This window comes from Hemitrygon akajei, chromosome 2 (genome assembly GCF_048418815.1).
Source record: "Hemitrygon akajei chromosome 2, sHemAka1.3, whole genome shotgun sequence".
Taxonomy (NCBI): Eukaryota; Metazoa; Chordata; class Chondrichthyes; order Myliobatiformes; family Dasyatidae; genus Hemitrygon; species Hemitrygon akajei.
In genome coordinates this window covers 39,017,253-39,089,341 of record NC_133125.1, presented here as the reverse complement: position 1 = coordinate 39,089,341, position 72,089 = coordinate 39,017,253, and positions in this window count along the sequence as shown.

The window sequence follows — 72,089 nt, the reverse complement described above, 5'->3', positions numbered from 1 at the left end:
AAGTTAAAGTATCAAACAATGGAATTTTATTATAGCTTAATGTAACCCAGGTTAATTAAACCCAAAGATGCAATGATAGAATGCTCCACCTGTGAAGGAATGAAAAGGAGGTTTACTGAATTTTTAAAAAAGAGAGAATTTGAAAAAATGCTATGCGAGAACAAGGCATGGCTTATTTTTGCAAAGACTCTGATAAGTGACAGAATGGGATTTATTTTGTTTAAAAGTTGTGATGTTGGAGAATTTGTCATGAAAGGAGTTAAGATATATATATTATTTTAAGGTTTTGAATTAATTTGTGGACATTCTGACCTGAACTGAAACTGAAGTTAATCATAATACTTAAAAATAGGAATTCAATTAGTTTCCTAACTTACAAGGGATAAATAAAAAGAGAAGGTTAGTCTGTAAGCATTTAAATGGGGAATAATACTAGATGTAATTAGTTAGAGAAATTGGAGTGATAAAGATTATTCTAATGAATCTCACTGAAAAGGAATTTGTTTTTTTGTCTGTTATCTGAGATTTGGTACCTAAAACAGAATTTTGTAAATTCGTGTAAATATTTCAAATATATTGCTAATTTTTATAATCAAACTTACTTCTAGAAGTGTGTGTTTTCCATTTACTGCCTCCGTCTGATACCTAGAGCTTCTGATGGCCTACTAGCACCTAGTGTAGCACAACGTAATTTGATTTTTCTCATAAAGAGTACGGCGCCCAGTCGCATGTGATAAGACAAACATTGCATAGGTGTTACATTAATCTCACTTGAGACTTGGTAAAACCTTTGTACATTTTGTTCTTCTCTATGCAGATAATAGATGAACAGCTAATGAGGTAAAACTTCATTTATTTTCAGTAGATTGTGCTAGATTGATGTGATAATAGAATCTGAAGTATAAGGTGTGGCTTAAACACAGCATAGCCATGTTAAGGTTTGTTTCACTGTCGTGTTCCAAATAAATAAACAACACACCCTACAGACAAACTCTTGCAATACAGTTAGCATATTATAGGGGAAAATAGACATGGTGTCTGTGATTTTTCTACTCGCTGGAAATCACTTGTATATTTCTCAGCTTAGCTGTACTGGATTTGCTGCTTATGAAGTCCTTTTACATCGCAGAACCCAAACACAGATGGGTGGGCACTTTTCAGAATGCACCATTCAGTCCGTTCGGCTTCCAGTTGTTCTTAATCCTCCATGCCATTCCCACACCCACCTCTGTTTCAGCCTCCTATACTATTCCAACAAAATCTAATGTAAGTTCATCTCCTGATCCGGCAGGGCTCGGCACTAAATTTTAGAGCTTTCAGTAACTAAACGTTTTCCTCCATAGGTGAGTGTTTGATTTCCAATTTATCAGAAATATTCCCCTTGTTCCTTTCCTGCTGTTTTTGTTTTGCAACTCATGAAACAGATTCTAGAATAATGAGTAGCTACCTATTGTTATGCCTGCAGCCCCCTCCTTTGTGAGAATCGCAAGATCATTATTGGGTTGGGTCAGGGGACCCAGGAAATGAGAGAGAGACGTGCAGAATGCCTCGTTCCCCGGCGATGTAAAGCTACGGGACATGGCCATTGTCTCTTGGAGACACATTTGTGGATTGAGATACTATGCTACGTGAATGCCCTCAGGCAAAGTGGGCTGGGTGAGAAAGAGATTGCATCACCCCAACCTGATTGACATCTACAACCCTGCGAGTCAGGATAAAAGAGAGTCTGTAGGAACAGCCCCTCAGACGCACCAGAAGAAACGCTAACGATCCCGTAATAGCGGGAAGCCATTTGAAGGAGGCCACGTGCGTTCAGTTCCGTTGCTTGGAACTGGTGGCTGGAACCACGGAAAACGGCTTTTAGCTAGCAACGGGGAAATCAACTCTCCCGACTCAAAGGACTGGCATCATAAAAGACCTGGGCAAGTTTAAAACCGTCTCTCTTAAACCCAAAGAGCTGCAGCTTGAATGACAGTGACTTTTATATTTCCATTGGACAATACATTATCCCCTAGACAACGATAGAGCTATTTCTTATTGATTATTATTATACCCGCGCTTTTAGAGTTAGTCTTGACGAAGTATATTATCTGTATGTTTGCATTGATATTATTTTGTGTCTTTTTATCAATAAATACTGTTAAAAAATAGTACCATCAGACTTCAACGGACCTCTCTATCTTTGCTGGTAAGTGACCCAGTTACAGGGTACGTAACAATTGGGGTTCTCGTCTCGAGATTTGATACCAAATTGGAGGGCCAGTGAATCGGACTTGTAAGTCCAAACTTGGATCTGGTACGCCGGTAGCCAGACGGGAAACCAGCAAAGATGGATGTGGGGGAATTTATAGAAAACCCGACTCTGGAGGCACTGGAGGCGGCCACCAAATCAGACTTGATAAATTTGGCGAAGGGGTTAAACCTCACAGAGGTGAGGTTGTCAATGAAAAAGCGGGAGGTGCGAAGGGCAATAACTCAGTATTACATTGGGAAGAATGTGTTTACAGCTGAGGTATTGGAAAATATCCCTGAAATGGTACCAGCTAGTGAGACGGCTCAGTTAGAGTTGGAGAAATTAAGGTTGGAACATGAAATTAGGGTAAAACAGCTGGAAGCAGCTGAGAAAGAGAAAGAAAGAGCCAAGAGAGAGAGAGAGAAGGAATTAGAGCGGGCTGAGAAGGAGAAAGAAAGGGAGCATGTGCTCCAGCTAAAAGAGTTAGAGGTGAAACGGGAGCAGGACAGAGCTGAGAAGCAAAGAGAGCATGAACTTCAGTTAAAACAGCTGGAAGCAGCTGAGAAGGAGAGGGAGGCAGAGAAACAGAGGAAACATGACTTGGAGATGGAGAAGTTAAGGCAAGAGCAACGAGTTCAGGGGTCAGATCGAGAGGAGCGGTTTAATGTTAGTCTGGAGTTGAGGTTAGTACCTCCGTTCGAGGAGACGGATGTTGATAGTTATTTCTTGCTTTTTGAAAAGGTGGCAGTGAATCAGAAGTGGCCCAGAGGACAGTGGGTGGCATTGTTGCAAAGTGTGTTAAAAGGGAAGGCACAGAGGGCATATACGGCATTGTCCATGGAGGAGGAGGAAGAGGAGGAGAGTTATGACAAAGTAAAGGCGGCCATTCTCTGGAGTTATGAGCTAGTACCTGAGGCGTATAGACAGAAGTTTAGAAATTTAAAGAAAGGGTGGAATCAAACGTATACCAAGTTTGCCTATGAGAAGGGTGTGCTCTTGGACCGTTGGTGCACTGCAGAAATAGTGGACGAGGATTATTGGCGTCTCAGGGAGTTAATTCTGATTGAGGAATTTAAAGGTTGTGTTTCGGAGGATATTGGGATGTATTTGAATGAGAAGCCGAATAAGTCCATCTCCGAATTTGCTAGGTTCGCAGATGAATATGCCCTAACCCACAAGACAAAGTTTTCCTCGAATAAAAGTTCCCAGAGAGACCGTGGGAATGATCGAGAAAGCCCGCCGGCTGAGGCAGAGGTCCCGCCGGGAGCTAGTGGTAAGGTTGAGGGGGAAAGGCCAGACGGCCAGAGATTTCCGGGCTTGACCTGTTTTAATTGTGGAAAGGGGGGGCATATTGCATCTCGGTGCTTTGCTCCGAGGAAAGAGACAGGAAAAGGGAAAGCAGCAGTCCCTATCGGATGTGCTGTGGTAATCAGTAAATCAACAAGAGAGCCCGGGTAGACAGAATACGAGAAGGGTCTGAGACTTGTCTGTCACACGGAACCGTGTCTGTGAGGAGGGAGACACACCAGTTCCCGTACGGATCTGGAGAGACACGGGGGCTGAGCTGTCGTTGATCAGCAGTAAGGTACTAGAGTTTGGTCGCAAGATGAGAATGGTAGCTGTGAAAGGAATAAGTAAAGGGACAGAAATGGTGCCCTTACATAAGGTCATTATGGATTGTGAGCTGGTGTCTGGACCCGTTGAAATGGGGGTGCGATCAGAATTCCCGAGAACTGACGCGGACGTCCTTCTGGGTAACGATTTAGCCGGTGGTAAGGTTTGGTCAGCAATGACGCTGACAAAACAGCCTGTGAGTGTTGAGGCTCTGCCCCTAGATTCCAAGATCTATCCCGCATGCGCGGTCACTCGCAGCATGTTGAGAAAGGCAGCTGAGAACGAGAGCAGTTTAAATCTGGCCAGTATTGATTTGGCTGAGACGTTTTTACCGACCCTGTACCACGAGGGTTTAGAGGGTGGTAAAACGAAGAGTAGTAAAGTGAAAGAGGGTAAGGGAGAGGAGATGGATCTATCCTTAGCTAGGAGAAAGGTTTTAGAGGCAGAAAATAAAGATGAGGAACCGTTAGAGCGGTTAAGAGGTCCAGAGTTGGACAGCAATGATCTGTCTGGTTTGGCAGAACTGTTTGAAGAAGTTGAAAATTCTAAAGGTGTTCCCGATAATGAAATGAGGGCAGTCCTAGATGAAAAGGGTGCCCTTGCCTTGAAGAAGTCTGCTGGGTTGGCAGATGAGGTTGTTTCAGCCCGCGGGGTTGAGTTTACTCCGGAAGGAAGTTGCCCAGAGAGTAACTGGGAGGATCAGGGGAGCTTAGTATTTGAAAAGGGTACGGGTATTGAAAGCCTGGAAGAGGCCAATGTCCCATTTGAGTGTGTCCAAGATGGGGATGTATGTGGTACTGAACCTAGTAACGGAGCTCAGAAAAAGTCTGAGGTATTTGATTCAGTTGAATGAGACGGCCGTTCTTGTGGGTCAGATAGACTTGGTTCAGTGAAGAAAGGGTTAACCTTGGTAATAGTGGGAAGTGAGAGTTCCCAGGTGTTTGTGCTCAAAGGTGTGTTGAAAGTTAATGTGGAGCTCAAAAATGGGGAGATAAATATTATTATTGAAGGAAACGGGAAATCTGTAGTTCCCAAATCGAATGAAGAAATTTTAAACCCTGCAGATCGCTTACAGATTAAGCCGGGAGATGACGGGGGCCCCCCACGCTATTGTTATTCCAGAATGTGGTGTGAAAAGGCAGAATTTGAAATGCTGCTTGAACAAAGAGTTCGAATTAAAAACCAATAGCCTGAAGGGTCCTGACGAGAGGGCTAGGGTGTAAAATTAAAGAATTGGGTGGAAATGGTCTAAGTTTGGGACACGGTGTTGATAAAATAACCCCTATGAAAGAGGCAGGCGGGAGTTTACCTCGCCAAATTACTCAAGTTCCCCACGTGGGAACTCACCGGAAAAGAGGCGACGGTTAATGGGGACGCCATTTTTTTAATAGCAAAGCCGGTTGTACGGGATTTCGACAAAGCATGTGAATAATAAAGACAAACCCCTGGAAGCCTGCCTGTTAAGTTTGAAAACAACCGAAAGATTAGTATTTACATAAACTTTTGTAGATGCACGTAAGCTAAGATCCCCACTCCTTAGTTTTGTTGCTGAGGGGAGGAAATAAAAAAAAGGTGGTTATTAAATTGAAGTCTGATGCTGCAAGACTTTAGTAAGGTACATGACGTTAAGATATTAAAGGAAGTGACACTGTAATCATTAACTGTTTAGATGCTGAATTGACTGTATAACTGTATTACTCTGTAGTGAAAAGAAAAGCTTTTGTATTGTGTTAGCTTCCACAATCCTGTAAGACTCTGTACTACTTTGTTTTAACCGCTGGTAAAAACGCGTTGAAGAAAGGGGGTGTTATGCCCGCAGCCCCCTCCTTTGAGAGAATCGCAAGATCACTATTGGGTTGGGTCAGGGAACCCAGGAAATGAGAGAGAGACGTGCAGAATGCCTCGTTCCCCGGCGATGTAAAGCTACGGGACATGGCCACTGTCTCTTGGAAACACATTTGTGGATTGAGATGCTATGCTACGTGAATGCCCTCAGGCAAAGTGGGCTGGGTGAGAAAGAGATTGCATCACCCCAACCTGATTGACATCTACAACCCTGCGAGTCAGGATAAAAGAGAGTCTGTAGGAACAGCCCCTCAGACGCACCAGAAGAAACGCTAACGATCCCATAATAGCGGGAAGCCATTTGAAGGAGGCCACGTGCGCTCAGTTCAGTTGCTTGAGACTGGTGGCTGGAACCACGGAAAATGGCTTTTAGCTAGCAACGGGGAAATCAACTCCCCCGACTCAAAGGACTGGCATCATAAAAGACCCAGGCAAGTTTAAAACCGTCTCTCTAAAACCCAAAGAGCTGCAGCTTGAACTACAGTGACTTTTATATTTCCATCGGACAATACATTATCCACTAGACAACAATAGAGCTATTTCTTATTGATTATTATTATACCCGCGCTTTTAGAGTTAGTCTTGACGAAGTATATTATCTGTATGTTTGCATTGATATTATTTTGTGTCTTTTTATCAATAAATACTGTTAAAAAATAGTACCATCAGACTTCAACGGACCTCTCTATCTTTGCTGGTAAGTGACCCAGTTACAGGGTACGTAACAATTGGGGTTCTCATCTTGAGATTTGATACCAAATTGGAGGGCCAGTGAATCGGACTTGTAAGTCCAAACTTGGATCTGGTATGCCGGTAGCCAGATGGGAAACCAGCAAAGATGGATGTGGGGGAATTTATAGAAAACCCGACTCTGGAGGCACTGGAGGCGGCCACCAAATCAGACTTGATAAATTTGGCGAAGGGATTAAACCTCGCAGAGGTGAGGTTGTCAATGAAAAAGCGGGAGGTGCGAAGGGCAATAACTCAGTATTACATTGGGAAGAATGTGTTTACAGCTGAGGTATTGGAAAATATCCCTGAAAAGGTACCAGCTAGTGAGACGGCTCAGTTAGAGTTGGAGAAATTAAGGTAAGTGACCCAGTTACGGGGTACGTAACACTATTGAAGACAAGATGGTAAGATATTAATTTCCGACTCCTGTCTAGAAATTGGCCCCATGCTTTAGTACTGTTATTGAATGTTATACAACTACTGCTTTCATACCATGTTAATGGATTGTTTGCTGTATTGAACTTACATTGTTGTTCATACATGAATGCTTACTTTTAAAATAAAGATTTAATGAGGCTTGGCTTTATTGCATTCCTACCCAGATATTTTATTGGTGGTTGGCACAAAGATGAAAGCTGAAGAATTTGCAGGTCACCACCGATTTTCAAAGAGTTGATAATCCCATTGAAAGCAAGCCTTGGCTGGTCCCTCTTACACCTGGAGTTTAATGACACTGGGGATAAAACTTGGAATGTTTGAAAAGCTGTAGACTTCTATGAGGATGTCTCCAAAGGATCATTAAGGATTAGACCCAAAGCTAGAAGCTGAGCTGGGATAAAATCTGCATTGACCTTCAGCACGGAGTCCAGAATTCTGACTGTTTTCTGGATTTGGCTTTGTAGCATGGAGATGATGGGGAGTTTTCCACCACCCATACATCAACACTTCAGGCACATTGGCATGATCCTGTGTTATGAGAATAATGCCAGCTAAGAACTTGTGGGATTTTAGATTAAGGTAGTTGCTCATTTTGGAGCTGATTATGCCATCAAGAAGCTTTCAGTCTTGGCTGTGAAAAGATCAGTGGCAACTCCGCTGGAGAGGCTTTACACAGATCAGTCTTATAAAGGTGAAGTTGTTGGACAGCCTGGTCCCTGACCAGTTAGTGTCACTTTCCTACAGTGGGAGGCAGATAGACACTCACCCTTACTGAAAGGCGATCTTTAGCTGAAAAACAACGTACTTACAGATTGCTTTTTTTTTTGTATATTGTTACTGCTGAACCAGAAAACCAGTTCTGTCCTTTCACATTAAAAATGAAAACTGATATCTATAAAGGGCAGGCGGTCACATGGTACAATTCATAAGAGAATACACACTCAATATTGTATGAGTTGATACATTATATTCCATTTGATAATATAAAAGGAAATATACAACTGTGAAGCCTTTGTATTTTAATTTGGAACAGGTTCCTACAGATATACTTTTACATACACTTTTCTTCCACATCCTACCCTACACCCACTCCTATGATGTGTGGCGCTTTTGACCATATGATTGGGGGTTTAATACAGTATATCTGTCAGATCACCACTCCCTTCTACTAAGACTGATATCAATCTGATGTGTGCTTCATTCTCATGGTACCTTTGACTCTTTGTAATCTCAAATCTTTGTAATCTCTCTGGAAATAATGAGCCTACCTTTTGATCACCTTCAGGATTTTATCTTGTTGTACTTTTATCTGTCCTATCTACTGTACTGCACTGCTTCCAAGTATTGGTGTAATCCCTTCCTAGTCTCTCACGATGAAATCCAAGTTGTGCCTCTTTTGTTTCACCACTTTCTGTAAAGACTCGTACATTGCTTGCATTGTGAGAATGTTTATATCAATTCAATTTGAAATTCCACTGGCTACACTTGGCTTAGATACATTAAGTGGGTGTTTAGGATCTTTGGCATCAGGATGTTTGGGATCAAGTACATTTTACTGAACTTGACCCTCCTCTCTGTTCCAATAAAACTCAACATCTGCTCCATAGATGTTCATTATACACAAATTGTTGAAATAATTTTCCTGTCAAGTTTTGTGCACACATTTTTTCATAAACAGAGTAGTTGATTTCGTAACCACTTATGCCACGTTCTACAATACTGGAATAATTTAAAACTAATAGGTAAGATATAAGCAGAGTGAAATGTGGGGAGAATAATTAAAGATTCCAAGAAGATATATGAGCTAGTGTTCAAAGTTCAAAGTAAATTTATTATCAAAGTACATATATGTCACCTTATACTACCCTGAGATTAATTTTCTTTCAGGCATTCACAATAGAACAAATAAATACAATGGAATCAATAAAAAAACTATACACAAACATAGACTGATGTACCTCCAATGTGGAAAAGAAGATACACTGAGCAAATATAAAAATAATAAACAAACAAACAAATAAATAAATAGAATTGAGAAGAGTTGAACGGTCCTTGAAAGTGAGTCCATAGGTTGTGCAATCAGTTCAGTGTTGAGGTGAGTGGTTCAGGATATTGTTGTTTGAAAGGTAGTAACTATTCTTAAACCTGGTGGTGTGGGACCTAAGACTCTTGTACCTCTTCCTTGATGTCAGCAATGAAAAGGGAGCATGGCCTGGATGGTGGGGATTTTGATGACGATGCTGCTTTCTTGTGGCAGCTCTCCTTGTAAATGCTCTCAGTGGTAGGGAGGGCTTATCCTATGATGGACCAGGCTGCATCAACTACTTTTTGTAAGCTCTTCTGTTCTTGGGCATTTGTGTTTCCATAGCAGGCTGTGATGCAACCAGTCAGGATACTCTCCACTAGGCATCTATAGAAGTTTATCAAAGTTTTAGTTGACATGTTGAATCTGTGCAAATTTATAAGAAAGTAGAGGTGCTGCCATGCCTTCTTTGTAACGGCATTTACAGCACATGCTAGTCCCAGGACAGTTCCTCAGAAATAGTAAAACCAAGGAATTTAAGATTACTGACTCTCCACCTCCAGCCCTCACGGACCTCCAGTTTTCTCCTCCAGTAGTCGACACTCAGCTCTGTGGTTCTGCTGACGTTGAGTGAGAGGTTGTTGCTTTAGCACAAGTCAATCAAATTTTCAGTCTCCTGCCTGCATGTCTATTTTTTACCTCAGTTGATTCAGCTAACAACAGTGGCAAACTGAAATATGGCATTGGAGCTGTACTTCACCTCATGGTCATGGGAAGATAGTGAGTAGAGCAAGGGGCCAGGCACGCAGCTTTGTGCTGATGGTCACTGTGGAGGTGATGTTGTTGCCAAACCAAACAAACTGGGGCTTGCAAGTGAATAAATTGAGGATCCAATTGCACAAGGAGGTTTGAAGGCCAAGGTCTTGGAGCTTATTGATTAGTTTTGAGGAGATGATAGTGTTGGAATAAGTGGATAGATGACAGATGGAAATTAATGCTGAGTAATGTGTTCTCAGAGAGGTACAACAATGGAGAGACCTGAGGTAAAGTTAATTGAATGTGGCAATATGGAACAAAAGCAAGGATGCTGTGATGAAACTTTATAAAATATTGGTTCACTTATATTTGGTGTGTGGGTCCAGTTTTGGGCTCCACACTTTAGGAAAGACACAAGAGGTTCTCCAGAAACAAATTACTTAAATGATTCCAGTGATGGAAGACCAGAGTTATATGGATAGACATAAATGTTTGGGTCTGAGAACCTTGGAAATTATGAAGTTCAAAGTTCAAAGTGCATTTATTATCAATTTATACTTTATACAACCTTAAGATGTGTCTCTTTACAGGCTGCCACAAATCAAAGTAACCCAATAAAATCCATTAAAACAAAATGTTAAGAATCATTCAGGGTATAGCAGCACAGATAAAGAGAACTGCTGTCATTGTTAAGGAGGTCCAGAAGTAAGGAACATAGAATGAAGATGATGTAAAGAAGTTTATATTATGTAGTGTTTAGTTAGGGCTTTGAATTTTCTCCCTGTGGTTGTAGTAGGAGAAGTTTCTGTTGTAGCATTTAAAAGGGTGTTGGATAAGTTGCAAAAGGAAAGAGTTTTCATACCTCTGCAAGGGTTAGGTGAGAGGAAATAGCTTGTTATCTCTAGAAGTCGGTATAAACTCTCTGGGCAAAATTTTCCCTTCAATGATGTAACCATTTTGTGGTTGTATTCTGTTCTTATTCTTGTGTTTTACTGAAACGTCTTCTTGCCATTGACCATTCAATACGTTAAGTTGCCTTTGGGTAGCTTTGTGTGTCAGGAGTATGTACGTTCTTAGTCTGGAATCCTAGATTTCATAAATAGCTCTATCTCAGAGTAATAAGTCCTTCAATTCTGTGGAAATGCAGTTTTCTGCTAACAATCATAACTGCATTCAGGAAGTATCAAATGATTCACCCTATTCTGTTGTGAGCAAAGAATGGTAATAATCTCAATTTTGGATGGGTTGCAGCCTAGTTGTAATGATTCTAGTGCATTCAGTATGGCATCTTTGTGTTGTGACACAATTGTGGTCAATGTGATGTAATAACATTCTTACTTTCATCTGTTCAGCTCTATCTGACATAGTTAGATTAATACAGTGTGTCAAATTGTCTCTCCACTATCTCTATTCTTTTGATAGTTAACTTGCCTAAAAATACGACAATTTGAATGCCATTGCTTGCTATATGTCAGACTCCATCGACATTTTAATTAAGATGGGATTGGTCCTCTACAGAGTCTTAATTTCACAGTTTTAACAGCCAATATCACTGGCACTTGATGCTTCATTTAATGTTTCAGCTGCTTCCAAACCCTTTTTCCTTGATGGCAGATATGAACTATTCATTTAATACTTCATCAACCTCCCAAAAAAAGGCTCTTTTACAGCTCCTAATCTGCAACTTCCTTTATCAGACTTATGTACAATTTATGTTTCAATTCATCTAAGCACATTTTTATGTCAATTAAGCCCTCTGCAATTTTATATTTTTAAAGACTCCTCTGTTCATTATGTGGCCTTGTTCTCACTATTTTATCAAGATTTTGGAGTCCATTATTAAGGTTGAGGTTTCAGAGTACTTGGAGGCATCTGAGAAAATGGGCCAAAATCAGCATAAGGGGAAATCTTGCCTGACAAATCTGTTGGAAATCTTTGAGGAGATTGTTATGTTTTGTAACTCCAAAACGTAAAAACTAATAAGAAGAAAAACACAGAGCCAGGAGATAACTTATCTCCATTCAATTTTAGTTTAAGTGAGGCATGCATGTAAGACGTGGTGACATACTGATGTCTGCCATTTATATATTTTTACACACAATACTGTGCACAAGTCTTAGGCACATGTGTATAGCTAGGGTGCCAAAGAATTTTGCACAGTACTGTATAACTCCCAATGCATTATGTAAACAATAAAGAATGCTCAATCAAACAAAATTACTCAAATATAAAATATACAACACTCCTCCCTGCTTAACTACAAACTCCAACTCAATATAGAATTCATCTCAATTCATCAATTCATCAACTCAATTCATCCCAATCATTGAGGGTTCTTAAGGAGGAGATTGACAGGTATCTAATTAGTCAGGGTATCAAGGGATATGGGAAAAAAGCCGGAAATTGGAATTAGACAGGAGAATAGTTTAGCTCATGGTGGAGTGGCAGAGCAGACTTGATGGGCCGAATGGCCTACTTCTGCTCCTTTGTCTTGTGATCTTGTGATCTCAACTTATACTGTATGTGTATATATATATATATATACACATGCACACACACACACACACACACACACATATTCAGGACTAAAGATTTAATTGCTATGGAGAATTTCTTACTTTTGTGGCACAACTTCTTTTCTGATAAGAGGGAGTTACTCTGCTTGGCAGGTGAGACTCGTGGTTGTAAAACAATCATAGGTTCTGGGGCCTCCTCTGTGGTGGTTAGTAATTGGTGGTGGCATCTGTCAGTCTCGAGAGACCATGGATCTGTGCCTGGAGTTTCCAGGGCGCAGGCCTGGGCAGGGTTGAATGGGAGACCGGCAGTTGCCCAAGCTGCAGGCCTTCCCCTCTCCACGCCACCGATGTTGTCCAAGGGAAGGGCACTGGGACCCAAGCAGCTTGGCACCGGTGACATCGCAGAACAATGTGTTGTTAAGTGCCTTGCTCAAGGACACAAACACGCTGCCTCAGCTGAGGCTCGAACCAGTGACCTTCAGGTTACTAGTCTGATGCCTTGCCCACTAGGCCACGCGCCAACACTCCTCCCTGCTTAACTACAAACTCCAACTCAATACAGAATTCATCTTAATTCATCCCAATCATAGTAATAATACTTGACAAATCCAAAAAGGACCGGAACTGCAACAGATCCTTTTGTCTTGGGGCATCCACCCACTGCTTAAATTTTCTCAGCACGCTCATGTAATCTTTGTTCATTGATGGTGTAACCACAGTAAGTGATGCTTGGTTTAAAGAATTCACACTTGTTGCACTGTGCCCTAAGCCCATAATCTTCTAATTGTTTTGATACTGTCTGAGATTTTGGAGATGTTTCTTCTCATCCTTACACCAACAATGATGTTGTCCAGGTGACACTGAGTGCCTGGGCAACCTTGCACCACCTGGCGCACAGCTTTCTGCCAGAATAGAAGTGCAGATGCTACCCCAAAATTAAGCTTATTTTAGTGATAAACCCCTTTGTGAGTGCTTATGTTGAGAATCACTTTGGACTCTTTTTCCATTTCCATCTGTAGGTAGGCCTCAGCTAAGTTCACTCCAGGATCCTCTATCCTGGGCAAAGGGTATTGATCTATTTTCAGTATGGGGTTGATGATGAACTTAAAATCACCACAGGCCCATCACTGATGGATACTGGGACCATTGGTATTGCTCCAGCACTCCATTGAAACTCCATGCAATCTAGCTCAGTGGCTACTTCATCAAGGGTGGTATAAGGAACCAGACGTGCTTTGTAAAACTTGGATGTGGCGTTTTCTTTTAACACTATTTTACCCTTGATATGTTTAACTTTTCCAATGTCATCCTTGAACACTGCTGTGGCATCATCCGGTATCTTTCTTAATTTGCTTTCAGTTGACTCTATTGCAGGGGATGTGGCATGCAAATAGTGGATGGATTTCCAAGCAAGTTGCAGTTGTCTCAGTTAGCTATGGCCCCACAATGCTGGACCTCTTGTGTTTACCTCATACAAGCCCAATGTGGCTTGTTGGTTGTTATATTTCACTGTTACAAATGTCATTCCAAAAGGAATGACATTTTCTTCAGTTTAAGTTCTTAGCTGGATATCTATTGGCTTCAGTTCAGTATTTTTGAGATGCCATTCAAACTCATTTTGCTGAATGAATGAAACAGCCAAGCCAGTCTCCAATTCTATTTTAATTAATTTGTCATGCATTTCTGGAGAAAGCCATATTGTTTGTCTATTGTTAGTTTTCAACTTTTAAATCTCAAGGCTAATCAGTCCTGTGTCACTCTCATGATTATCAGATTTGTCATCAGCAACATGCAGATTAATGCTCTTTTTGAAACTGTAACTTGACTTTTTATCCGTTTCTCTTCCCTGAGCAGTCCATGTCTTTTTGCTTGCCCGACATACTCTTTCTCTGTGTCCTATTTTCTCAGATTTTCTGTAAGTTCCACCTTTTAATCTGTATTGGTCTGGTGTATGCGAGCCCCTGCCACAATGGTAAGACAATTTGTTTGGCCAGATTGGTTTCTATTTGAATGTTGCAATTCTGTTCACACTCACTTTCATTCCCGACTGTAACTCAATTGCATCTGTCTTCTGCCATCTCCATTGATACAGCTGTTGCATCTGCTCTTTTAAATGTAACTTGGGCTTCGGTTGTAAGCCATTTTTGAATTCTTTCTTGTGAGATTCCACAATATAATCAATCTCTCAGAGCATCATCAAGCTCATCAATTAACTGACAATGCACAGAAAATCTCTTCGGTTCAGTCATGTACACTGAAATGAACTCCCCTTCCTTTTGATCCTGCTTATGAAACCTTAGTTATTCTGCAATCAACAATGGTTTTTGTTCTAAATGTTCCTGCATTACTTTCATGATTCAGGTCATGAAAGGTCATTTTGGCTGGTTTGTTTGGAGCCTTCATACTTCTAAGCAAACTGTATGCCTTTAAACCCAATGCACATGGCAAAACTGGTACATGTTTCTCAATAGCTATTCCATTTGCTTCAAAATACTGCTTGCTTCACTCCATATGCAAAGTTCAGTTATCTCTTGTGCAATCAAAGGCAACTAATTTTCCAACGCAACCAGCCATTTCTACTTCTTTTAACTTCATGATTATAATTACCCAGTACTCATTGTTTATGCACCCATGAATTTGTCCATTTTCTGCCTTTAAAAAAAAAATTCTACCATTTCTCATATCCTTTTTTTAACTTGATCATCTCACTGTGCTTCAAAAGGTAGGTAGTCAACTCAGGTTCATTTAAGACTTCTTCATTGCGGCTGTTATGGTTTGTGACTCCAAAACATTAAAGTAATTTGAAGAAAAAAATGGAAGGCCAGCGATAACCTGTCTTAGTTTCACTTTTAATCTAAGTGAGATGCTCACATATGATGTGGCAGCGTAATGATGTATACCATTTACTTATTTTACATACAACCTGCAATACATACTAAAACTAGAGGGCATATGTTTAAAGATGGGAGGATAAAAATTTTAAAAGGATCTGAGGGGCAAGTTCTCACATAGATGATGGTGAGTATATAGAATGAACTGCCAGTAAAAGTTGTAGATATAGGCTCAATTATGACTTTTAATAAAAATTTAGACAGTTAGATGGTTAGGAGAGTTCAGAAGGACATGAGCCAACAAGTCAAATGGGACTAGCTCAGGTGGGTCAGTATGAATGAGTTGAGCTTAATTGCCTATTTCTATTCCGGAAAACTCTACAACTCCATAAGTTAAAGACCTAGCCATGTATCAGCCCTTAACTGCTTCTTGATTCTAAATAGATAGATTTTGTTTTTGCTTTCTCAGTAGCATCAGCCTCCCAATCACCACAGTACTCCAATAACCGAGTCAGGTGTCCATTACTGTCATCAGAGCTCCTTTTTCAATGTACTTGTTCACCAACTGGCTTTTCCAAACTTTCTGATTTGCATGGTTTTGCCTAGAAACTTGTTGTGCAAATGAGTAAGTGGAATGGGTTTATGATGAATTTTAAGCCATTGCTTCACTGTGGAAATTCAGCTGAATGCTTTCTGCTACAGATCAGGCTTATTCTGTATTGGAAGGCCAAATTTTGGTATTTTTCCTCGTGCAAGGCTTGTTTTGATAAAGGGTCTTCCGACCTGAAGTGTTGACCTTAAGTATCTTCCCACAAATACTGCTAGCCTGCTGAGTATTTCTGGCATTTTCTGTTTTCAGTTTACATTTTCACCATCTGCAGATTTCTATTGTTATTTTCACTTGCTTTGAGCTTCAGTTTGTCTGGTGGAATTAGTCTCCGTGCTTCTAAAGCAGCCTGCGCTGGGTCCATCCTACTGTTCATTGTGTTTTCTGTTCTAGAACCATAGAACCATAGAACATTACAGCACAGAAACAGGCCCTTTGGCCCTTCTTGGCTGTCCAAACCATTTTTCTGCCTAGTCCCACTGAACCTGCACCTGGACCATATCCCTCCATACCCCTCTCATTCCTGTACCTGTCCAAGTTTTTCTTCAATGTTAAAAATGAGCCCACATTTACCTCTTCATCTGGCAGCTCATTCCACACTCCCACCACTCTCTGTGTGACACGGCACCCCCCCCCCATGTTCCCTTTAAACTTTTCCCCCTTCACCCTTAACCCATGTCCTCTGGTTTTTTCCTCCCCTAACCTCAGTGGAAAAAGCCTGCTTGCATTCACTCTATCTATACCCATCATAATTTTATATACCTCTATCAAATCTTCCCTCATTCTTCTACGCTCCAGGGAATAAAGTCCTAATAAAGTTCTGTAGAAACAAATTTGAAAGAAGGACTCATGGAATAGTTCCTGGCCCAATATTGGGAACCTGATCCAGGGCTGTTCCTTTTAAATTATTTTTTTTTAATTTACTCTCTGAGCTCTAACAATACTGGCTCTTACTACTCAAGCTCAAGACCCTCATCTGACCCCTAATCCCACTTATCTCCCAACCTGTGCGCTTGTAGATCATTATCCCCAAATCCCAACCTTCAACCTTTTTGTCCTTTCACAATCTCCCCTAAATTCTTTTATTTCAATGTTCTTACTGTATATCACCAACATCTCCACCTAACTCACTTCACCCAACTATTATTGTGTCTGTGCACAACTACATATCAATTAAATAAAAACATGTATGCAGGAGATAGCTTTAACTGGTGTATCAACATTGCAGCGAGAGAGAGAGAGGAAGAGAAATGTGTAGACAATAGCGAACACGCATACTGAGGTCTTCTCTAATGGTATCTTAGAAAACAGTCTGTCGTAGTCAGCCTCAGAAATTATAGACAAAGCTGACCCTATGTCCAGTTCTATTTTCAGTTTTACACTAGACTCGTCTATTGTGATCCATATGAGTTTGTGATCTGCTTCAGTTCACCTTTGTCAGAGTCCATGTTGTTTGATTCTGTTCTACATTGAGTCACTTTATGCATTTCCTTAGCTTTGTGTTTGAGACTTTTCACTTGGCTGTGCTTTTCATCTGCCTTGCTCATTCTCTCTATGTGACCTTGTCTGTGACACTTTCTGCAGACTTTTTCCTTGAAGCAACAGTCATTTGCATCACGGGAGGATTTGCCACATCGACAATATTTTAGGTTTTTTGCACCATTCAGGGATATCTTGTGCATTTCACATTGTAACCTCCTTCTCTGCAGTTCAGCTGTATCCTTTTCTGCAGTCTTTAATGATATTGCAGCCTCACCGGACTCTGGATTTGGAGATTGGCAAACATTATGTGGATTTTCTGGTGTAGTCTGTTTTGTCGTGTGCTTTTGTGATATCATTCTGGAGGAACATTGTTTCATTTTTTAACTGCATTTGTTACGTATCCTGTAACTGGATCTCTTACCAGCAAAGATAGAGAGGTCCGCTGAAGTCTGATGGTACCATTTTCAAACATTTTTATTTATAAAAGGACCCAAAAGTAAGGTTAATACAAACATTCAGATAACATAAGTCGTCAATACTCAATCTAAAGCGCAGGTATAGTAATAATCAATAAGAAATAAACTCTATCGTTGTCTAGGGGTAATGTATATATTGTCCGCTGTATATCTGAAAGTCTCTTGCGGTCACTGCAGTTCCACCAGCTGCCGTCTTTTGTGGTGTCGCGTTGGTGCACTTTGTTAGAGAGAGAGAGATAGAGATTAAATGAAACAGTTACCCGGCGGGTTTTTCCAACCTTTAGGAGTTCGATTTGTCGGAGTCTCGTTGGGGAATAGACGCTCACTTGTGGCCTCCCCTGTAGCTAAGCCGTTCTTTCGTGGTGAGGTCGCCAATCCCAGGCAAGGAAAAGATGCACACGAACCCCACCACCGGCTGTTGCTCTTAAACGCTGTCGCAGGATTTCTAGCGTGTCTTCTGGTGCGTCTGGGGGACCGTCTTTACAACCCCTCTTTTATCTGAACTCACGGGGTCTCAGATGTCAATCAGGTTGGGATGATGCAATCTCTCTCCGTCTCTCCACCCACGTTGCCCTGAGGGTATACACGTAGTACAGTTCCCAATTCACAAAGGTGTCTCCACGAGACAATGACCACAGTCGCCAGCTTTGCCTCGCCTTGAAACGAGGGACACCGCACGTATCTCTCTCTTCTCTTGGGTCATTGACCCCCCCTTCACTAGGGCTCTGGCGATTCTCACAAAGGAGGGGGCTGGGATCATAACACATTGCAGTTGTGGTTTCTAAATGACAATAAACGGAAATACAAATGAATTCAATTCAATATTGCAATGGTCAATACCCATTCTAAGTTTAGATCTCTTTCCGATAATTGCCTTTTTTGAGTGTTTTGACTATGCCTGCCACATACAAGCCTGACCCTTAATGCATCAGAAAGGCCATTCTAAAGTTACAGTACCGGGAAAGTTCGCGCAGTTCTGCAACATATTCAGAAATGCTTTCATTGTTTGACTGGTTCCTTTTGTAAAATCTAAATCTCTCAGCTATTATCAGTGATTTAGGGTTCAAGTGATTTTGTAAAATTGTAACAATTTCATTGAACGTCTTGCTTGCTGGCTTTCAAGGGGTAACTAAGTTGTGTAAGAAACTGTAGTTTCTTGGGTCCATTAAGCTAAGAAGTGTAGGGTCTTTCTTTTGCTCCTCCACATTGTTCATGTAACAATACAGTTCAACCCTATCAATATACGACTTGCAGCCTTCATTAGTGCTATCAAATTCATCACCTTTCCTGAATGAAGCCGTTGTCACATTGTTTAAACTTTAAATTTAGTGCAGCTTTCACCGTTAGTATGCATTGTACTCACACCGTTGTTAGCGTCCATGACAGCCTTCTCTGTACTGTTTATCTGTCACTGTTTCATCCAATAATTGTGCTGTAACTATCAGTGCATTTCATGATATTTTCTGACATTCAGGTTCATAATCGTCGCCAATTTGTTGTGTCTGTGCGCAACTACATAATGTCTCAATTAACTAAAAGCATGCACGCAGGAAATAGCTTTAACTGGTGTATTCACATTGCAGCGAGAGAGAGCGTCATTGCCCTAAAAGAAATAACTCCATACATTACAACTATCCTCTCACAAATCAGTGATTTCCCAACATAGCAACTGAATTGTCCCTAAATTAGTAATCAATGCTCATTTTGATGCTTCTTCCCAGCTCATTCTTCTCCTTCTGTCCTTGGGGAAATCTCTGTCCTGTATTCCATCTGCTCCAGACTAAACTGCTTTCCTTTGTATGCTCTGCATCAAATAAAGGAATTGCCAAACTTTGTGCAAGGCCTCGGGCTCCTTTAGCCTTTGAAGCTATTGAATTACAACAGCTACTGGGATGCTGTGCCAGTTAACACACTTCTGTGGCTGTGGTAAATTACAGAGATAAGAAGGAATTTCTTTAGCCAGAGGGTGTTGAATCTGTGGAATTCTTTGTTATGGATGGCTGTGGAAGCCAAGTCACTGAGTATATTTAAAGCAGAGGTTGATAGGTTCTTGGTTTGTCAGGACATCAAGTGCTTCAGGGAGAAGGCATGAAAATAGGGTTGAAAGGGGACATAAATCAGTCATGAAGGAACTTTGGGGCAAACTCAATGGGCTGAGTGGCCTAATTCTGCTCCTGTGTCTTATGGTCTTAATGTTTCAGGTCACTGAGCATTTTTCAGGAAAAAAGCTCCATACAAAATAAAAAGATTTTCTCAGCTGCTGAAGTGTTTTGTAATTCCTCAGGATATGAAAAACACTTTCCAAAAAGAACCACTAAGTATCTTCAAGAACATCATTTGGCTGTTGCGTTAACCTCCACACATTTAGTTTCATCCACTTCAGTGGCCATGACAGTGTGGAGGTGCATACATACACTGGCCAATCCCTCACTGTTTCAGTTGGAGTCATTCCTGAAGCTGTGCTGCTGAAGCAATATTGTGATCCATAGCTTAAAGGTAAAAGAGTGGACAAAGTCTAAAGCAAATCCCAATGCACAAGCTTAGATTTGTTGGAATTCTTCTGCTGAGGGTTTCATGTAAACTGGAGGGGAGGCTGCTATTTATGAACTCTAATCCCTCCATAGATACTTTTGGGAACATGCAAATAGTTGGCATTTTTATTAGTTGGATTTTAATAGTTGGATAGTTGTAGTGTAATGTCTTTTGGTCAGCTCCAGACTAACTGGCTAATACAGGGATAGATTGGAAATAATACATTTTGGACAGAAGGCTGATTTGATATCTGATCCCAAACCATTTCTTGGGAAGTTCACTCAAGAATAAATTTGCATATGGTGTAACTTCTCCAAATTATTTCAGATTGCTGATATATGGCTTAAGTTTATGTTGATTCCAATGTTGATTTGTCATAATGGGTAGAAACTTCTTATTTTAAATATGTCTTATTTTTAATTTGATTTAATGACAAATAATGATGTTTGTACCACTGAAGTACTTACTCAAAAAAGGAGATGAACCCAGTTCTCTTCACAGAAGCAGGTGTCATTCAAGGTACCTCTTGTCTCCATTACTTGGTTTAAAATGCCACAATAGGTATTCCAGATTGCACAAAAATTAGGCTAACATATCAATATGAGACAGAGGTAACGAAGTTCTTCCTAGTTGTCTTGACTAATAATTATCCCTCAAACTTTATCTCTAAAACAGCTTTGCAGTTTCACTCTGACTTCTGCAGGATCTTGTTATTCATGGATTGAGATCTTTTTCTGCATTAAATTGCAACTACCTTTAAGAATTACTTCACCAGATATGCAATGCTCTTGGACATCCAGGAATTGTAGAAGTAGATTTAGAAAAAAGACTTTTTTTTCCTATGATAGAACTGAGATTTTAAAATCAAGAATTAAGTACTAAACAACTTATCGGAAATAGAACTTCTTGTATGAGCACAAAGTATATCTTACTTTCACTGAGTCCCCATTAATTGCTCAGTGTACTTCAAGGCTTTCCCCAAATTTTCCTGCAAGAACCTCTGCTACCTCTTAATTATAAACGGAAACTGCTGGAATCACTTGGCAGGTCTGGCTGTATCTGTAGAAAAGGCACCTGTGTTGACAATTCAGGTCAAAGAGTTTTTGGCATGTCTTTGCTTTTGTTTTTATTTTTAAAAAAGGTTTATATTAAATCAACCCATGGTAAACTCTGAGTATCCTACTATCCATAAATCCTAGTAGTTCAGCATTTGGCTCTCCTCCCATTCCATTTAAACCCTCCAGGGTCCTGTTCCCATGCTCCTTTTAAATTCACTGGAATCTCATTCCCACACTTCTTCTGAACTCACCGGAACTTCCTTCCCATACTCCCATTAACTCTTTGGAGCCTTGTTTTCAGACTACTTTTAAACTCACTGGGGCCCATCCCAACACTCCTTTCAAACCTCACTGTGTTTATTTTTTGTAAACTTGGCTCACAGAAATATTTATTATAATATTGTGTAAAATAAAATTGAATTAAAAGTGCATTGCTAAAGTAAGTAGAGTACCATCCAATAATCTGGAAGATCTGCCAATCCCCAGGACTGCAGGACTAACATAATTTTTGTGTATTTTTACTGGCAAATAGAGTAAACCTGGTGACTTACCAATTAAATAAGCCACAGAGAGACACTGCATAATAGACAAGCTCCAATTTTGTTGTGCTGGCATTTCTTATTCTTTGAGATCTTTTACAGTGCTCTGTAGTGAGATGCTGAAGATGTTCTATAGGTCAGTTGTGGAGAGCGCCCTCTTCTTTGTGGTGGCGTGTTGGGAGGAAGCATTAAGAAGAGGGACGCCTCACGTCTTAATAAGCTGGTAAGGAAGGCGGGCTCTGTCGTGAGCAAAGTACTGGAGAGTTTAACATCGGTAGCTGAGCGAAGGGCGCTGAGTAGGCTACGGTCAATTATGGAAAACTCTGAACATCCTCTACATAGCACCATCCAGAGACAGAGAAGCAGTTTCAGCGACAGGTTACTATCGATGCAATGCTCCTCAGACAGGATGAAGAGGTCAATACTCCCCAATGCCATTAGGCTTTACAATTCAACCGCCAGGACTTAAGAACTTTTTAAAAGCTATTATTAATGCTTTTTGAGATAGTGATTTAGATGCATATCATATTTTTTTACTGAGTTAAGTATTGTATGTAATTAGTTTTGCTACAACAAGTGTATGGGACATTGGAAAAAAAGTTGAATTTCCCCATGGGGATGAATAAAGTATCTATCTATCTATCTATCTATCTATCTATCTATCTATCTATCTATCTATCTATCTATCTATCTATCTATCTATCTATCTATCAGTTGGCCACTGAAGAACTTCGGATGTTTGATTTAAAAATAACTGGTCAGATTTTATTTTAACATTTGGATAACTGGTGCTTCAGCTTTGGGGATATAGTTTTGGTGGAAGTGAATCATCTGAGCTCAACATCAGTAAGGCATAGGAGATGGTATTAGATTTCAGGAAGACTAAGTCTGCATTGCTCCCTAATACTATCGATGGTGAGGACGTGGATGTGGTGAGGAGCTACAAGCTTCTGGGGGTGCACCTGGATGACAGACTTGAGTGGAGCACCAACACAGAGGTTGTGTGCAAGAAGGGACTGAGTTGCCTCTACTTCCTGAGGAGACTGAGATCCTTTGGAGTGTTCTGGCCTCTCCTTCACATGTTCTACCAGTCTGTTGTCACCAGTACAATCTTCTATGCGGTGGTGTGCTCTGGCAATGGCATCAACATGGGTGATGCCAATAGGATCAATAAAGGCTGGCTCTGTTATAGGAGTCAAACTGGACACAGTGGAGGCTGTGGTAGAACAAAGGACCGTACGGAAAATCCTGAAAATTCTGGACAATGTTTCTCACCCTCTACAAGTCACCTTGGCTGAACAGAGGGGCATATTTAGTAATAGATTAAGACAACAGTGCTGCTCCAAAGAGCACTATATGAGGTCATTCTTATCCTCAGCCATTAGACTATATAATGAGTCAACCTATAGCTGGGGAAGTGATGAACCCCTCCTGTTAGATTGTTTGAGGTAATTTAATTTTTATTCTTTCTTACTTCTCTTGTAATATTTGTATACCTGTGCACTTGCAACGCTTCTGTGACACTGTAATTTCCTTTGGGGTCAATAACGTATCTATCTGTAATATTATGGTGGACAACTAGTTAATTAATTGAAGAGTTTCTGTGGAACATTCTGTAAATTTGTTGATGAAAATATTATATTCTGCTCATTTAATTTAACAGTAATGGGACTATTTGCCATGCTGTAGTAATAGTGAAAGCTCATGTTAATGTGTCTAAGTCACTTTTTTTCTGTTTGCTGTTTGGTACTGACATTAAAAGTGTGAAGAGAAAAGATTGTTCCATTTGTATCAACATTGGAGTTACATTATGATCTTTATCTATGTGTAATGAAAATGGAACAATTTTCACAGTCAAAAACAAAGAACTGAGTTAGAAATAATCCAATTCAAATAAAAAAATCAATTTAGCCTACCTATGTGGTATGCTATTACAATAATAAGTTCAAGGCTGTGAGCTTCATGACTGTAAGGCTTTCATAATTAAGATGATATTCATAAAGTACTCAGCCTCTACTTTCAAGGTTTACAATACCATCTAATCTCACAATACATATCAAACATCTCTAGATCTATTATCTTCTATTGCACTGCGGAACAGTGCCCTTTTGATGTATATTACTCGCGGCAAATTTCTGTTTTGTTAAGAACATATCCATACAATGTCATTTCATTATTTACCAGCAGATAAATTCTTTAAGTGACTTTAGCTACTGGCTAATTTTGATGCTACAACTATCAAATTTACTTGTATTTTTTGAACATTTGAATATCTTAGAAGATATACACTTATTGTACCATACTTCGAACTTTGACTAGTTTCATGATGGGTGTTTAATAAAAAATAAAGTAAAATAAAATAGAGGAATTCCACTCTTTCACTCCACATATGTGAGTAATACTATGACTAATATCTGCTAAAAGCCAAAATGTCTAAAGCTTTATAGTTCATTGTTTCCCATTCCGCATCCTGTAAGGATTCTTGCACCAGAAAGTTGAACTCTTGACCTCACGATCTACATTGTTATGCCCCCTGCACCTTATTGTTTCTCTGCAGGCCTTTCTTTGTGGCTATAACACTACTGTTCTGGCCTCTAGAGGCACAGTTTGCTTTGTATAAACATCACTTCCTGTACGTAAGCTATTTTTAAAATCTTTTCCTGCGCAGTCTACTTTGGATTTCAGTTTGAAGCAGATGGTGGAAAGAAATCAATCTCCATCCACTTTTTATCTGCACTTGAAGCAGCAATATCTGTGAGTCTTAAGTTTTGTTAATATCATTAAACATTTAGTAGATATATTTTGAGGGAAGTATTAAGTTTATCGCTTATCATTATTAAGATATCATTGTGCCATGAGGTTACTTTTGTTTACATTACATAGATATGGAGTGTGCATGTGTGTGTTACCTTGATTAACACAGATTGCAAAAATTATCATCAGCAGTAGTATATTCAGGTGCACAGTGATAATGCATTAAATTTAATAAGTATTTTACTTAACTTTCTACGGTTTCACAAGTAAGATCTCATTAAAAACCTTGCAGGAAACTTCTGTCTCGGGTGATTTTTGAGGAAGTGTTTAACTCACTGCATGCTTTGTGCATACACACAGCAAGGGCAGTAGAGTGAAAGATATCTCACCTTCAAAGGCATCTGCCACGGACTGAAAATGCATCTAAACTCTGTACACAACAAGGTCAGCAAAAACAAATGCTGAGACTTTGAAGTGAGGTTAGAACGGTATGCATCGATTGTGTCTTCATGGTGCTTGAATGAATCCATGATTAGCATAGCTGCAACAGGAACTCATGCTGGAGCTGAAGTGGCAAGAATCAGAGTAGCATATGTAAAATACAGAGTTGAGATACAAATGGAGAATGCTCACATTTACATGGAGAAAGCACGTATAGATGTGAAGGAGCATGTATAGACATCGCAAAAGCACATATAGACAAGGAGAGAGTATGTATAGATGTGGAGAGTGCACATGTAGACATGGAGAGAGCATGTATAGACATGGAGAAAGCTCACATTGGCATGGAGAAAGTGCATGTAGACATCGCAAAAGCACGTATAGACATGGAGAGAGCATATGTAGACATGGAGAGAGCATATGTAGACATGGAGAGAGCACATATAGACATGGAGAGAGCATGTATAGACATGGAGAGAGCATATGTAGACATGGAGAGAGCACGTATAGACATGGAGAGAACATATGTAGACGGAGAGAGCATATGTAGACATGGAGAGAGCACGTATAGACATGGAGAGAACGTGTGTAGACATGGAGAGAGCACGTACAGACATGGAGAGAACGTGTGTAGACATGGAGAGAGCACATACAGACATGGAGAAATCTCATATAGACATGGAGAGAGTATGTGCGTGGGCTACATTAAGTGCACTCAAGGAGGAGCATAAAGCCAACGTTGTGCCTGCAGAGGTAAAGCTGTATGAAGAGGGGAGTCCACAATGAGAATAAATCATGCTTTATGTCACAACAGCCAATGGAGCTTAATAAACAATAACAAATGGGGAGAAAATCCAAAAACTGGAAGTGCAAATGGACCTGGGAGTCCTCAAGCAGGATTTGCTAAAGATAACTTGTAGGTGAATCACTGGTAAGAAAGCAATTGCGATGTTAGCATTAATTTCAAGAGGACTAGAATACAAAAGAAAGGATGTAATGCTGAGGCTTTATAAAACATTGGTCAGACTGCACTTGGAATATTGTGAGCAGTTTTGGGCCCCTATTCTAAGGAAAGATGTGCTAGCATTAGCCAGAGAGTACCGAGGAGATTCACAAGAATGATCCCAGGAATGGAAGGGTTAACAGATGAGGAGTGTTTGATGGCTCTGTGCCTATACATACTGGAGTTTAGAAAAATGATGGGGAAATCAAATTGAAACCTATTGAATATTGAAAGGCCTAGATGGAGTGGATGTGGAAAGGATGTTTCCTATAGTGAGGGAGTCTAGGACCAGAGGGACAACTTCAGAATGAAGGGATGTCCATTTAGATGAGAAAGGTCATCTCTCTTATCATGAAGCATCCCTGGATACTGACTGAAGCAGCAAATAGAAGAGGGTCGGATAGGTTTTTGAAAGTTGATAGCACACCACCACATGTAAAGGGTCTTTTAGTATCAGTGACCTGCAACATAAGGGTTTTGGAAACAAAGTCCCATCTAAGGCCCAAACTGTGCTGCAGAGGAGGGAGGTCCTGACTATGATCAAGGTTCCATAGACCTTCGGCCCCATCTTCATATGGAAAACATTGCTTGACCTCAGCACTGTTGGACTGAATCTTATGCAATCTGTAGTTACACTACACTGGCATGCCTTGCACTGCTTTCAATGTGCTGACTGCTTCTTCTGCGCTAGAACATGATTTAAAATCAACATAGAAACACCTTTCTATGGACCTCTATGCTTTAGTCCCGAATTCTTCCTCTCCTTCAATAGCTGTCTTCTTAAGGCCATAGATGGTCATAGTTGGTGAGGGACAGTCCCCAAACATGTAAACTCTCATGTGGTGCCCCAGAAACCCGTTGTCCAGTTGGTGGTCATGAAACTACAATATTCTGAGTAGTCATAATGATTGTCTTTCACTACAACGCTGTGCAACATTATTTCCATGTCTGCCATCACTACGACGGACTCAGTTATGAAGTACGGGAGGAGCCTGTGCAGACTGTTATTGAGGTCTGGACACTACAAGAGCACATTGTTCAGTGATACGCCTTTGAACTGCACACTTGTACTTGCGTATGGTTCTGGAGGTGATAAACACCAAATCTGGGCTCTGGTGGAAGCACTAACTGAGCATAATTGTTCTCGAAGAGTCTCTCCATGATCTCCGTGTAAAGATCTTTCTTTTCTGGTTTCCTTCTCAATATGCGATTGAGGGCCCACTCTCTGTTGTTTGGTGGGAGTTTGCATGGAGAGCAGGAAGGAAAGGGATCTACCCAACTATTTGACTTGTCTTTGTTAAACTCCTTGTTCACGATTTGAAAGATATCCTCATCTTCGATGAAGATGCCTGTTTATAATCATCTTCCAAGTAACAGAATACCAGCATGCCTATATCTGGTTGAGCAGAGATAAGTATGTCAGTGTGGTTGGATTATAAAACATAGAAATCTACAGCACATTACAGGCCCTTCAGCCCAATGTTGTGCTGGTCATGTAACCTACTCTACAAACTGCCTAGAATTTCCCTAGTGCATTGCCCTCTATTTTTCTAAGCTCCACATACCTAAGAGGCTCTTAAAAGACCCTATTGTATCCACTTCCAACACCGCTACTGGCAGTGCATTGCAAACATCCATCACTCTCTGTGTGAAAAACGTACCCCTGACATCCCCTCGGTACCTATTTTCAAGCACCTTAAAACTGTGCCCCCTTGTGTTGGCCATTTCAGTCCTGGGAAAAAGCCTCTGGCTATCCACATGATCAATGCCCCTCATCACCTTATACACCTCCATCAGGTCATCTCTCATCCTCCATCACTCCAAGGGGAAAAGACCAAGTTCACTCAACCTACTCTCATAAGGTACACCTTCCAATGCAGGCAACATCCTTATAAGTCTCCTCTGCACTCTCTCTATAGTATCCACATCCTTCCTGTAGTGAGGAGACCAGAAATGAACACAGTACTCCAAGTCGGGCCTGACCAAGGGCTTATGTAGCTGTAACATTATCTCATGGCTCTTGAACTCAATCCCATGGTTGATGAATGCCAACAAACCATACTCCTTCTTAATAACACTGTCAACCTGTGCAGCAGCTTTGAGTGTCCTGTCGACACAGACCCCAGGATCTCTCAGATCCTCCACACTGCCAAGAGCCTTACCATTTATATTATATTCTGTCTTCAAATTTGACTTACCAAAATGAACCACTTCACACTTATCTGGATTGAAGTCCATCTGCCACTTCTCAGCCCAGTTCTGCATCCTTTCAATGTCCCGCTGTAACCTCTGACAACCCTCCAGACTATCCACAACACTCCCAACCTTTGTGTCATCAGCAAACTTACTAACCCACCCTTCTACTTCTTCATCCAGGACACTTATACAAATCACAAAGAGGAGAGGTCCCAGAACAGATCCCTGCGGAACACCACTGGTCACCAACCTCCATGTAGAATACAAACCATCTACAACCACCCTTTGCCTTCTGTGGGCAAGCCAGTTCTGGATCCACAAAGCAAGGTCTCCTTGGATCCCATGCCTCCTTACTTACTGAACGAGACTTGCATGGGGAACCTTATCAATGCCTTAGTGAAATCTGTATACACTACATCCACTGCTCTACCTTTATCAATATGTTTTGTCACTTCCTCAAAGAATTCAGTCAGGCTCATAAGGCATGACCTGCCCTTGACAAAGCCATGCTGACTATCCCTAAACAGATTATGTCTCTCTAAATGCTCATAAATTCTGCCTCTCAGGATCTTCTCTGACAACTTGCCCACCACTGAAGTCAGACTCACTGGCCTCTAATTTCCTGGGTTATCTCTACTCCTTTTCATGAACAAAGGAACAATATTCACAAACCTCCAATCCTCCAGTACTTCTTCCGTCCCTATCGATGATGCAAAGATCATCGCAAGAGGCTCAACAATCTCCTCCCTCGTTTCCCACAGTAGCCTGGGGGATACCTCCTACAATTTTCTCTTTCATAAAGATTCTACTCTCACAAGGTCTGAAATGTTCTTCAGGACATTAGTCTTAATGTGCTGACGGTGGGCTGATGAGCACCATCAAGGTAAACTTCACCAACTACACCCAGTCTAGGTCTATGAGGCCCTCCATTGGTCAGGATAGACCTGACATATTGTGTCCATCTCTCTATGTGATAGGCAAGCCAGTCTGCAAACTAAGGCGGTTTGATGCAGAGAGTATGCTGTTGCCCTTACAGCCGGCTCCCCTTTCCACGCAGCTGGAATGGCAGAGACCAATACAGTTTGACACCAGAGACATGACAGGAGTTGCCAGTGTTGAACTCAGTTTAGCACTGCCTTAGGTACTCCAGCTCTTGATTTTTCCTCGGGATTTACTCTGGAAGCTTTTTCCATAAATGGACATAGCTACAAGGCAGCAGACTTTGAGATCAGAGTTTTCTGTCTCCTAGATGAGCTGCCAACCACAGCTGATGAGCCCCATCTGCCCAAAGGGACTGGTTTTAAGGCACCAGTAATCTGCCTTTGTGCCTTCTCCTGAGAGTAGAAATGGTTCAATCAGCCTGAGTAGCTAAACCATGTGAACACCGGGAGCTGGACTTGGTTGTCAAAGGCTGTTTGAAATGCACACCATTTAATAGGTAGCGGGAGCTGATTCTCACTACCTCTTCCAGCTATGGCAACTTTAAGAAATCCAGGTCCAGTCATTGGGCATAAGGTGCATTGTGCTGACCATTGACTATTGATGTCTCAGCCAAGCAACAGGAAACTTGCAGCTGAAGAGTCAGTGGGGGGATTGTGTTATCCATGGCCTTGAGATATGAATGGCTATGTGCAGCTTCCGGAGTTGGGATTTCATTCCTATTGTTGGGAATATGGCTGCACTCAATGAAGGGTGGCAAGGGTAAGCAGATCTCCCCTTTTATTTACTTCATGACAAATCCACTGGTTCTTCTTCCAGCAACTTCAGATGTTCCAGAACATGACTTTAGAGTGTACAGGAAAACAGAACTTAATGTTGAATTTGCCAAAGACACATTGCTCTGATAATCCAATATCGCATATGCCTTTAATTTTTGCTCAAGATGTCCTTTTGGGTGGAGGTTGACTAGGCATATTTTAGAGTAGGATTTGTCTTGGACGCCTTTCTTGCCTACTTCTGTGCATGAGGAAGTAAAAACATCTGATGGAAGCTCAGCTGGCTCCCACTCTGCTCTGCCTGGGTGTGCTGGAACCTGTAGTAGTCCAAGGAGCTGGCCCTGAATGATGTGTTGATATGTACTGATCACTGTTGTATTCAGAGCAGTGTATATTAAATTCACAGTTTTTTTGTTTGGTATGCTGTTGAAGCACAAGCTTTGAAGCTTTGGACACTAACTCACTTTTTTTAATACAGTATTTCTGTTTTTGCACATTTTTAATAATCTATCCAATATACGTAATTGATTTACTTGTTTATTTAGTATTATGCTTTATTTTATTTATTATTTTTTTCTCTCTCTCGGCTAGATTATGTATTGCATTGAACTGCTGCTACTAAGTTAACAAATCTCACATCACATGCCATTGATAATAAACCTGATTCTGATACTGCCAAGATTCGAAATTATTGAGTGCTCCTTTAGAAAGTTTATCCAGCCTGCAAGTGTTTTGTTTTACTCTGAATCCTCTGCATTTCCTTAAGGGGAGAGGCTTCTTGTGGACATTGTCTATCAGGGTTCATGATAGAGTTTCTTTTTTGGTTTTGTTGACCACGATGGTTGTTCTGGTTTTCATGCTTTTTGCGGGAAACCTCTCTTTGAATAAAGTGTTACTAGAAGTTGAGAGTATAAAATTAGGGTCATTTCACATTTCTGCATGGTGGCAGATAAATTCCAGAAAGAATGAAATGGCAAATAGTGGGCATGAAGCTTCGTTTTATACCTGATCCCTTCAGTTATCCACTGCTCTTGCAATTTGTTTACTGGATTCTGCACTATGGGGTTTATTCCTCTTGCTGAGTCCAAGAAACTTAGTCCTAGTAGGCAACCCTCTGACAACAGACCTGCAAGCTCCTGTAGCTTCCTTAGATCATGGTGTGAGAGCTTCGGAAAATTATCAAGCCTGCTGAAGATGGATTATTTGATTGCCTCTGGAGAGCCATAGCATTTGTCCAGCCTCTGCCACAGCACTTGTAAATCCTTAGCTGGATTACTAATAGGAACTAACCCTTCCTGCATGTTGCAGTGACTCCCCATCAAGCCACTTGTCGAGAAGGTCTAGCTCTTTGCTAGGTTTGTGACTTAGTCCTTCCATAGCTTTGTGAAAGCTTGACTTCCAGGATAGATAACTGGCAGACTGGTTGTCGAACACTTTTAGCCCTGCTGTGACAAGATCTTGATGAGCTAGATGCCAAGCACCTCCTGAATGAGAGCATTGCAGAGACTGGTTTGCCAAATGTGCTTCCTGGATAGATGAAAACTCTGAACATGCCTATGCAAATGGAGTTGGCATCAGTAGCGGCTTTTGACTGAGGCCTTTGCTGCGATGGAACTGTGAAGGTAGTACTATGTGTTTTTTTTCTACTGTAGACCTTGACTGTCAATACTTGGACTACATGAAAGTCATGTTGACTGCGAGTTGTGGACAGCTTCTCTTTGTAGGTTGGAACATTGTCTTTTCATATTTTTATATATTTTTAGTAAGCTGCATTGGCTGCTGTGATGGCAAAGCATGATTGATTTTGGTTGCAGACTCACCACAGCCTATGATAGCTGCTGCTTTATACACCTCTACTCTTCTGAGGCAGCCTCAGCTTTACGCTCTTCCTTGAGCCGTCTGAATGTAGACTCTACACGTACTTTCTCCATGTCTCCGCAGGGTTTCTCTGTTCACGTTTAGCACAAACCACTCTCAGTCTCGCCACTTCAGCTCTGATGTGAGCTCATGCTGCAGCTATGCTAATTGTGCATTAGTTTGGTCATTGTGAAAACACGATGGATGAGCTGCATTCTCCTCTCACTTCCTGGTCGGAAACGGACATTCCGTGCACAGCATTCAGATGCCTCTCCACACTGTGGGCGATGCATTTGGAAGACAAGTTATATTTTAACTCTACTGCCCTTGCAAGTTAAACACTTTCTCAAAAAATCACAACAAAATGCTTTCTCTGGGGTTTTATTCCTAATTCCTAATGTAAACGGCAGAAAGTTTAGTAAGAGACATATTAAAGTCAATACAGAATGGTCGTGAGTATAATACTGTCATTTATTCTTGTAGCCGGTGTTAACCAAAGCAATACACACATGCAGTACTTCTTAGCTATGCAGTGTAGACAAGAGTAAACTCGTGGTGCAACAGTTTCATAATAAATGATAAACATAATACTTACTTCAAAACAAATCTGCTAAATGCTTACATATATTTACAAAGCTTGACTCCCAGATACGGCTGTTTGCAGGACAAATAACGAGAGGGTGGAGATAGATGTCTTTCCACTCTGCAGTACAAATTGATATCCAAATTAACACACACACAGGAAATGATATAAAAACGCAGTTTACGTGCAAGAAGTGATCTTCATACAGAATGAACTGCATACAAAATGAATTCTGCCTCAAGAAGACAGAACACCTCCATTCAAGCCAAAGTGTTTCCCAAAGTGAGCAATTTCAACACGTGTGATAGTTGTGTTGAAAGGTATTGTGACACTTCTGTATTTTGCATATTATGTGAAATCTTGGCTGAAGAGGATATCTTGCATATTGTTGCTGTTCACTACCATAATACAGTGTTAGCTAGTACGATTCCCATATTCTAATCATGCAGTGATACAATTCCTGTGAATTAGGTAATGGAGTTCATGGGGTATAGTTCAGAATCTGTCCTTTCAGGTATTCTTGACCACATTTCTTTAGCCCCTAGCCCAACCGAGAGATCACTTTATGTACCTTCAGGCAGACAGTGGGGTTTTGCCTGAGCTATTATGACATTGAAACTTTCCCCTTTATTGATCACAGAACTTGATATTGGACGTAAACAATAAGCAGTAGACCATGGTCATTAATCCATAATGAAAATGGCAGAAACAGACCAAATGAAAAAGAAGTGTAGAGAGTATATTGCAGACATCACTCCAAAGCAAAACAGTAATGGTTTGTGTCCTTCATACAACATGTCCCTATTAAATCTGGAAAGTCCCATACAGCAGTAAAGGAGGTTCTGAGTGTGGTTTTGTATAAGTCAACAGACCAAATAATTAAAGTGATTCCACTACTCTGTTCAAAGACAGGTAAATGAAATATCTGAGAATGTGGAAGACATGTTGTGCAACATACTTATGACATCAGAATGTGCTCTCCAGTTGGATGGGTCAGGCAATGAATCTCTTCTTTTTTGATTATGCTCACTTTATAAAAGATGGAAATATGTTTCAAGTATTGTTATTTGCAATGGGTCTAGAAACGGATATGAATGGGAAGTCAATATTTCAGGTTGTAGAGCAATTTTTCTAAGAAAAGGATTTTCTGCTTACCAACATTCTTGCTTGTGTAACAGATGGGGAACAATCAATAATGGGATGCCACCGTGAGGTTATTACTTTCTTGAAAAGTGCCGCATCTAACATAGTTACAATTCACTGTGTAATTCACAGATTACACCTTGTCACAAAAAACCAAAATGATCACCTGCACAAATTATTAAATGATGTTATTACAGCATAAAATAAAATCAAGACCCAAAATCGCAGTTCTTGATGAGAGCTTTGTATTGAGAATGACGAACAGTTTGAACGCTTGCTGTTGCACACAGAACTCAGATGGCTCTCAAAAGGAAAACTGCCTGAGATGCTTTTAAGCACTTTGGAAACTGTGATAGAATTCTCTGAAGACTCAAATGCTTCATTCAATAATCAACCCGAAAATTTTAGACATGAGATGGTTTATTTGTTAGAATGATTCATAAAGTTCAAATAATCAATCTTTGATTGCAAGGAAATAATGTGAATCTTATTAAAGTCAAATCAGTCATTTCACATTTCTGTCCAAGTTAACCCTATTTAAGTGCAACATTGGCTGTTGTGATCTTTTCCAATTTCTGAGCCTCCCTGAGTTGGAAGAGGAAAAAAGAATACCAGTGATTGATCTTTAAATATAGTATGCCTACCTAGGTGAGCTGCATAAGACACATCAGAGAGATTTCAGGATCTTCTCTCAATCCAAGTACCAGATTGGGTAATAAATTAATTCCTGAAGACTTGTAATGAGGAATTAACAAGAAGGATAAAGGAAGAACTGATCTTGTTACAAAATGACCTTGAACTGAAGTTGAGGTTTAAAAAGTCATATCAAGACTTTTGGATGCAGAAATAAATCTCTGAACGCTATCCTGCACTGCAGCAAAAGGTCAAGGTGTTCTCTATTGCCTTTCCAAATCATATTTAGTGGAGCATGGTTTCAGTGCATTCAGCCAACTTCTTTAACTTCTTTAAATTTGCAGTTCCTATTTTCTTTCACTGTGCATTGTAAAGAAAAATTCATTATTGTTTTTTTTATGTAATAGCCAGAATGGGAGAGTGGGGTGCTGGGGATGTAGTCTGGGAACTAAGTGGGTGGTAACTTAAAATAGTTTGGGAACCACTTTTCAAGAGCAACCCAGAGCTTCAGTTCCACTATGTCCTTTATATTACCAGCCCACTCCTGTTCTTACCTCTGCCTGAACTATTCTAATCATGTTAGCAGAAGCTCTGGAAACAACACTTGAATTTTATTAGACAAAATGCAGCTTTATGGACTTTTCAAACATTTCAGATCAGAACAGGCCACAGCTATTGGTTATGATTCTGCTATTGACATTACACTTTTGCTACCCTGCTTTTCTCTCTTTACATGTACCTCCCATTTACCACTCTCTTTCTTCTTGGACATCACCAGTTTTGTTGTTGAATCCCTCTTACCTTTCACACGATGACAAATACACCCTTGTGATTTTCCCTCCTCTGCCGACCTTCCACTTCTCTGTTCTTGCTTAGAATCTGTTTTGTTGCAGTCTTTCCACAAGGTTTCCAGATTTGTTATCAAACTTCTCAATTTGGACCCGCTGAGGACCCCAGGTACTCACATTCAATTGACTGCTTCTCCTGCTGTTTCTCCCACCACATTCTACACACCATGCTTTCCACCATGAAGAGGTACCTGGTGTCTCTATACCAATCATTTCCACAAATCTGGGATTCTCTCTCTGCTGCCTGATATGGACCTGTCTGCTACTTTATCCTCCGCCACATCCACACATTCAATCGCCGGTTCTTTGATTGTTTCACGTCCTGCAAAGATCAAAAGATCACCCCTCTACAGACCACTGAATGTGCTAACTCCAACACCTGCAGGCCCGGATGTCTCCAGACCGCGATCCCTTCTGCTGACCTCAATGGCTCTAACAATCCAGGGCAAATCAAAACCCAGACTCCACCACCATCAAAGCAGGTTCCAACGACCTCAGACATCTCCAAAGTGCCGATTGTGCGACATCTAACTCCAAGTATGGCCCTGACCTCCAGGCTGGGTCTTCACGTGCTGCCGTCAGGACCCCCATCTCCTCTTCCCCCACCATCACTCTGCAATCTCTTCTTTCTCAGGTCCCACTACCAGCTCTTGGGTCCTCAGAGAATCCATCTTCCTGTTACCCCACCATCTCAGAACACCCCAAATCTCCCCTCTCCCCAGACACTACAAACTTTCTTCCCCCTCCGATCCCAGTGTTCATCCCTCATCCGTGCCAGGACGTCACCATTCCTTCTGACCTTTCCTTCTCCAAGGCAGAGCGTTCTGTCCTCAGTGAGGGCCTCTCCTTTGTCTCCCTGTGCCCACTTCTCAGTGAGTTCTGCACCCACCATGATGCTGAGCTCTTCTCCCACCACCTCTGGCTCCAAGCCTATTTCTTTGTATTTCTTTGGCAAGGACTCTCTATCTCACACTGATGACCCCTTCTCCCATCTCCAACCCTCCTCCTCTTCCTGGACACACACCCTAGTCTTCTGCCTGCTCTGGACCTTTACATTACCAACTGCCAATGGGACATCAACTGTCTAGACTTCAACACTCCTCTCTCCTATTCCAACCCCACTCCTTCCGAACTCTCAGCTCTCCACTCCCTCTGCACCGATCCTAACTTCACCGTCAAACCCGCAGATAAGGGAGGTGCTGTAGTAGTCTGGCAAACTGACCTCTATCTTGCTGAGGCCCAGCAACAGCTCTCAGACATCTCCTCTTACTTACCCCTCGAACAGGACCCCACTAAGGAACACCAGGCCATTGATTCTCACACCATCACCAATCTTACTGACTCTTGGGATCTCCCATCCACCGCCACCAACCTCACAGTACCTGCACTCCGCACCTCCCGTTTCTACCTCCTATCCAAAATTCACAAACCTGTTTGTCCAGGTAGATCCATTGTTTCAGCTTGTTCCTGCCCCACTGAACTCATATTTGCATACCACCTCAACTCTGTTTAAAACTATCTCCCTAGTTCAGTCCCTTCCTACCTACATCTGTGACACTTCACATGCTCTGGATATTTTCAATAATTTCAGAATCACTGGCCCACATCACTTTATTTTTACTATGGATGTCCAGTCCTTATACATCTCCATCCATCACCAGGAAGGCCTCAAAGCTCTCTGTTATTTCCTGGACACCAGACCCAATCAGTTCCCCTCCACCACCACTCTCCTCTGCCTAGTGGAACTTGACCTCACTCTAAATAATTTCTCCTTTGGCTCCTCCTACTTCCTTCAAACAAAAGGTGTAGCCATGGTCTCTTGCATGGGTCCTAGCTATGCCTACCTGTTTGTCAGCTATGTAGAACAGTTTATGGTTCAAGCCTACCCTGGTGACTGGCCCACACTTTTCTTATGCTACATCGACGACTGCTGCTTCCTGCACCCATGCTGAACTCATTAACTTCATCCACTTTGTCTCCAACTTCCACCCTCCCTCAAATTTACCTGGTCCATTTCAAACACCTCCCTCCGCTTTCTCAATCTCAGTGTCTTTATTTCTGGAGACAGCTTATCCACTGACATCTATTCCAAACCCACTGACTCTCACAGCTACCTAGACTATACCTCTTCCCACCCTGTTATTTGTAAAAATGCCATCGCCTTCTCTGGAGCATCTGTTCTCAGGATGAGGTTTTCATTCCAGAATGAAGGAGATGTCCTTTTTCTTTAAAGGAAGGGTCTTCCATTCCTCCACCATCAATGCTGCCCTCAGCTGTACAGTATCTCTTCCATTTCATGTATGTATGCTCTCACCCCATCCTCCCACCACCCTACCAGGGACAAGGCTTCTCTAGTCCTTGCCTACCACCCCACCAACCTCTGCATTCAGCACATAATTCTCTGCAACTTCCTCCATCTCCAATAGGATCCCACCACCAAGGACAACTTTATCTCTCCCCCACTTACTGCTTTCCACAGGGATTGCCCCCTACGTGACTCCCTCATCCATTCGTCCCTCCCCAATGATCTCCCTCCTGGCACTTTTCCTTGCAAGCAAATCAAGTGCTACACCTGCATCTATACATCCTCCCTCACTACCATTAAGAGCCCCGATCAGTCGTTCCAGGTGAGGCGACTCCTCACCTGTGAGTCTGTTGAGGTCATATACTCCTAGTGTGGCCTCCTGTATATTGGTGAGACCTGACATAGATTGGGAGACTGCTTCATCGAGCAACTATGCATTGTCCACTAGAAAACACAGGATTTCCAGTGGCCACCACCCATTTTAATTCCACTTCCCATTCCCACTCTGATACGTCTATCCATGGCCTCCTCCACTGTCATGATGAGGCAACACTTAGATTGGAGGAACGACAGCTTATATTTTGTCTTGGTGGCCTCCAAGCTGATGCATGAACATTGATATCTTGAACTTACGGTACTGCTCACCCCATTTCACTGTTGTCCATTCCCTTTTCCTTCTCTCACCTTATTTCCTTGCCCACCCATTACCTCCCTTTGGTGCCCTTTCCCCCTTTTCTTTCTTCCATGGTGTTCTGTCCTCTTATATAACCATATAATAATTACAGCATGGAAACAGGCCATCTTGGCCCTTCTAATCCATGCCAAACACTTACTCTCACCTAGTCCCACTGACCCGCACTCAGCCCATAACCCTCCATTCCTTTCCTGTCCATATACCCATCCAATTTTACTTTAAATGACAATACTGAACCTGCCTCTACCACCTCTACTGGAAGCTTGTTCCACACAGCTACCACTCTCTGAGTAAAGAAGTTCCCCCTCATGTTACCCCTAAACTTTTGCCCCCTAACTCTCAACTCATGTCCTCTTGTTTGAATCTCCCCTGCTCTCAATGGAAAAAGCCTATCCAAGTCAACTCTATCTATCCCCCTCATAATTTTAAATGCCTCTATCAAAACCCCCCTCATCCTTCTACGCTCCAAAGAATAAAGACCTAACTTGTTCAACCTTTCTCTCTAACTCAGATGCTGAAACCCAGGTAACATTCTAGTAAATCTTCTCTGTACTCTCTCTATTTTGTTGACATCTTTCCTATAATTCGGTGACCAGAACTGTACACAATACTCCAAATTCGGCCTTACCAGTGCCTTGTACAATTTTAACATTACATCCCAACTCCTATACTCAATGCTCTGAGTTATAAAGGCCAGCATACCATGAGATTCCACCTTCAGGGAACTATGCACCATTAATCCTAGATCACTCTGTTCTACTGCATTCTTCAGTGCCCTACCATTTACCATGTATGTCCTATTTTGATTAGTCCTATCAAAATGTAGCACCTCACACTTATCAGCATTAAACTCCATCTGCCATCTTTCACCCCACTCTTCTAACTGGCCTAAATCTCTCTGCAAACTTTGAAAACCTACTTCATTATCCACAATGCCACCTATCTTAGTATCATCTGCATATTTACTAATCCAACTTACCATCCCATCATCTAGATCATTAATGTATATGACAAACAACATTGGACCTAGTACAGATCCCTGAGGTACACCACTAGTCACCAGCCTCCAACCTGACAAACAGTTATCCACCACTACTCTCTTGCACCTCCCATCCAGCCACTGTTGAATCCATTTTACTACTTTAATTTTAATATCTTGCATCTGACTCCCCCTTCTCCAGCTCTGTATCTCTTTCGTCAATCAACTTGCCAGCTCTTTACTTCATCTCTCCCACTTCAGGTTTCACTGATCACCTTGTGTTTCTCTCTTTCCTCCCCCCACCTTTTAAATCTACTCCTCAGCTTTTTTCTCCAGTCCTGCTGAAGGATCTTGGCCCAAAGCATCCATAGATGCTGGCTGGCCTGCTGAGTTCCTCCAGCATTTTGTGTATGTTGCTTGGATTTCCAGCATTTGCAGATTTTCCCTTGTTTGTTTCTGTCTTATCCCAGTTCAGCTCAAGGGTCAATATATACTTATATAATCTGTGAATGTATATAGCTAGGAATCATATTTCCCAGAATATGGAGATATTGACATTTAAAGCAGTTTTAAAAATGCAGCTAGGAAACTTAAATAAATCCATTGATGACAGGTAATTCCAAAATAATACATCATGTATTATTTACCAAATTAGGTTAAAAAGTTCAACGTTCAAAATAAATTTATTATCGAAGTACATATATTGCACCATATATATAAACCTAAGGTTCATTTTCTTGCAGTCAATCCACGAAACACAATAGAATCAATGAAAGGCCGTACCCAACAGGACGGACAAACAAGCAATGTCCAAAAACCAACAAACTGCACATACCAAAAGAAAGAGAAAAAAAGAAGAAATAATAATAATAATAATAATAATAATAACTTCAACACCTGATGAAGCAGTGAAATACTATATTCACCCTAACAATTAACAACCAAAAAAGGACAACCACCATTATCAAAATAAACTGAGGGATTTTCCAAGGCAAGTCTCGAAGTCCACAATGGTTTTGTCTAGCTTTAAAGCCACTCTCTAATTTACTGAATTGGATGAAAATTGGGTATCAAATCAGAAACAACAAAATGAGCTATACTTTAATAAACATTCTATACATGGATGATTTGAAATTATAAGCTCTTTCATTTGGTAAAGAATAAAGATAAAGCAATTAATTCAAATAGTAGAACTATTTTTGAAAGAGATAAACATGAACGTTGGGCTGATTAAATGCAGAATATTAAACACAAAGAAAGATGCAATAGAGCTGAGAGAATACGAAACAAAGCAGCAGGATACAATACAACTGATGGATGAAGGTGAAATATATAAGTATTTAGGATACCAACAAGCAAAGAAAATAGATTATAGTGTGTTAAAGGAAAATCTTTTGACAGAAAATTATTTCAAGGCTTCAGAAAATCTGATAAACAAAGCTCAACAGTAAAAATATAACAAAGGCAATAAACACTTTTGCTATTCTTATATTAACATATTCTTTTGGCATAATATCTTGGTCTGAAACTAATCTGGAAAACTTATAAATAAAAATAAGAACTGAAGTGAGAAATTTCAGAAAACATTATTTACACTCAAATGTGCTTAGATTTACACTACCGAGGACAGAAGGGGGAAGAGGAATAACAGACATTAGAAATCTACACAACAGTCAGATAAAACTTCTGAGGATACACTTTTATCAATGAAAACAGGATTCAGCACTCCATGTGGGCATATGCAATTCTGATAATAAATATACATTACTAAACTTAAATAAGAACACAACCCAGAAAAGTGAAGAGTTCATCACTATTGAAGAAGAAGTTAACCAATAAAAGAACATGACTCTCCATGGAAGACATCCACATAATTGAAGCAGGCTAGATGTCAACAAGGAAATGTCAAGCACCTGACTCAGAGATGGAGACCTCTTCCTAGAAACAGGTGTTCCTTTTGGCAATACAGGACCAGGTGGTTAATTCACAAAATTATCAAGAATACATAATACATAATAAAAGACCTACAAATTTTAGATCAGAAATGTAGAAAATGCCAAAGAAAACCAGAAACAATCCAACACATTACAGAATCCTGTAACAGTTTAACACAATCTGATTACATACATAGGCACAAACAAGGGGCAAATATCATTCACCAAGATCTTGCTTTAAGATATGAACTCATAAAAGAAATCATACCTTACTATAAGTACAAGCCTAATCCAGTTTTAGAATCAGAATACCATAAATTATATTACGAGCAATCCATTACTACAGATAGGACGATCCACGATATCTGTTCAGGTATAATTCTACAGGATAAACAAGCAAGAAAAACTTACTTAATAGATATAGCCAATCCAAACACACATAACTTACAGAAATCATTAAGTGCAAAATACCAGAAATAAGCTGAATAAAAAGAGGAAATCAAAAGACTTTGAAACATGAACAAGGTATACATTGTCTCCATAGTAATATCTACAACTGATGTCATCCCAAAGCCACTACACAATAGCATTACACAATTAGGCCTACACAGCAATACTTATGTAAATCTCCAGAAAGCCACAATACCAAACACCATTAGAATAGTCTGAAAGTTTCTAGCAGTTGAGAAATGAACATGTTTGGGTATGCCCACACCTCAGACATTACCAGCTTGAGCTGAGAAAATATGTTTTTATAATAACAATAATAATAAATAAATATTTGAGAATGTGAGATGAAGAGTCCTTGAAAATGAATCCATAGGTTATGGGAACAGTTCAGTGATGGGGCAAATGAAGTTGAGTGAAGTTACCCCCTCTGGTTGAGGGTTAATAAATACTCCTAAACTGGTGAAAGAGGTCCTGAGGCCCCTGCATCTTCATCCTGATGGCAACAGTAGGAAGAGAGCATGCCCTGGGTGGTGGGGGTCCGTGGTGATGGATGCTGCTTTCTTGTGGCAGCACTCTGTGTAGATGTACTCAATCGTGGGGAAGGCTTTACTCCTGATGGACTGGGGTGTATCCCCTACTTCGTGTAGACTTTTTGGTACAATGATGTTGGTGTTTTCATACCAGGCCATGATGCAACCAATCAGTATACTCTCACTGCACAGTTAATGAAGTTTGTCAAAGTTTTAGATGTCATGCAGAATCTTTGCAAACTTCTGTGAAAGTAGAGGCTCTGTGTACTTTCTTCATAATGGCATTTACGTGCTGGACCAATGACCAATTTAAAGTTGTTGACCCTCTTCACCTCTGATTCCCCGATAAGGACTGGTTCATCAGCTTCCGTATTTTTCTCCTTGGTCAATAATCATCTCCTTGGTCTTGTTGACATTGACTGAGAGGTTGTTACTATGGTACCACTCAACCAGATTTTCTACCTCCCTCATATGCTGATTCATCACCTCCTTTGACATTGACTGAGAGGTTGTTACTATGGTACCACTCAACCAGATTTTCTACCTCCCTCATATGCTGATTTATCACCTCCCTTGATTAGTCAGCAGTGTCATTAGCAAACAAATATGGCATTGGAGCTGTGCTTAGCCTCGCAGTCATACGTATAATGGGAGTAGAGCAAGGGGAAAGCACACAGCTTGTGATGGAGATTGTGGAGGAGATTCTGTTGCAAATCTGAACTGACTGGGGTCTGCAAGTAAGGAAATCAAGGATCCAGTTGCACAAGGTGGTGTTGAGGCCAAGGTCTTGAAGCATATTAATTAGTTTTGAGGAGATAATAGTATTGAATGCCAATCTGTGGTCAATGAAAAGTATCCTAATGTATGCATCTTCACGTCCAGATATTGCAAGATTGAGTGTAGAGCCAATGAAATTGTATCTATTATTGACCTGTTATGACGATAGGCAAATTGGAGTGCATACAAGTCAATTCTCAAGCAGGAACGATATGCTTTATCACCACCCTCTCAAAACACTTCAATATACTGGATGTAAGTGCCACTGGACAATAGTCATTGAGGCAGATTACTGTGTTCTTCCTAGGCACTGGTATAATTGAAGCCTGCTTGAAGCAGACTGCCAAAGGAAGTGGTTAAAGAAATTGGTGAACACTCCAGCCAGTTGATCAGCACAGATCTTTAGTACTCGGGTTAAGAACCCCTTCTGGGATGGATGATTTCCATGGGTTCACCCTCCTGAAGAATACTCGCTCGTCGGCCTCAGAGACTGAAATCACAGGGTTATTAGGGACTGTGGAAAGACATTGAGATCACTTGGTAGCATGGTTTTGTTGTCAACTATATCACTTGGTTTCACTTTGTAGGAGGTGATAGCATTCTGGCCCTGCCACAGCTGTGCATAAAACCATAGACCATAAGACATAGGAGCAGAATTAGACCTTTTGGCTCATTGAGTCTGCTCCTCCATTCAATTATGGTGAGTTTATTATTCCTTTCAACCTTATTCTCCTGCCTTCTGCCCGTAACCTTTGACACCCTTACTCAGGGGTGTCAAACTAATTTTAGGTCACGGGCCGGATTGAGCAAAATGCAGCTTCATGCGGGTCGGATCAGTCGGACGCGTGCGAACGCAGCTTTCGTTGCCTCCGTTTTTTCAGCCTGCTCTCATGTGTCTCAGTCTCTGCTATAACTACAAAGTGTTTCACTTTACAAATTCTGTTTCTTATGAAGAAGACTGCTGAGCAAGACTGCCGAATAAACACTAAAAACCCCGAAAACCTGGTACCTGAATAAACTCAGCATTAGACATATCATACGCCATAGGCGCTTTGATTACTGGGGCCAGCTTTAATAGTAATTAGATATTACCTCGCGGGCCAAAGATAATTCCACCGCGGACCGGATTTGGCCCGCGGGCCTTGAGTTTGACATATATGCCCTTACTAATCAAGAATCTATCAACTGTCCTTGCGGTGTAGGCCCCTATGACTTACTTTTTTTGTATTTTAAATATTATTTGTTTGAGCTCAGTGTTCACACAATATTTTGATGTATTCATTCTCCATCATTTGGGGGCACGTTTAAGTAATCAGGAATCCTTGTTCAGAGCTCCGCATGACACAGGCTTGTATTAGAAATAGGGTGGAGCTGTCCATGGTTCTTCATCCATCAGTTAAATGGGCAGAAAAACAATTCTGGCAGGCACTTGGGCTTTGCACCTGATTCACGGAAGATGAACATTTACCATTCAATTGTAATAGAGCTGTCATCTCAGCATGAAGCAGTTTTCTGTTTGTGCATGAAATAATGAACAAACTTTTAAAAACGCATGCAGCGGAGACACGGATAACATCTGTAAAATCAGCTGTCTTAGTTACGTAAGTGCTGATGAAGTAATGCCTTCAAGGCAACTAAACAAGAGAGCCATGGACGTGTTTTCAATTCTTTCTAGCATAGTTTACTGGCTGATTGCATTTTGTAGGTTCAAGTGTGAGCATACCTCTTGAGCGATGGCTTCATTAATCAATTAAATGAATAGCTGGCATAATTTCCAGGCTCCAGTGCTAGCATTGCATTTTCTGCCTGCAAGACTTTGTTTATAATGAGGTGCAAGGTTACTGTACTCATAAAGGTAAATAAAGATTTTGTGTGTTTTATGCAATATTAATTATGACAGATTCATTTTAATGCTATCTTCTGCCAAATATGCTAATATTTGAACTAGGTGAACTTATTGACAGCATCTTTTGCTGCTAAACTGAGCTATCTAAGTCTTGAGGATAGTGGCAAAGCCTGAATCACATGGACAAAACTATCAGTGAATGCCCCCGCAGACCAATCTGAAGCACTTAATAATCGCTAGAGCAGGTGCCATGTGAAATCAAGGGGTGATACTGGGATGCAAGTATTTTGCAAATTCTATAAACAACCTAAATCAATTACCACTTAAACTTTATGAAAGATTGAAAAGAAATTCACACCATTCCATTTCTTCCCCAATATTTCCCCGAACTTATACACAGATTTGGCAGTTGTGTGTAGCAGTCATTTAATGCACTTAAGTGAAATCATACTCGTTGATATTAAAGGTAAGTCGAGCATCAGCAGTGCATATGTCTTATTGATAGTGTTTATGTCCTGGAGAAATCTGGGATCCTGTGGAAGTAAATGGATTTATGGGAGAAGTTGCATGGGAGAAATTCAACTCTTGAAAGCACAGTAGCAAAATTAATAGCACTATGAAGACAAAAATCACTCATATTTCTAGGAGTTGTCACGTCATTAACAGAAAATAACCTTATGGCACAAAATTATCACATACCCATGTACTACTGGTATTCAGATTTTCCGAATGACATCATCAGTAGTAAAGTGCCTCGGCTAGATTTTGTCTCTGTTGATTCAACAGCAACTGATGGTGTTCACTCCCAAAAGTACCAGTTTTTTTTTAATATGGAAGGCTCAAGATGATTGTGATCTCAAGCACCAAAAACATTTTTCAGCATTCAGGGCCCTGCGCAATCTTCTGCAAAACATGCCTTAAGTGGATTGACACAAACTAGGGTTCCTGTCAGCATACCAGTGGGCGGTTTCTTCAGATTCCCTTTAGAAAAAAGCGAAGAGGCTGTACGTCCATCAGATAAGAAGTGAGTGAAAATAAATGGAATGAAGATGTGACAAAGATATCCTTTGATTCACACTTCCTACAGGAGCAATGTGTCTGTAGGCCATGCTTCCAACTTGCATTGTTCTCAAATTCAGAGTCACCTTTACATTTAGAAACCTTGCTGCAGGATCTTCCTCTTTACTCTGCTGAGATAAGTGATACATGACAAGGAAGTCTCCACTGTCATGAAAGTCATGTTTTAAATTTTGGTGAACGTAGTTGTTTGTTGTAGGACAGGGCTTGCAGAACCGTAGACTTTAACAGAGGGTATGCTTGTTTATAAGTTACATCCTGGCAATCTTCTGCCACAGGTGCCCTTTGCACAAAGGAACTCCTTTTAGCACACACTGTTCATATATACACACAGTGTCACGATGTCATAGACACAACAGATTCTGTAGATGCTGGCAATCTTGATTAGCACACATAAAATGCTGAAGTCAAACAACAGCTATGGAAGGGAATAAAAAGCCAATGTTTTGGGCCAAGATCTTGGCATGAAACATTAATTGCTTATTCCACTCCATTGATGCTGCCTGACTCGCTGAGTTCCTCTAGCAAATTTTTTCTGTGTTGTACTGTGATGTCACTCTTGGGGGCAGCTTCTTGAACAGGTCTACGATGAAAGGAGCTACTAATGAAGAATATTTAACCCCCTGCCCAGCTGTACCTGAAATGGGGTTCTATTATATTAGAGACCTAGTAGTTCTGTTTTGGAGTTAATTTAAACAAATTTCACTACTTTTTGAGCAGCTTTTTAAAATTAAATGCGTGAAACGGTGCAAACAGACCTCCAGGCTGTAATATTTAATGAGGTTTTATTCACTCTGGAGAGGCATTTCTCGCCTGTTTAATACAGGTCCTCACAGCAGATTGACTGATGTCATGGCAGATACAATCCAGTACCCTAGAAGCAGAAAGCTGTCGTCACCTTCGCCATCTCTGGCAAAATATTGGACAAAGTTATCCAGGGGTTTGTCATGGCTTTGGCTCCTCACAGAGAATCTCATGAGAGACAACAAGTATTTCCTTGCTGCAGCAGAGCCCATGTATCCAGTGGCATTGTGTTTTGTCTCAGAACTGGCAGAGAGGTTTCAATTTGAAATGTTAAAACTGTCCAATTCCACAAATGCTGCCTGATCTGCTGAGTGTTTCCAGAATTTAGTTAGATAAGGAAATCTGAGTAGGTTCAGCAAATGGGGGAGGACATGGTAGTTGGTATACAGTGTGGGAAATCTGAGGTCATCCAGTTTAGAAGAAAGAACTTAAGTAGTGAGAGATTGAACATCGGCAATGTCCACACTGAATTGGGTGTCCTTCTACGTGAATCTCTGAAAGCTAGCATAAGGCTTTGGAAGTAATTAGCAAGGCAAAATGTTGGCCTTTTTTTCCAAGAGGATTTGAGAATAAGCAAAAAGTATTGGTCTGGTCTTCTTACGTATGTGCAGAAGAGGGAGTCATTGAAGGATCAGTAAGTCGACGGATGACCATGCTATGAAGGAAGATTAAGCAAATTGATTCGATACTATTGTGGGTTTAGATTGAATAAGAGTTGATCACTTTGTAACATTTAAAATAACTCACATAGGCCTTCAGAACCATTCAATATCAGTGATTAGCCATTCAATACTGAGGCAAGAAGAAGTGCTTTCACCAACTGAACCCCTGCAGGCCCAATAGGTCTGTGGGGCTCAGTGGTGAGCACATTCAAGACAAAGATTGGACATCGTTTAGCTACAAAGTGAATCAAGGGATACGGGACAAAAACAAGAAAATAGAGTTCAGCTGAACAATCTGCCTCAATTTAATTGATTGACATATTAGGAATGAATGGCCAATTGTCTATTCCTCCTTTTATGTTGTGTTCTGATGTTCTTATCAGTTTCTTTGGCTGGCTTTGCAAATTGAGAATGATTTGTTGGCCATCATCCAAACTCATTAGTAGGAGATCTGTGCCATTAATTTTCAGTATAAATGTCTCTCGCCTTTGTAGTAACATGAATTCAATAAATTACCAATCATGATAATAAAGGGTTGAACAGGAATGCTAAGGCAAACAATGGAATGATGCAAATCATCATGTAAGTAACTCATGACATTAGTGCATTATTGTCTAGAATTATACTGCATTAGACTTTGATTCTTTAATGATTACATTCAGTGGTAATATATCATCAATATGCTCTGAATTTGTCCTAAATTCAGACCTAGACATTATTTTTCACAGATAGTTTTGCTTTTGATGCACCAGGAGACCTGCATTAATGAAACTTTATTCACTGAGGTTAATCACTTTTCTGTGAGTTTTCCAAGCTGTATTTCTTACTCCGTTAAAGACACATCTTACATAAATCTTGTTTCCCTCATAGTTCAGTATATGTGCAGAAAAGGACAAAAAGAAAAATACATGAATAGCAAAAGTGGATTAGAATCTTGGTCTTGATTTCAATGTAGGGCAATTAGAATTGTTTGAGCATCAGTTGAGAATTCATGAGGTTGAGCAAATGGGAAGGAGGGAAGAAAGAAGGCTGACATATAGCTGAGGGACATCTATTCTGGCTCCACGCATTGATCTTCGCACACCAATACAGCTGGCAATATCTGAGAAGCATGGAGAAGGAGCCATAGTCAACCTATGAAGTAGGAAGCTCTCAAGCAAGCAGAGAATTGTGTAAATCAGGGACAGGTGTCAGGGAATTGCTGAAGAAGGCCATATTAGGGAAGATGACTTAACTAGATGACATTAACCAATATTTCGACTAAATAGGCCAAGTGGCCATATGAGCCAAAATTTCCATGATTATACGATTCTGTAATTTAAAAAAAACTCACTTTTTTTTTGCTTCAGATTAAGAATATGCTTGGTAACAATATGGAGCTTTTTAAAGTTTTGACACTTACATGCATCAGGGTCTTCTTCCAAGTGACGTTACTTCTGTAGGGGGCATACAAAGTATTTTATCTTGTTGAGAGACCAGGAGATAGAGGAGCATGCCTTTTGTCCTGCACAAGGGAAGCTTGGGATTTCCCAGGACATTTTGGACGGAAATTGGAGTGAAGGTACATTGCATCAAGATTCAAGGTAGTGCTAGCCTGATTGATCCAGCAAGTGAGTGTCCAATGTCTTAGCTAAACCAGAAGTGAAATTGGAGTTTGGCACATTCCCAACTTTTCCACATAATATTCTAAGATTTTGTGTACACTGACAAGTAACTTCAGTCTGTTATTTATTTGCAAGGCTGGGCTGCTAGCTTGTGCAGTGGGTATTATAGGTTGTCTAGGTTCATGCTGTACATAGTCCACAACTTGTTTTCTCTCACCCCTTCAGCTATCTCTCTGTCTCACACACACCTGCAGTAACTTCTTCTTGCCCTGGGACAAACCACCCTCCAGGCTTCCTGTCATGATTGTTCCATTATGCAAAAGATCTGTTGATCAGAATCATTTAAAAAGAGTTGAACCAGATTTAAATCAATAAAAACTTCAAAAAAATAAACAAGTAATGGCACTATTTTAAACTGTGTCAATTAATTAAAAGTAAATTTAATGAAATATACAAGGTAAATACAAACACGAGGAAATCTGCAGATGCTGGAAATTCAAGCAACACACACAAAATGCTGGTGGAACGCAGCAGGCCAGGCAGCATCTATAGGGAGAAGCACTGCCGACGTTGCAGGCCGAGACCCTTCGTCAGGACTCAAACAACTCAAACAAGGTGAAAATAACTTACGTTGGTTCACTTATCTTCTCTGTGTTTTTCAGTGACCATATTCAAAGGAATCACTGTATACGACAGCCGTGAGTGGCATAAGGCTGAGGGTCTGGATATGAAATGTGTCTGTCCTATCAGCTCAGTATAGCTGAGAATTATCCCTGGAGTCAATATTGTGTTCAGCAGCAGAGTGGGAGAAAAGTGCATTGGCACCTGTCCTCCAGCACATTGTAAAGTTTTAGTTCTATTGATGTGCTGGAAAATACATTACCAGCTAAATAATAGCTCTTTGAATGAGTTACTAACCTTTAGTATATTTTACAGAAAGAGGCTTGAAAGATTATTTTCATTTGAAGCAGACTGAGCTTGTTGGTATTACAATCAACCACATTTTTATACAAAGACAGTGAGCATGCTGTGATACTGATAAAAGGAAGAATCTTGATTCTGGAAAATCCATTCAGAGCAAGGGACTTGAAGTTCCACAGCTGGGGGATTCACCCAGGCAAAAGATTGAGGCGCAACTTGAGAAAACCAGAGTAAAGGTATAGCATGTGATCCATTAGGCAATCAAGGAAGAGCTGATTAGTGTACTAGTCACCAGAATAGCAATGGACATGGAATGATTATGGTACTTTGGGTGCTTATGTGAGAAATAGGAGAAGAGTGGCCATCTCTTCTATTTCTCTTATATACTCCTTAAGTACAATTATCAACTAAGAATATTCAAAAAAATAATAATATAAGATGTAACAGAACTCCAGAATAAACCTTGTCGAACCTCAATGAGTTTAACACTATGAAATAAGGTGAGTTTGTGAACTTTGATAAATAATTCCTCAGCTAAAACCGCCCAATTGTTTCCTTGATCTTATTCCCACAGGCTTTCTTAAAGAAGTTTCTGACTTGCTAATTGAGAGTGTATTCAGCATAGTTAATTGCTCACTAGTTTCTGGCATTTTTCAGGAATTCTTGAAAACTGGAGTAGCTAAGCCCCTGCTTAAGAAAAATAATCTAGACTGTGTCCCACTCTGCTGCTGAATGCAACACTGAGTCCAGGGACTGAGCTCAGCTAAACTGAGCAGATTGAACAGAAACAAGTGAGTGTAACCCATAATGGTCCTGTTAATTGATCAAACAAGCAGAGGCAGGAGTGGCTACTTCAGTTCAGATAGGAAGAAGGAAGACAATGAATAGAAGACAGGGAAAAAAGAAGGTAGGGCAAAAGACCGGAGAAAGCAGAAGGGCAGGAGGCAGGATGGTTACCTCGCTCCAGATTGCTTGTGGAACATTGTGGTTTAATTCTGCAGGATGTACAAAACAAACATATTTAACCCATGTAGGTACAGTTGATCAGTCAAGTAAGCAGTGGCAGGGGTGGGTACTTCAGGATGCAGCAGGGCAAAGGGCAAGGGAGCAAGAAGTAAGAGGGTCATGCCCTTACTTGTCTCCATGATCTGATCATGGCATTAAGCCAAGTCAGGCTAAGTCCAGCATTAATTGCACCTTGGAAATGGATAATAATATTATTAACTTAATTTATATAGCACCACTCATACATTAAGATGCAGGCACAAAGTGCTTTGCATTGATTGTAAAAATAAATCAATATAGTCATAAAAATACAAGACAAAATTAATAATCATAGATAAAGACAAACACTATATTCAATAAAATGTGATCAAATATACCAATTTATATGAATGTAATCAATATCAACCAACAGGCACTAAGTAATCCTATCAGTAGGCCAAAATTTAAAAAGTAGGTTTTTAGAAGTGTTTTGAAATGTTCCCATTACTTATCTGGCATATTTCACTCAGTAGAGTATTACGGAGTTTTGGTGCACAAGAGCAAAAGGCCATATTACCAGTTCTTATATGCTTGGAATACCAAGTAAACCAATATTAGCGGATCTAAGGTTACAATTAGGGCTGTAAGAGGATTGACACTCCAAAATATACGGAGCTAGATTATTCAGAGCCTTATATACAATTAAAAGTATATTAAAATTGATTCACAAGGATACAGGCAGCTAGCATAATGATGCCAAAACTGGTGAAATGTGCTCTGATTTTCTTTATTTGGCTAATGTTCTTGCTGCTCCATTTTGAACAAACTGTAGCTGATTTGAATCTTTCTTAGACAGTTGTGAAAAGAGTGCATTACAGTAGTCTAATTAGCTAAAATCAAAAGTGTGTATCAACTTTTCTGCATCTTCAGATGTTATAAGATATCAGACTCATGCAATGTTCTTTAAATGAAAGAATATGGTCTTAATAATATGTTTAATATGTTTTTGTTTTGTTTGTCTTGAAGAATTATGAATTGTAATTAGGGCAATATACCACCATGTTCCACAATCCAGTCTGTGCAATCAGTATTGAGCTAGCCATCCTGTTTCGATGGCCTCCTAGCTCCTGTTTGAACTGAAAGACCCATACCTGCTGCTGTTTGATAACTGACTGCCTGAATGGGCTAACAAGGGTTACATTTTTTTTGTATGTCTTGCAGAATTATGTATTGTATTTAGGGCAACAAACCACTGTCTGTGACTGACTCAAGATCCTCCCATGTCCCTGACTTTACTACTCCAATCCACAAGTGTCTCGAATGCTGAGACCTGTGAAGAGAATCATTAAAGTAATTTTCTACTGAACTGCTGGCAACTGTTTTGGCCCAATGTCCACTTTTGATGGAGAGCTGGATAGGAGCCTCACTGAACAGAATTATATTAGATTGTCTCAGTGTTCAGCACTCTATGTTTCTAGCCAGAACTTTAATAAACAACTTGACCCAACATCCAGTTCAGTGTTGATCATGTTTGGTTACCGGATGAGTTGCCAGGACGTCAGCTAGGCACATATGGTGAGTGTTGTGACAGTGATCAAAGTCACTGGAGAGACCTTGAAGCTGGTGATATGGAAATCTTTATTCATCACAACAGGCAGGCATCCTTCTAGAGACACTCTCGGTAGAGGCTCACAAACCTTAAGGTACTTCACATCTTTGTGCCCTTAAGATCAAAGGTGATTCAAAGCAATTTCAATATTTGCAATGACATTGTTTACTTCAATATTTTGAGTTGATAGTGCTTCCTTTGAATTATACTTCTACAGTGGGAGACATCTCTGAATGTTCAATTACCTTTGATGGGACACTTCCCTGAATTTATTTACATTTACAATGGTGGAAATTCATTAAACTCATAGTTGATCCAGGGCAAATAACACAAACCCTTTGTCTTAATGTTTGGCTGATGCTTAGACAATCTCTTAGTCTGTGGAGCAGCCTGTGCTTTTAACTCCAATTTCCTGCTTGCAATTTACATAAAGAACTGAAGACTGGTTATTGTTTGAATTAATATCTGTTATATTCACATAGCTTCAGTATACTCCCTAATAGTGAGAAAACTCTAATCTAGTGAATTAAGACAATTCAAACATATTTTCAGGCAATATATGGCATGCTATCCTTACTAAACAGCTCATTTATCACAACCAACACACACAAAATGCTGGTGGAACACAGCAGGCCAGGCAGCATCTATAAGGAGAAGCGTTGTCGACGTTTCGGGCCGAGACCCTTCGTCGGGACTAACTGAAAGGAAAGATAGTAAGAGATTTGAAAGTAGTGGGGGGAGGGGGAAATGCGAAATGATAGGAGAAGACCGGAGGGGGTGGGATGAAGCGAAGAGCTGGAAAGGTGAATGGTGAAAGTGATAGGCAAAAGTTGATTATCACAACCAACTGGGGCTGGCTTTCTCAGCAGTTCAGATCTCTAGAGTCCTGACAAATATTTATCTCTCACTAATGTCACTAAAACATAATGTGGCTATTATCACATTATTGTTTGGGAGATCTGGCTATGCCCTGTGGCCATTCAGTGTCCTATCTTGCATCATTGTATGCATATCAAATGCCTCTGTTCGACATTTGTGGTTTTGGGATATCCTAAGACTATGAAATGTGCTGAAGAAAAAGTACCAATTGAACATGTCTCACATGTCATTTATCTATAAAGCCCATATAACTTATTTGTGTTGCATGGATGTAACATTCTGTGAGTAGTGATCACTAAACTAAAATTCTGTTATAGACATCAATAGTTTCTTCAACAAGAAATAAAAAATCTCTGAAAGTACCTCAAATGATAATTGGAGGCTTCAGAGTCAAGTTCATTATGTTGTGAGAGTGATCTCAGAACATCAGAGATTTAAGGCTATTTGAGTATTGTTCATTTCATAGGCATGCTCTTGTATCTCGTGTCTTGAAAATCAAGGACATTATTTTTCACAACTGCTGAGAGAACTATAATTATTATCCCTCCAGAGCTGGATTTATGGCTTCCTGGATCATGAAAGGCGTAGTTTATTGAAATCCAACTTTATTTCCCTATATTTTTGAAGCATTTTTCATTCTAGTAATTGTCTTGAAATTTGTTGTTTTATGACAGCTGTACAGTGCAAGGCATAAAAATTGCTATAACTTACAAGCTAAATAAAATAGTGCAAACATAGGAATAACAAATTAGTAATTATGGAGGAGATGAAGCTAAGTCCTAAGTCATTGACTGTGGGCCTTCAGGCTCCTTTATCATCTCCCTGATGGTAATAATGAGAAGAAAGCACGTCTCAGGTGGTGAGGATGCTTAGTGATGGATGCCGCTTTATTGAAGTACCATCTCCTGAAGATATCCTCCGTGGAGGAAAAGGCCATGCCCATGATGCTGGCTGAGTTCTCAACCCTCTGCAGCCTCCTGGGATCCTGTATGGGAGCCTCCACACCACATTGTACCGCAATGAACGTCCTCCGCAGCACATCTAAAGAGATTTGTAAAAGTCTGGTGACAGACCATATCTCCCCGAACTCCGTACAAAGAGAGCCATTGCTGCACCTTCTTCCTAATTGCGTCATTGTGTTGGGTCCAGGACAGATCCTCTGAGGTGTTGAAACCCAGGAACATGAAGCTTCTCACCCTTTGTATAGCATAGATGTGACTTGGCGTCCTATAAGAAACAAAGGTTTCTGAGAAATCAGCTTACAAATAGTTCACAGGAACATGGACACTGCCTGTGTTAGTATTCCATAGCCTCAACTGATAAGGAAGCTCCTTCACACCCATTCTCCGCCCCTTTGATTCATTTGTGCTGTATAAATTACTGAGTGTGTTTCTTCACACTTTCTGCTTCTGGGTGAAGACCTTTGAGATGGTGAAGGGCCATGAGATGAAATATTCCATGCAGGGGATAACCTTCACTGAGTTGGGATAGAGAAACATGAAACAACTCATTTCAAGGACTTTCACATGGTCTGGTTCTGATTACTTTTTCCATACCTTAACTATCTTTATCATTTTTATAATCATTATAGTCTGTCGGAGAGAAGGCTCCATTCTTCTCCTTTTGGGCGATACCTTCTGCCCTCTTAGACTGATGCGAGATCAATAGTAAAGAGTGCTGCAAGGTATTGGCGACATGATAGCATAGTGGTCAGCAGAACACTATTGTAGTGCCGGCTGTAAGAATCCAATTTGATACCCATTGGTGTCTATAAAGAGTTTGTACAGTCATCTTGGGATTGCATTGGATTCCTCTGGGTGCTCCAGTTTCCTCCCACATTCCAAATTCATACGGTTAGGGTTAATGAGTTGTGGGCATGCTACATTGGCATCGGAAGTATTGCAACAGTACATACCTCACTGATTTGAGGTACCTAGTTTACTATATGTTTCGATTACATGTGACAAATAAAGCTAATCTGAAATCTTCAGACAGTTAATAATCCTTTAAGAACTGTTTATTCCTCTCCATACGTGCTGCCGGATCTGCTGATCTCCTCCAGCATTTTGTGTGTGTTGCCCTACATTGGCTGAAGGAGTTGGCAAGGCAGCCATAGTCCTCAGGGCCAAACGAGATCTATCACAAGCTATTGATAAAGCAAAAGAGGAGATTGTTGGGGACTTGACAGAGATCTTTCTATCCTTTTAAGTCAAAAAGTGCTCGAGATTAGGCAATGTCGTCCCTCTGTTTAAGAAAAGTAATGGGATTATTTTCCTTACTGGAACCATGAAATTATAGGCTGCTGAGCCTTACATCAGTGGCAGGGAAATTATTGGAAAAGATTCTTAGGGATAGGGTTACACATGCCTGGAAGAAGATAGACTTGGGGACTTAGCATGGCTTTGTGTGGAAGAGCTCATGACCTACAAATTTGATTGAGATTTTTGAAGAGATGATGTAGAAGATAAGGGAAGAGCAATGGATGTTTTATACATGGACTTTAGAAAAGCTTTTGACAAGATCTGTTATGGTAGACTGATCCAAAAGATTAAGGCATGTGGGTCTATAGGAATTTGGTGGATTGAATTCAAAATTGGCTTGGCCACGGAAGACATAGTGTAGCGATGGAGGTCTGTGACCAGTGGTGTTCCACAGGGTTCAGCACTGGGAACTCTATATATAATTATATTGATGTAATTATTAGTAAGTTTGCAGTTGACACAAAAATGGTGGAGTTATGGATAGTGAGGAAGATTGTCAAGGATTCAACAGGATATAATCCAGATATAGACGAGATGTAGACCAGATGGAAATGTAGACAGAAAAACTGCAGATGGAATTTAATCTGGACAAGTGTAAGCTGGTGCAATTCCAGAGGTCAAATGCAAGAGGGAAGTATACCATTATGGCAGCACCCTTACTTAGGAGCATAGACGTATGGAGGGATTTCAGGTCCAGGTCCGTAGTTCCCTGGAAGTGCCAACACAGGTGGATGGGGATAAAGTTGTAGTATTGAATGTAAAAGACGGGGAATAATTTTGATTAGGTAACATTTAGATAACTGAGTGCTGTTCTGATCACCATGTTAAAGGATGCATATTAAAACTTTGGGGACAGTGCAGAAGAGGTTACCTGGATGTTTCCTGGATTAAAGAAACTTTGGTATAAGGAGAAACTCTGGAATTTTTGTCTGGAGTGTTAGAGGCTGAGTGGTGACCTGATAGAAGTACATTAAGTTATGAAATTTGTTTATAGAGTAATAGTATCTTATTCCCTGGGTAGAAATATCAAATACTGGAAGGAGTTGCCTTAAGGAGAGAAAGACGAAGAAGTTTAAAGAAGGATATATTTTTACACAATGAGTGGTAGGTGCCTGGAGCAAATTGACCAAAGTAGTGAAGACAGGTATGACAGCAAATTTTAAGAGATGTTTATGAAAGCACATGAACTGGCAGAGAATGGAGGGATATGGACAGTGCAGTTACTATTATACTGGAGGAGATGCTCAGAAAGCTGAAAGACATAAGGGTGCATAAGTCACCTAAACCAGATGAACTCTAGGGTTCTGAAAAAAGAAGTGGTAGAGATTGTGGAGGCATTAGTAATGATCTTTCAAAAATCATTGGACTCTGGCATTGTGCCAGAGGACTGGAAAATTGCAAATGTCACCCCACTCTTTAAGAAAGGAGGGAGGCAGCAGAAAGGAAATTATAGACCAGTTAGCCTGACCTCAATGGTTGGGAAGATGTTGGAGTCAACTGTTAAGGATGATGTTATGGAGTACTTGGTGAGACTGGACACGATAAGCACAAAGTCAGCATTGTTTCCTTAAGGGAAAATCTTGCCTGACGAACCTGTTGGAATTCATTGAGGAGATTACAAGTAGGATAGATAAAGGGGATGCAGTGGATGTTGTAGGTTTGGAATTTCAGAAGGCCTTTGACAAAGTACCACACATTAAGCTGCTTATCAAGTTAGGATCCCATGGTATTACAGGAAAGTTACTGGCATGCTTAAAGCATTATCTGATTGGTAGGAAGCAGGGATTGGGAATAAAAGAATCTTTTCTGATTGGCTGCCAGTAAGGGTTGGGATTGAGACCAATTCTCTTTATGCTGTATATCAATGATTTAGTTGGCTTTATTGCCAAGTTGGTAGATGATACAGAAATTGGTGGAGGGGCAGGTAGTGTTGAGGAAACAGGCAGGCTGCAGAAGGACTTAGACAGATTAGGAAAATGGGCAAGAAAGTAGCAAATGAAATACAATGTTTGAAAATGCATGGTCTTGCAATTCAGTTTTGAAAATAAATGTGAAAAATAATTTCTTTTTAAACGGGGAGAAAATCCAAAAATCTGAGATGCAAAGGGACTTGTGCAGAACAACTTAAAGATTACCTTGCAGGGTTGAGTGGAGAGGAAGTCAAATACAATGTTAGCATTCATTTCAGAGGTCTAGAAGGCAAGAGGAGGGATGTGATGCTGAGGATTTTTAAGGCATTGGTGAGGTTTTTGACTCCTCATCTAAGGAAAGGTGTGCTGACATTGGATAGGGTCCAGAGGAGGTTCACAAGCATGATTCCAGGAGGCTAGGTCATTGGGTGTATTTAAGGCAGAGCTTTGATTGGACACAGCATCAAAGGTCATGGGGAGAAGGCCGGGGTGTGGAGCTGAGAAGGGGGAAAAAGTGATCAGCCATGATTTCATGGCAGAGTAGACTCAATTAGCCAAATGGCCTGTTTCTGCTTCTGTGTCTGATGATAGATAGATAGATACTTTATTCATCCCCATGGGGAAATTCAACTTTTTTTCCCAATGTCCCATACACTTGTTGTAGCAAAACTAATTACATACAATACTTAACTCAGTAAAAAATATGATATGCATCTAAATCACTATCTCAAAAAGCATTAATAATAGCTTTTAAAAAGTTCTTAAGTCCTGGCGGTTGAATTGTAAAGCCTAATGGCATTGGGGAGTATTGACCTCTTCATCCTGTCTGAGGAGCATTGCATCGATAGTAACCTGTCGCTGAAACTGCTTCTCTGTCTCTGGATGGTGCTATGTAGAGGATGTTCAGAGTTATCCATAATTGACCGTAGCCTACTCAGCGCCCTTCGCTCAGCTACCGATGTTAAACTCTCCAGTACTTTGCCCACGACAGAGCCCGCCTTCCTTACCAGCTTATTAAGACGTGAGGCGTCCCTCTTCTTAATGCTTCCTCCCCAACACGCCACCACAAAGAAGAGGGCGCTCTCCACAACTGACCTATAGAACATCTTCAGCATCTCACTACAGACATTGAATGACGCCAACCTTCTAAGGAAGTACAGTCGACTCTGTGCCTTCCTGCACAAGGCATCTGTGTTGGCAGTCCAGTCTAGCTTCTCGTCTAACTGTACTCCCAGATACTTGTAGGTCTTAACCTGCTCCACACATTCTCCATTAATGATCACTGGCTCCATATGAGGCCTAGATCTCCTAAAGTCCACCACCATCTCCTTGGTCTTGGTGATATTGAGACGCAGGTAGTTTGAGTTGCACCATATCACAAAGTCCTGTATCAGTTTCCTATACTCCTCCTCCTGTCCATTCCTGACACACCCCACTATGGCCGTGTCATCAGCGAACTTCTGCACATGGCAGGACTCCGAGTTATATTGGAAGTCTGATGTGTACAGGGTGAACAGGACCGGAGAGAGTACGGTTCCCTGCGGCGCTCCTGTGCTGCTGACCACCGTGTCTGACATGGTCTTATGTCCTGCCGACAGTCCTGCTGAAAGGTCTCTGCCCCAAGCTTAGACTGTACTTTTTTCACAGATGCTGCCTGGCATGCTGACTTTCTCCAGCATTTTATGTGTGTCACTTGAATTTCCAGCATCTGTGGATTTTTTCTTGGTTGGGATATGGACCATGTGCAGACAGATGGCAACACACACAAAATGCTGGTGGAATGCAGCAGGCTAGGCAGCATCTATAGGGAGAAGCACTGTCGGCGTTTCGGGCCGAGACCCTTCATCAGGACTAACCGAAAGGAAAGATAGTAAGAGATTTGAAAGTAGAGGGGGGAGGGGGAAATGCGAAATGATAGGAGAAGACCGGAGGGGGTGGGATGAAGCTAAGAGCTGGAAAGGTGATTGGCGAAAGTGATACAGAGCTGGAGAAGGGAAAGGATCATGGGACAGGAGGCCTCAGGAGAAAGAAAGGGGGGGAAGCACCAGAGGGAGATGGAGAACAGGCAAACAACTAAATATGTCAGGGATGGGGTAAGAAGGGGAGGAGGGGCATTAACAGAAGTTAGAGAAGTCAATGTTCATGTCATCAGGTTGGAGGCTACCCAGCCGGTATATAAGGTGTTGTTCCTCCAACCTGAGTTTGGATTCAGTTTGACAATAGAGGAGGCCATGGATAGACATATCAGAATGGGAATGGGACGTGGAATTAAAATGTGTGGCCACTGGGAGATCCTGCTTTCTCTGGTGGACCGAGCGTAGGTGTTCCGTGAAACGGTCTCCCAGTCTGCGTCAGGTCTCACCAATATATAAAAGGCCACACCGGGAGCACCAGACGCAGTATACCACACCAGCCGACTCACAGGTGAAGTGTCGCCTCACCTGGAAGGACTGTCTGGGGCCCTGAATGGCGGTGAGGGAGGAAGTGTAAGGGCAGGTGTAGCACTTGTTCCGTTTACAAGGATAAGTGCCAGGAGGGAGATCGGTGGGAAGGGATGGGGGAGTGGGGGTGGGATGAGTGGACAAGGGAGTCGCAGACAGATGGGATTGTTTTAAGTTGGTATTTTGGATGGCACAGACAACCCCTGGGCCAAAGAGCCTGTTATTGTGCCATACTGTTCTATGTTCAATTCAGACTTTCTAATATGCAAGAAAATTATTAGAAGAATAGAAAAGTAAAAAAAATAAAAATGCTCCTCAAATCTGGCAGCATCTGGACTGAGAGAAAAACAATTAACATTTCAGGACATCAACCTCTTATTTGATATTTTCTTTGTTTTTATTTGCTGACATTTTTCTGGCTATAGATATGAAATGTTCAAGTCTCTTTGGACCTCGACAGCTTCTAGTTTTTCATCATTTTGAACAACTGTTATTCTCTTCTTTTGAGATTCCAATCCATATATCAGATTTACTGAAGTAAAATGTAGTTGATGAAGTCTGAAATAAAAACAGAAAATTCTGGAAACAACTTATGAGGAGATGTACAGATTTAGTGTTTTGAGTTGATTATCTTTCAATCGACCAATTCTGCTCACTTATTTAATCTTTTAATAGCTCCTGGTAATTTTGACTACAATTGCACTACTTTCAAAGTCGTCTTTCTTCATATTATCAGCATACTTCTATGTAAGCTTTGCTTTAAAATCCTACCATCTAAATCCTAGAAATCTGGTGAATAGTTGCAAACCCAAAATAGATTCCTGCAGGATATCAGGACATTCCTAGTCACCATCTCTCAACTGAGCACTGGACCATATTGTTACACTCTGCTCATGCTGCTCATCCCTACCAAAGTTTGTATTGATTTCAAAGAATCTCAACTTTTGTTAATAGTCTCCTATGGAATAAAAATTGTCAAATATATTTGACAATCCATATAAGCAGATGCAGACTTCCCTATTCTCAATATTCTGGTTACTTAAAAAATTAATCTAGGTTTGTCAGACATGGCCTATTATTTAATCAATTGTAGTATCCTGATCTGCTGAAAAAAAATTTGATCTCTTTACTCATTTTATATTTAATTTTAGATTCAAATAAGTTTGTATGGGAAATGCAAGGTATTTGATGCATAATTTCCTGGCTTTCCTCTCCAGATATGTTTACATAGTACAAAAGTTTTGCTCTCTTCACACCTTTTATGCATACTTTGAAAGGGAGAATAACACTACACCTGTGTGAACCCCCATAACATCTGGCTGTGATCTCTGGTTCGAAGGCTGATTTCAGAACATCCTTCAAGAGAATGGTGTACCTGGTAGGGTACTGAAAACTTGTATCAACCGACTGGCTGCAGAGTTCAAGGGCATCCTCACCCTGTGACTACCGCAGTCGATGGTTCTCACCTGCTTCAATCATACTGATGCCCAAGAAGAGGAGGGTGAACTTTTTCAACAACTATCTCCCAGTTGTGCACACATGCTGATGCAGAGTTTTGAGAGGTTGTGTCATGGCTAAAATTAACTCTTGTTTGAGCAAGGACCTGGACCTGCTGCAATTTGCCTACTGCCACAACCAGTCTGCAGCAGATGTTATCTCATTGGTTCTCCACTTGGCTTTGGAGCACCAAGACAACAGCAAAACATAAACCAGGCTTCTGTTCATAGATTACAGATTAGCATTCTACACCATCATCCCCCTGACGACTAATCAACAAATTTCAAAACTTGGGGCTCTGTACCTCTTTCTGCAACTGGAACCTTGAGTTCCTTATCAGGACATGAGAATCAGTGCGATTGGTGACATCTCCTCTCTGACACTCTACACAGCTGCACCGCAAGGATGCCTGCTTAGAACATTGCTCTACTCTCCCTATACCTATTGTCACAGAACAATACAGCATGGAGATAAACTCTTCAGCCTAACAAGTTTATGTAGATTGTATTGTCCACCCAGCTGGTCCCAATTTCCTGTGTTTGGCTCATACTCCTCAAAACTCTTCCTCTCCATGTACCTATCCAAGTGTTTCTTAAATGATATTATAGTACTTGCCTCAACTATTTCCTCTGAAACCCATCCCATATACTCTCACACCCTGTGTGAAAAAGTTGCCACTCACATCCTTTTTAAATCTTTCCCTTCTGAGTCTAAACCTAAGCCACCTAGTTTGGGAATCTTCTACCCTGGGGAAATTAACGCTACCATCCAGCTTGCCCATGATCTCAATTTTGAACACTTCATTCTTCCTAGCCTGGCCACCTCCCCTTATAACACAGACCCTCTAGTCCAGGCAACATCCTCGTAAATCTTTTTTGCTCTCAGTCCAGTTTAGCCACATCTTTTGTATAGCAGAGTGATGAAATCTGTACACAGTACTCCAAGTTTGGTCTCACCAATGACTTATACAACTGCAACATAATGTCTCAACTCCTAGCTCAATGGCCTAACTGATGAAGACAAATTTTTCATCACCCTTTTTATTGCGATACCACTTTCAACAATCTATGTACGTATAGGTCTCTCTGTTCTATTACTCTCCCTGGTGCCCTACTATTCATAGTGTCAGTCCAACAGTGTTTTGACTTTCCAAAATGCATCATCTCACACTAATGTGTATTGAAAATACATTTATAGAAGTTTATTTTTGTCCATTACAAATTTTCCCAACCCCAATTTTAAACCGTGGTTTCCTTATTCCCTTTCCTCGTTCCTGAGTAAAACATTAACTGCCTTCCTGGACATCAAAAGTATTTCCGCATCCGATCAGGGCTGTAAACTTGTGACCAATGGGCATTGTGCTTTTGTTAAATATCTCAGTGATAACAGCAATGATTATTGTCATGCTTTGAAAATGATTTCATTGTGCAGACACTAACTGTACAGTTTTCATGCACTCCCATTGTTAAAGCAATTAAGCAGCCTGATTGCTGAAACTATCAAATCTTGTGACTTGTATAAATATGGGAAAAAAATTGGGGATGGTTTGAAATAGCTTACTGTTCCACTAATATTGTACAGTCATTAAAGATCAATTTTATGCTCCTTCACTTCTGAAGTCTCATAACAAAATAAGGCTTGAAACTTTTCAATCATTAAAAATACACTTCCTGATGAAAAACATCAGGCTAAAACATTGACTGTTTCTTCCACTCCATAAGTGCTGACTTGCTGAATTCCTCCAGCATTTTGTGCATGTGGGTTTTCAAACTTCCTGATGGTAGTAATGAGAAGAGGACATGCCCTGGATGATGAGTGTCCATACTGCTGGATGTCAGCATCTTGATGTACGTGAGTTCACAAGGAATGAGAGGATATGAACATTGTGTCGTCAGAAGGGATTAGTATAGTGTGGCATTTGATTACAATGTAATTAGGTTAGCATAACATTGTGAGCCAAAGGCCCTGTTACTGCGCTGTACTGTTCTATTTACTTTGTTCTGTGTTCTATGTTTATCTCCAAAAGTGGTAATTTCTTCCAATGCTGTAGCAGTCAGATATATTTGCCAGTTGTTTAAGATGAGTTCATATAGGATTAATGTCTTGTATTGTTTTGTCACTACTACCATAGATCCAATCTGGTAAGTATCTCCTTCAGGACATAGCCTACTCTGTCATTAATGGTGTTACCAAACACTCCTGGAGATGGGCGTTGAAGTGGCCCACCAAAAGTACCATCTACATTACTTTTTGCAATGCTTATTTCAAATGTTTCCAAGAGTTCCTTCTAACTCAAATAGGGCAGTGATTTTGGTTCTCCTTACCATCAAGTTTGGGCTCTACAACATTTATATGGCAAACAAATATTGTTTATTTGGCTTGTTTGGTTTACAATATGCATCACCTTCATGTTTTCCCTGCTGTAACTGGACAAATACTTTTCTTACAATTAAATAAAAATGAGATTCTATAGTGCCAAGATGTTGTAATTTGCTGATTTAACCTTCAAAAGCAATATCTAACACAATCTCACAGACAAGTTTTGGTCCATAGAGGAGTCAAGCGTCACAGAAAAGTGAACTGATATTAAGGACAAATAACAGTTAAGGCTGAGTTTATTTCAAATGCACAACAACATCTAGAGTACGTTCATGTGCAATGAAAACTTACTTGTAGCAGTCCCACATAAGCAACATTCACAAGAAAAGAACACAATAAACATAAATTATACGCATTTATTACAAGAGGGAACACAATTACAAACTGTAGAATAAATAAAATCCACTTTATTGCAAAGTGGTCAGAGTGCTGATAAGCTGTAGTGATTAGGGTTTTGTTAAAAACCAAAGGGAAGTAGCTGTTCTTGAATCTGGTACAGTGGGACTTTGGATTTCTGTACCTCACGTCTGATGGCTGCTGCAAGGAAATAATGTGGTCTGGACATTGGGGGTCTTTGATGATGGAAATTGCCTTCTTGTGGCAGTGATTCCTGTCGATGTTGTCAATGGCGGAGAGAATGTGCCCATGACAGGTCGGACACAGCGTTGCATTGAAAGATCAACCATAATCTTGCTGAATGGCAGAATTGGCTTAGTGAGCCATCTGACCTACTCCAACTCCTATTTCTTCTTATGAAATTCTAAACAATTGGCGGATGAAATTGTTGGATAGCTCCTCCGAATTCCATCTCGGGTGAAGCTGCCGCGTACGTTCAATGGACATACCAAACACTAGATATGCGAATGCCTTCTAACCTTGTACAATTTTCAAAATGTATTTTTGTTTTGGGAGCATGCTGTTGCGGATGTGTTTAAAGGAATACCAATGAGGTGACCAGAAGAGAGATCAATATGAATAATTCATATGTGGAGAATTCCTTCCTCTTTCAACATAGTTTATTGATCAAAGGTTTCTGAGTTGTGCCAAAATCAGCACGCACAGGCCAGATATGTAATCCACTGCCATTTGTGTTCCTCAATTTATTAGGTCAGCAAATTGCCACAAAGGAGGTTATCAGCTCAACCTGTAATGTATTCAAGACTGAGACAGCTGTCTAATTCTTTATTTGCTAGATTCATCACTTGGCCATTGGGCACATTACAACAATTGGATGGAGCTGGGGTTTCGCTCATTCATTAAAACTAAGAAAGATATAAAATAGGAACAGGTGCAGGGAATTCAGTCCTTTAGGTCTCCTCCAACATTCAGCATAAGTTGGCTGGTCATTCATTTGAACACCCATATTCCCCAATCCATTTAGAAAAGAGAAATCTGTCCAATAACCCTCTTCGTGAATTTTAGTGATTTGGCCTCCAAGGCCTTTTACAGTAGACAATTTCGCAGGTTCACCAGATTCTGGGCAAAACGCTTCTACCAGTCTCCATTCCAAATGGACTCATCTGTAGTCTGAGTTGTGGCTTTTGCTCTAGACTCTGCTGCCATCAGCAACATCCTCCCAGTATGCGGTTCTCTTCTGCTAAAATTTCACTCGTTTCCATCAGGTCACCCCTCCCTCTTCTATACTGCATTGAATATATTCACTCTGCTGCCCCACGACTGTGCTGCAGCACACGGCTCGAAACACATCATCAAGTTCGCCGATGACACGACCGTGATGGGTCTCATCAGCAAGAAATAGTCAGCTTACAGAGAGGAGGTGCAGCAGCTAATGGACTGGTGCAGAGCCAACAACCTGTTAATACGAACAAAACAAAAGAGATGTTTGTTGACTTCAGGAGGGCATGGAGCAACCACTCCCCGCTGAACATCAACGGCTCCTCAGTAGAGATCGTTAAGAGCACCAAATTTCTTGGTGTTCACCTGGCAGAGAATCACACCTGGTCCCTCAACACCAGCTCCATAGCAAAGAAAGCCCAGCAGCATCTCTACTTTCTGCGAAGGCTGAGGAATGTCCATCTCCCCCCCCCCCATCCTCATCACATTCTACAGGGGTTGTATTGAGAGCATCCCGAGCAGCTGCATCACTGCCTGGTTTGGAAATTGCACCATCTCAGATCGCAAGACCCTGCAGCGGATAGTGAGGTCAGCTGAGAAGACCAACGGGGTCTCTCTTCCCGCCATCACAGACATTTACACTACAGGCTGCATCCGCAAAGGAAACAGTATTATGAAGGACCCCATGCACTCCTCATACAAACTCTTCTCCCTCCTGCAGTTAGGGAAAAGTCTCCAAAGCATTCGGGCTCTCACGACCAGACTATGTAACAATTTCGTACCCCAAGCTATCAGACACCTCAATACCCAGAGCCTGGACTGACACCTTGCCCTATTGTCCTGTTTATTATTTATTGTAATGCCGGTACTGTTTTTGTGCACTTTACACAGTCCTGTGTAGGTCTGTAGTCTAGGGTAGCTTTCTTCGTGTTGTTTTTTAAGTAGTTCAGTCTAGTTTTTGTACTGTGTCATATAACACCATGGTCCTGAAAAAAGTTGTCTCATTTTTACTATGTACTGTACCAGCAGTTATGGTCGAAATGACAATAAAAGTGACCTGACTTGATATTCCTAACCAACCAATCTCTTTTCATATAACAGTTAGCAATCATTATCTTTATATAGCAAGGGGAATTTTAATCTTAAATCTCAATTGCAGTCCCTATCCCTATATCCAACACCTCCAGTAATGATGTGGCCTGTGGATTGAAGCAATAAATATAGTTCTGGGAGTCAGTTTGCTCTTTGAACATTTTCTCTTTACATTTATGCAGGTTTAACAATGACTGATCAGCTTTCTGGAGCTTTGAGAAAACTGGCATCTGAAGGAAGGTGTGGACTTAAGATTGAGCATATAAATACTATCCTTGAACCGGCTTTAATCCAGGTGGAGTGGGAATACTTTTCCAATTCAGCATTCTCTCATCACATTATTTACTGATAAACATTCCTCCTCTAATATTGGTCAAGCATGGTTGGGAAAAATAGCCCTGACATTAATTTCCTGAGTTCAAAGCAGCTTGTCAAGTAGATATTAGAACCAATAACTTCAGTGCATTAGCAAGTCATTGGCTTTTTCTTATACCACTCAGAGACTTAGATCTGCAATGAGAACGAGAGATAGAATCACTAACTAAAGAAAAAATATCTTGTGACAGGATCAGTAAGAACTCAAAAGGTGTTCAAAAGCTACACAATTTTAGAGCTGTTTAGGAAATGAACTTCAACTGAACTCTTGGTTATTCATTTCATTCCATTCAAAAACCCTACAGTGACACCGATTCTATAATGAAAAGCATCTGTCCAAATACCAAAAACACTCCGTCGCTGGTATTGTACTGCAGAAAGGCAGAACTGCTCAAAGATTCTAAAGCACATTGGAACATTCTGAGACAAAAAGCATAAGCCTGGATTTTGTTGGGAAGTATAATAAGTTACCAATGCTAGTGCTGATGATTTCAGGTTGAAGTTCAAGTTTAATTGTCATTCATCCATACTCAAATATGCAAATAATAAAGCCAAACATAACAGAGTTCCTTTGGGGCCAAGATGCAAAACACAGCACCAAGCAGAAATTGCACATATAAGATAGAAATAAACATACCATCGCAGAAAAAAAAATACAGTCCAAGTCCCTGAGTCCATGGAAGTTGTTGGCAAAAACATGTAATCTAGCTTGTCTTCACTGAGTGAACACTGGAGAGCAGCACTGATGGGTGGGGCCATCTTCTAATCCAGCACAGGCAACACCTCTGGCATCACTTCCTCTGGGCAGCTGCAACAGGTACACTGCAGCATGATGCCCAGTCTGCACCACATCCGAGGCCATGCTGCTTCCCCATCATCGGTCTCCCCAAAAAATCAGTGAACCAGACGATAATAATGGGCAACTCAGAATTGCTGGATGAATATTAAGATCTGAAGATGCTGCCAGCTCTTTGTGTGATTGTTGAAGCGTATTCTCTGAAATCCAATGGTGGAGTTCAAAGTTGTGGTAACTCCCCAGCTAGAGCCTGAGTTAGGTTTGGACATGAAGTAATTTCTTCATTCATTTAAATGGATAGAATCAACTGCAAGGGACCAGGATAAGATTTAGTGAAATTACATTCATTAAGAATATTTTAATTTATTTATATATTTCAATTATTTTAAGTATAAGGCATTTATTGTGTTTTTTTTATTTTCTGTAGATTTTTAATTATTTTAAACCTTTAATTCTTCTTTCTCTTTTGTATTTTATTGAATGTTTCTAAAAGATGGAAACCTTCAATATTTTTGGCAACCATGACAGTTGGCTGAACCAGGATCATAACTTATCCAGCTCTCAGGTCCATTTTAGATATTTTATGGGGAGACCCTGTTCATTCCTAGTCATGTGATTACACATGAACAAGACCCTGCACCTATGTATGACCTCATCACTTTTGATCAGCATAGTGTGCTGCAAATAAGTGCTGTGTAGATTTGTGAGAAGATCCTGTGGCTCCGTGGCAGAGTCATTCACTTTTCAATCACCAGTGATGAAGGATCAAGACCAGAAGTCCTGGCAAGAACTACATAGACAATGACTGCACTATCCAAACTCAAGACAATATGGAGGGACAGTAACATCACCGTGAAGTACAAGATCAGACTCCTACGTGCATTGGTATTCTCCATTTTCCTGTACACATGCGAGGCATGGACCCTCACAGCAAAGCTACAGAGGAAGATACAGACATTGGAAATGAGATGCTATCACAACATCTTGGGCATCTCATACTTGGACCACATCACAAACGAGCAGGTCCGCAAGACCATCCAGCACCACCTTGGCCCCCATGAAAACCTTCTCACAATGGTGAAGAAAAGAAAGCTGAGATGGTACAGCCACGTAACAAGATCCAGTGGCCTTGCAAAGACCAGTCTGCAAGGAACTGTGGAGGGGAAAAGAAGGAGAGGCAGACAGAGGAAAAGATGGACGGACAACTTTAAAGAACGGACAGGGAAAAAACTTGCGGTGACCCAGGTCCTGGCACACAACCGTGACAGATGGAACAAAGCTTGTCATGATGGCGCCCAAACGACTCCACCAGGAGTGTCATGAGTCAAATCAAGGCAAGATTTGACAGCAGGCAGTACACCACCAGCCGGAAATTCTTCCACATATTCAATGGTTGACATTTGTGTGATATATCAGAGTGTATGATTTAACTTCCTTTGGGAAATCTCTAAGGATCATCAGAAATCGATGGTGAACAGAAAAGACCCATTTCAAATTCCGTGACTCTGACTTGCGTCTTTTATTCCAATAGTTTTAACTTGAGGCGGCTCTCCATTTCGCTCCTAGGCTATTTGTGGCCCTGTTCATTTGTAGATTATATGGAATGCATTTCTCAAACAGAATGTCAACTTCTTCATGTGATGAGTGCGAAAGGCAACTTGTGAGAACGTTTAGCATTGTTACTGAGCCTGCACTCGATTCTGATTCCGAATAAAGAAGGCAGAGTAATGCAGTGGTTAGCGCAACACGTTACAGCTTCTGCAGTCACTGATTGGGGTTCAATTGCCACTGCTGTCTGTAAAGAGTTTGTACATTCTCCCTCTAAGTGCGTGGGCTTTCTCCAAATGCTCCACTTTCCTCCCAATTCCAAAGATGTGTGGGTTAGTAGGTTGTGGGCATGCTATATTAGTTCCAGATGTGCATCAACACTGTTATGTCATTGGCCCAAATGACACTTTTCACTACTTTGATGTACATGTGACAAATAACACTAATCCATTTTCTTTAAGAAGGGAAGGGATATGCGGTTAGGGCGTGACGTCAATGACAACTCACTCGTAGCATCATCCTAAACCAGAAACAAGAGTGTAATATGAGACTTTATCCCCATTCCTGTTGATGATATAATAACAGAGCTGTATCAGATCTTGAAGACACTTGCATCCATTATTATGTCTTGGAATTCAGTCTGTGAGAAAATGGTTAGAAGGTTATCAACAAACGTTGCTGTGATCCAGGTTTCCAGCTTTACTGTCTCTGTTGCTGGTGGCCATATTTTATCTCACATCTTTTTTTGTGAGCTACGTGTTTGAAGAATGACAGGTCCAGTCATTGTGCTGGTTGGTGGGTAATTTTGTGCAAGTCAATTCTCAGGAAGTTACTTCATGACACAGAATTAATGAGAGAAGGCCTCTAAATAACATAAATCAGAAGTATGGAATTAAAGGCACTCATAAGCCCAAATGTTCCTCGATCTTCTAATACATTAACAACTATTTTTCTGCAACCTAATGGGCCAATAGCCATTTGGAATTGCAGCCCTAATTTTGCTTGTAATGGTACTTTTCCATTTTTTGGTACACTTTTGCTCAAAAAGCCGAAGAACAACCGCGTTACCATGGTTTCCATAGCAGTTTCTTCAGATGAGCGAGTGGACCCCTGTATAAATTCTCTCCTGGTTTTCTCTTTACTAGCTGTTAACAAAAGTATAAATGTACCACTCCAGGTGCATCATTTTTTTCCATTTTCAGGCTAGCCTTACTGATCTTCCCTGTTAATAACCACACATTATGTTGTCATGATTACACGTGCAATGAGAGATTTATATATGATGTATTTATTAAAGACACTCTGGCCTAACTAATAATAAAAAAAACAGCTCTAGCTCTCCTCTTCATTTTGAAAATTTATCTTATTTGAAATTCACTGTCAATTGCCTCAAAGGAAATAAAATACACTGTCTATTAAAGATGGGGACAGAAAGGCACCTTCAGTAGACATTATGTACAAAAAAAGGCTGTAATCATTTCCTTCAGTCAGCTGAAAAGGATTAAATCTTCAGCTTCCAGGTAATGTTATGGCTGAGCCTTGGGGAAGAATAATTCATGATTAGGGACAAGGCTAGTCTGGCAAATGTGAACATTATGTCCATTACTTAAACACACTTCCTGGGTTGACTGCTAATGTAAGCATGGGGCCTTTATGACAGCTGTAAACAGATAGGAGCAATGGAACAGAAAGACAAGGACAAGAAGTATTAACATCCATGTTGCACAGTAAAACATGGACTGATCACTGCTGAATTAGTACCTTTGGTAAACAGTACAGATAACTCATTTTAATAGAAAAAAATTGCTAATCCTTATGTACACTGAGCAACTGAATCAACTAAACTTTAGCTATATATTGATTAAACACTGATGGAGTGAATGGAATTCTTTAATAAATGTTATTCAGTGGTTTAAGCCTTATTTATTATGCATACAATATTAAGTGTTATACTGCACTGTGCAAACAGTTTGTTTAACCTTGCAACCAAATGAATGTAATAAATCTATTTGGTAGTAACATATTTCTCAAACAGCAGCAATGCATTTTAGTTGGAAATATCCAAAATTGACCAGTGAGTCAGCTGACTTTTCAAAGTGTCATTTTTCGATTTACAAGCAGACAAAAATATGGCAAGCCAGAAGAAGCTCTACAAGCACCAGAGGTCACTTCTGAGCATAAAGGATGTCCTTGCACTACACTCAGAAAATAAAATTCAGCAGACGATGAAAAGTAAGCATTGTTGCTTGAGTGAAGCTTACAAGTAATGCTTTGATTCTTTGAAAGTTCAAATTCTATCAGGTCAAACAATGTCTTTCTGTCTTTGTTCAGACAAAATGAGTAACACAGTATTCACATCACATACTTTTCAGCAATGCTGAGGTGCAGGAAAAAAGATAAACATGTGCATTCGTATGGTGCCTTTCAGAATTCCCCAAATCCTTTGAATGTTGACACTATCATAAAGCAGAGAATGCATCAGCCAGTATAAACCCAACAAGCTCTCACAAACAGCAGATCATAAACACAAGAGATTCTGTGTAGATGCTGGAAATCCAGAACAACACACACAAAATGCTGGAGGAACTCAACAGGTCAGGCAGCTGCAATGGAAAATAATAAACTAGTTGATGTTTCAGGATGGAAAGGAAGGGAGAAGATGCCAGTTGGGAAGAGCAGAAGGAAGGAGAAGTCAGATGGTGATCGGTGAAGCCGGGTGGCTGGAAAAGGTAAAGGGCTTGAGAAGAAGGAATCTGACAGGAGAGGAGAGTGGATCATAAGAGAAAGGGGGCACCAGGGAGAGGCAAAATGTAGGTGAGGAGAGGTAAGAGGCCAGAGTGGAGAATACAGGCAGAGGGAAGGGAAGAGGAAAAATTAATGGAAGGAGAAATGGATGTTCAGGCCATCAGGTTGGAGGTTACCTACATGGATGCTCCTCCTCCCTAAGAGTGGCTTCATCGTGGCAAAGAAGGAAGTCATGGATCAGCATGCCAGAATTGGAATGGGAATAGGAATTAAAATAGTTGGCCACTGGAAAATTCCACTCTTTGGTAGATGGAGTGGAGGTGGTCGGCAAAGTGGTCCCCCAATTTAATTCAGATTTCACCAATATAGAGAAAGCAGCAGATGTAACAGATTTGCAGGTGAAGTGTTACCTTACCTGGAAGGACTGTTTGGGGCCTTGAATGCAAGTAAGGGAGGAGGTGAATGGGCTGGTGTGGGACTTCTGTTGCTTGCAGGGATATGTGCCAGGAGGGAGGTTATTAGGGATGGATGAATGGACAAAGCAGTCATGGAGGAAGCTA